General features: G+C 40.2%; 2 non-coding genes across 2 annotated transcripts; both read left to right on the forward strand.

Moving 5' to 3' along the window:
• Positions 1-40,380: 40,380 nt before the first annotated feature.
• Positions 40,381-40,452, forward strand: trnap-cgg. Its single transcript has one exon. It is a non-coding gene; the product is annotated as a tRNA-Pro (tRNA).
• Positions 40,453-44,979: 4,527 nt separating this feature from the next.
• On the forward strand, positions 44,980-45,051 carry trnap-cgg. The gene has a single exon. It is a non-coding gene; the product is annotated as a tRNA-Pro (tRNA).
• The last annotated feature ends 27,038 nt before the right edge of the window (positions 45,052-72,089 follow it).

Here is a 72,089-nt window from a genome sequence, read left to right on the forward strand (position 1 = left end):
CAGCAAGAGAGATAAACAATACTCCAATTTTAGCTTCTTCTCATTGACTTTCTTTAAAATCTAGAATACAATGTAACATCCTATTACTCACAAGTCTCTCAAAGGCCTCGCTCCATTGTATCTTAATGACCTCACTGTACCACATCATCCCAACAGATCACTTTGATCTCAAAGCACAGAAATATAGAATGGGAGGTAGAGCATTCAGCCATCAGGCTCCTGTGGAACCAACTCCCAGTTTTGGTTTGGGAGGCAGACACCATCTCTTCTTTTAAGGACAGGCTAAAGATTTTCCTTTATGATTAAGCTTATAGTTAGAGCTGGACTGAACCATCCCTTAGTTATGATGCTAGTTCCTAGGCTGCTGGGGGACGATGCATGTCCACATGTCATCTACTCCCTTCTCTCTTCGCACTGAGGGCCTGTCCTCCAATTTCTTGTCTTATTTCTTCTCTATTACTACCCATGCAGTTCCTCAGGGACAGTATTGGGCCCTGTGGAGTGGACACTGTCCAAAATATTAAAAAGATGAAAGAGAACACAGAAAAAAACTTCAGAAATGGAGGAGACTAATAAAGACAGTTTTTTTTTTTACTCTCTGTTCTCTGTTAGTTACGACCTGAGCAGGAAGATTTCTGAGCAGCTGAGATGTTGTCGATAGTAATAAAAAAATAAAAATAGTTGTTCCAGGTACATTTAAAAAAAAAAAAAAAAAAAAAGCCGTCATTAATTTGCATTAAGAACGGAAATCACATGATTCATTTTGGTTAAATATTTAAATCGATTGCAAACTAACATTTAAATATGCAGATACCACAACAGATTTTAAATACTTCAGGATATTTATTTTATTTGTTTAATCCTTTTAACTATAAATCCACGGGATTCCTTTTCTGGCTGCTTTTGAAAATACAATGTATACATGATGCATTCCCTTACATGCATCCCTTACAAGTCTGCCAAATCTTTATTTTATTAAGAAAAAAAAAATGTTAGTTGTCACATTGGAGCAGCATGACTGTATCTTCCCTGTTTGTTCTGAACCATCAACCTGACTGATCATCAGAGCTGTAATGTAATACACTTCCATCAGATACACTAAACACGAGCCAAAACACAGCGCAGATGCCCTGACGGAAACCCACACTTCCTGAGCTGTAATATATCAGCCCAGTTAATTTGTTCCTCTGTGCAATTTATAATATTCATCCTTGCGGATGACTAACTTCACAGAACTCTTCCATTTTTCCAAAGAAGCAATTACCTGACATCCTAGTATCTGTCATGTCTCAGGCAGTAACAGATTAAACTAATTTCGGAGCTGACCTTGATTGTAGGAGCATCGTGCATTTAGGTGTTAAGTGACTAGCTTCTCTACATATCCGTTAATGAGGTACCAGTGGCTAATTATGCAAAACAGGTGTCATCGTGGGAGGCTGATCCACACGTTGCTTGCCATTTATTTGTTTTTCGGTGATGTTCTGGAGATGGGCAGGTATAAAGGATATGGTGTACTTATGAAATTATGACTAATTGCCTTCTCTCTTTTTTTTTTGCCACAGATATTAACATAATGAGCAACAGACAATACATATAAAACTTTATGTTCCCTCGAGAGGCAGGATGTAATACAGCATAAAGCAAACATGGAGAAATGGTGTACTGTTCTACAAGAGCAACTTCGAATTTCGGGACGTGCCGCCGAGCACGATCAATGCTGTGGCACCAATTATGAGGAGGGAAAAAAAAAAAAAAAAAAAAAAAAAGGTACAAGAGAGAATATGAAGCATGGAGCACCAACGGATCAGTCCACTCAGATGGGAAAATAGCCAACATTAATACAAATAGCGCTGAGCCATTAAACATTAAAAATTGCAGAGCCAGTTGAGAGGGACAAGCAAAGCATTTTAAGAAGGGTTATAAACCTATCAGCCACATTATGCATTCGGCCTTACTTAGCACGGAGACCTCTCTACCAGAGAGCCTGAATATTCCACACTGTCTGCTTTTGTAAAATGAGTTCCGCATTAAACGTGCAAGAACGGCATTGCTCAGAGAAAGGCCGCCGTGTTCTGGGGTAGAAATCCTTAATGGGATGTGGGACTCAAACCAAAGTAGTCCGAGCTGGATTGGATGTGTCCAGGGGCATTTAGGGAAAATTTTAAATGTCTATTAATGATTATTTAATTGTTCACATAATGTTCAGATAAACTGTCAGTACAATCAAAAGTTTAGATGAGTCTTATTTTCACCATTTCCTACAAACAGGAACTCTATTAAATATGTGTTAACAAGCCAAATGTTGCTTAAAAAAACACACCATTTGATCCCTCATAAGTTTGGGGTCCTTTGCCTGAAAAACATTGAAGACCCCCGATCTAGGAGTTCTTCCACCATCCTCCAGGGCTTTTTAAATTGTGCTGGGCATTTGTTGACCGTTTTTCATCCACTACCTGCTCTAGCTCATCCCAAACCACCCCCATCAGATTTTTAATTCGGGTGATTATGGAGGCCAGGTGATTCAGTGTGGAACCTCCTCTCTTCTTCTCTTAGGGAGCATGCAGGTGGTTTTTGGCTCATTAGTGCTTTTAAAAAAAAAATCAAATCAGGGTCACGCTAAGCTCAGATCGGAAGAGTGTGTCGTGTTGCCGTAGAACGTTGTCATGTGGAGTAGCAACAGAGGGAGGACTCAGATGGAACAAACTAAGGGGAGGTAGGAACTGGCAACAAAATGACTTTAATAAAAACTCAGAAAAACAGAACTTGAGGCGTTGTAGGGATAGCAGGGTAATCTGAACACACAAACCCAAACAACCCAAATCTCCAAGACAAGACCACAAGGAACTGAACAGCAAGACAAACAAGGTAACATCACATACAAATAGGCCGAGAACAAAGGGAAAGGCAGGGCTATATATACATACACCTGGGCAGAGGGGCTAACAAGACACAGGTGAAACTAATGAGGTCGGAGCACACAAGGAGAAACCAATCCAGCAATCAAAGAGGGGGAAACACAGGAAGTAAAACAAGACAAGAAACACAAAGAAAGAATGCACAAGTCGCAAAGATAGTCACCAGCTAAGGACGCCCACATCTTCACATCTTACCTGCACAACACAATGGATGCACAAAAGCACAACACTGCAACATTTTTCCAGACCACATTACAGGAGCGTGCATGTTTTCGTTCATGTGCAAAGGTGATCTTCTACAAGCTGTTCTGTGCACAAGATAGTAACAATAAAGAAGAACCCTTGAATAGGTATGTGTCCAAACATGTCACTGGATCATAGATCCTGGTATACTTTAGAGGAACCAAATGAGAAAATGTTGATAGGCAATAGATCTTTGTGGAAGCCATCGGTTGGACAACAAACTAAAATGACTATAGACGTGTGGACAGCATCTCAAAAACTCTCTTAAAAGAGGAGAAGCTTTGGTTGTTCAGCACCCGGGATCTGGATAAAGATATACAGTGTTTAATTTACTTCGACCACATCAGCCTTTTTATTTTATTCACCTGCAAAGTACTTCCTAATGGTTGGGAATACTAGTGATCAGAATCCAGAACCAGAACCACAGAGAGCAGCCAGGACCTCAGATCAAAAGCACTTCATAGACGTCATAGAAGGAGAGGACGAGCCTGTGTTTTATAATCTTTGCCATTCACTGCTTCGATGGGGCTGAACCTTTAGTAATTAATTCAAGTCCTTTGCCTGTGAGCATTACACATTGGACATTGTGACAACTAGCCCTCTTAATCGCCCCGAAAAGCAATTTACATGTCTTGTCATTCAAAAAAAAAAAAAAAAAATCTAATATCTTAATGTTTGATACTAAAATGTTCTGACTGGTCAGCAGCAGCAGCAGTAGTGGTAGTGGTAGTAGCAGATGATAACCACCTTCAGTCACTGATCTCTATGAAGAGAATCCTTTATTCCCAAAGAATATCCACCCCCAATGTATGGTTGTAGAGCCAGAATATTTTTTCCTCTTTTTACATTCAGACAGTAACAATTACGATGGTTTAAAGATGCTTTATAGATCAGAAACAGATCAGAAACAGAGATGCTTCCAGCAGCAAAACAGAGGAAAGACTGGTGTGACAAAAGATCAGTTACCATTAGTTAGGAGGTGCGCTAAGCTTAAGACAAAATGAAAAACATTACAAGACAATATCCAATTAGAAAGAATGTAAAAATATACAATAATATAACAGCACTCTGACAGTCAGTATATACAGTGTGGGCAGGGAATTAAAGAAATGCTAAAAAATCAGAATATAATGAAATTTCTAGGATAGTAAATGGGGACAGTGAGGTAGTTAGTGCAAGATAGTGTGAGATTTATTCTTTAAAATGTATGTTTTCAATAGTTGTACTTTGAGTAGAAGGTTTAGTGGGCCAAAAGTTGGGGAGACTTCTCTATCCCCCCCTTTGTTCTCTTTCTCTCTCGCTTCTTTGCTTTGTTCTAGGAGGTGACGTGTCACTGGAGAATCCAGGAAGTGATCAGAAGTATGACCAATCGACTCACCAAAAGGGGGAACTGGAGGGGAGTCTAAACTGTGGCTCCTCACCATTATTGTTCGCCATCAGTTTCACTCATTTGCATCAAACCATATAATTTTTGCAAGGTTTATTTAATATAGTTGGCAGTAGGGTGGTCAGGGTAATAAGATGGATTGCTGCTGACTTTTTTCTTTTGCACCTTTTCTTAAGTGCCGCCACTTTAGCTTATATTTAAATGAAATGTCTCAACAAATAATTAATGAATCTCCCTGAAATTCAGTTCACGCATTCACGGCACCCTCAGGATGAACTGGCGACAACTTGTCACTTCAGCTACCAAACGTAAGGCCGTGCATAATGCAGCTCATCAGCCTCAGCTGTACTTTGGAGCGCGGTTACAGTTGCTAAACGGCCCTTAACACCGGTGCTAAATTAAAATGGTGAACTCGGTAAACATTACACCCGATTAACAGCATATTAACAAAATCATCGCAGTCATGGAGGCATGCTGAGATGGCTTAAAGCGCCAATGAGCGGAAACACGGCGTCACTGAACCAAACCGTGTGGCCCTTTACTTGTGCTTTGTTGTCAGGGAGACTCACTGAATTATTCTTTTGACTTGGCGCGAGTCAAAAGAAAAATAAGGCGTGAGTTCTTGTTTTCTAAACAAGATTATATACGCCATCTTCCAGACAGCTCAAAGGATTTCTGAAGTGCTTTAAATTATATAAAGGTTTTGGGTAATAAGCGAAGCAACATCAAACTGTGTATATCCTTTTTTCATTATTATATTTTTACCATAGACGAGAACTGGAAACCTGACTTGCATTTACCTTTAGTTAAATACATTACATATAGTACAGCCTGTACTGTGCAAGTCATTAAAAAGCTATTGGTGGTAAGATGATGAGTGCTTACCGTTTCAACAGGGTTACACCCCCTCAACATATCGGGGGAAGTGGCCGAGCACAGAGCAAGTGACGGCGCAGCAGTTAACGCAAATTACATGAATCATCAAACACTGAAAAATTGCACTTCTCGCATTAGAAATCCATATAAAGCTTTTGGGGACGGGGTTATAATCGCCGCGCTGAATCCTTTATTGCATCAGAATGTCAAAGCGGCCAAGTGCTCTCCACGTCGCCATTTAGACAATTTAAACTGCCCACACACTCTCTAACGGGAACTGTGTGGGATCGGTATGAAGTGCTGATGTCACTTGTCTGGAATCATTTGTGCGCATTTGATCATCTTTAGGTCTAACAAAATAGCAAACACAATTGCAAACATGGACTCAGAGCGCTCCGGTGCGTTTGTCAGCAATTAATGCACTTAATTGAAGGATTTATCAACTCTTAACAACGTTGCTTTTCGCCTGCTTTTGTCCGACACCCTTTTGTTCAGTGCGCTGGGAATACAACAGGAGCCTATGAGTCTGGAATTGAGTGCACTCCATGAAAGATCAGACAACAGATCAATACCCTACATCCTTAAGGATGAGTGTGCTAAGACAAACAGAAACAAAAGGAGCGCTTTGATACACAGAGAAGGTAGGAATAGCAAATCACCCCAGACAACAAGACTAACAAGTCCACCCATCTGTGCTGAGAGGACGATCAATGGGGATAAGATTCATGGTGCAATATATTCCGTAACAAAAGTCAACAAGATCCCATTGTTTTGAGAACATGTTATATTTACTTGCTGCACTGAATGCAAGGGATTGGGATACGCCGATCAAGCATAACATTATCACCACCTTCCTTATATTGTGTAGGTCTCCCTGTGACTGAACAGAAAATGGAGCTTCCGAGGGAAATAAAATGGTGTTAGTGGGCGGCCGTTGGGTTCTATGAGTTGAGGGGAGGGGCCTCCTTGGATCATCCCAAAGATACAAGATCAGTCTGGGGTCTAGTGAGTTTAAAGGCCAGGTCAACACCTTATGGTGAGTTGTTCCTAAACTATGTTTATGTGTGGCTGCATCCTGCCGAGTGTCATTGCTATGGGGTGGGAGGCCTGGTCTGGTCTAGGTGGCTGCTACATGTCTAACATCACCACAAATGAATGCAAGGTCCAAAAGTTACCCAACAGAACATTGAATTGTCACAACATGGTCAACGTCATTTTCAGTATTTCATTATCTTTCAGTATTTAGCACAGTGAGACAAAGAGAAGCAGCATATCCTTCATCTGTGTGTTTTTCAAAACACATTGAGGATTTATTGAACCTGAATCTTGGATTTCTTCAGCAGTTGGCACAAATACCCTCAGTGCTTTGACTATTTAGATGGTTCATTCTCCTGGTTCACAAATAAAGACTGCATGTTCAAAGGTGCCTTTACTTTGACAAACAGGTGGTTTTAGTGTTACGTTTAATACCGTGGCAATGATCTTTAAAAACCTGACAGCCGTGCGTTAACCGTGCTCAAATGGAAATCTGCACCCAGACTGCTCATTTAGTCCCAGGCAGTGGAGTTATGAAACCACTTGTGTTACTTTATAATCAACGTTCTAGCCAAGGAACCACTGAGACCACTGAAAGATAAAAAAAGGTATAATTTACCCAGTTTGACAATTTTATGAAATATTCCAACCTTACACTTAAATGCAAGTCGCCACCATCCTCTACCATCTAGCTCCATCCATTTTTAATACCTTCATAAGAAGACTTCAGCAATAACACCAAAAAAAAAAAGGAATCCAAAGGAAACTCCAGAATTAGACTTCCATTGCACAAACTGCATTTACAAATCCATCTGCAATTCACTACTAGTCAAATACAGTATTTAAAATGCTCTCTACGACGGCAAAGTCCTGGTTAATATCTTCCCACTGTAACATAGACGAGCTATTACTTGCCATCCTTTATCCGAGAGCTGGTATATGTCACACTCACGTGCACACCTATGGCAAATTTAGCCAATTAACATAACAAGCATGTCTTTGCACGCAAACCTGCACAGATAAAGGTTCAAACCTCCAACCTTCATGCAGTGAGGTGTTCATTTCATCTTATCTTATATACAGTATGGTGAATATGTTTTATACTGGCTTTGTATTATTTAATTCGCCTGCAAGAAACTGTGTCACATGGTGTGTGTTGCATGCCCATGTGGTACCGTTCTCCCTCCCTGCCTGCAGGGGCTGCTGTTTTCTTCTTTTGACTTTCAGCTTCCTGTACGCTGGGAAATGAATGTATTAGATCTGACTGGGTACTAGTTTAAAAGAATGGCCCAATTCCAAAAACTCAAGCTCAGTGGCGCCGTACATTGGGGGGAAAGTTATGACAATTTGAAGGGCCCCTGACTGTCAGAGGCACCAAAAGAGACAGAAAGTTATTAAACCATTTTAATAAAAATATTCATTTGAAATATAATGGTCATTTTGGCAGGAAAAGTTAAATATCTGCTAACCAAAAGGCAATAATATTAAGCAACCAACCCTGTGATTCTGTACCTCATGAAATGACAAGTGTTAAAAACCGTATATAGTCCCTTCGTTGACCTTGATTTTCTACATGAAAATTAAAAAGTCTCGATTTTTCTAGTCTGAATTGAAATTCAAATGAACGCATGATACATGAACCAACCCTTCTGCCTTTACCATGAGGGAGTGGGGCCCAATGTGATTTTTTTTTTCATGTGGCCCAAAATTCCTGGTTGACACCTCTAGGGCTCCAGATCGTAGAAACGGAAACGAAACAGCACTTACCCCCTTCCATGTGACGTTACCTTGACAACGACATGCTGAATGGGATAGTAGCTACTGTACATTTATAATCTACTTGCAGCATGCACAAGGCGTGTGAGGAATAGACTCCCTGATCAGTCTTTAACCGAGCACTAAGCACTTGCTTTGCAGGGTGGACAAGGGGTAATTTCAAAATAATTAATGAATTCAGTTCTATGTGAAGCTGCAGCTGTGTTGAAATGGCCACAAAAAAAAAAGAAAAAGAAAAAGTGGGCATTAGCATGAAATGAGCTGTAAGTGATAGTGATATATTAGATTTCGGGTCTTCTGACGGCATCCCTGGTATTTGACTTGACAACACTGTGCTCTGTGGGTAATTCCCTGAAGCAAAGTCAGCGCTGATGCTGACTTACGGTAAGGGGGCATTTAAGGCTCATTCACTGACTCGCTGACTTGATGATCTGACAATGGAGCAGCCCTCACATACTCTAAGTCAGCATCTAAGTCAGTGAGAGTGCACGAGGGATCGGATTGGAATAGGGTCAGTGTTTGTGGAGAAGCCGGTCCCCTCCTTTTTTTTCTGTGTGACCCAACAAGACAAGTGAACCGTCGTATGTTCTGGGCCTCTTGTGCAGCCATGCGTTTTTAAAATATGAAAATATTTCTGAGGCATTCTAGCCAAGTAGGGGTCAGAAGACAGATTTATTTTCATCTTGTTTTTGGTCGGGCAGCCGAGGGAAGGTTTCTTGTATTTTACTTTAGTTTTTGTTTGATAAAGGAGTCAGGAACCTGTGTTCGCTAATTATTTTATTTGTCATTTTGAAGCTTAATCTAATGGCGAATAAAGATAACTTTGGACTACAAGTTCAGTGAAGAACTTTTTCTTCTTCATCCTGTCTGCTACGAAGTGGTTTCCCCTAGCATAGATTATAAAACAGTATTGACTGGTTGCTGATGTCCATCAAGCAACTGGTGCTGGAAATGAGCTCGAGCAGCACACGTGTACATCGGACACTGCTCCTGCAACTGTCAGTGACTTTCTGTACCTTTTTCTTAACAAATAAACAGAAATAAAAAGGGGCTTGCATACTGAGGCATAGCTGCAGACTTTGTTGCAGTGTTTGCACATAAATCCGTGTGACTGTCTCAAAAACATAGTATACCACTCATAAGATATTAGTTTATCGAGCAGAATTTAGCCCATCTCTCAACCTCTAGTTCATCTGTACAAATGTAGTTATTGCTTTTCAGTATAATTTCAAAATCAATGCATGATGCATCGTCTGATAAACCGTCCCAGCCGATAGAAGTTCAGAGAGATTGTCTTGATCCATCTCACTTAGCTTGTAAATGAGACCTGAGAGCGCGCAGGTTGTTTGATGTAAATACACTTCGGAGGTTGCGAGGTAAACACTCTCCTCCCCAAGGTTGTGGGGCAGCCGACCAGAACTCAATGATGCCTGAAAGCATTTGCCCATTAAAACCCGTCCATTCTTTCTTTTTAGTCCATCAGGACCTTTGGAAATTACGTGCTTGTGAGGAAGTGATTTAAGCACCAATGAGTGGAAGTAGTGGCTTTTACTGAGTTACCTCTTACCACCTGAGTGGATGAGAGGAGTTGGAGTAAATGAAAAAAAAAAAAAAAAAAAATGTCATCTTCAAAAACGTACAACAGAAACTCAATAAACCTTAAAAACGTGATGATTTGATTTGCCATCTCAGTGTGCCAGTGAGGGGAAGCCCAACTGAAACTGCCATCATGACAGTCGCAGAAATAGACCGGATTAGTTAATAACCGTATGTGGACGATTTTGGCTGAATGGTTTACTCCATCCCAATTCAATTGGAAAAAAAATAATAAAACACTCGATCAACAGGCAATGGGATACAAGGAAGAGTCATACTAATCTTTTTTTCTCTGGTTTTGCCCAAATTGGCAGAACTTGTACCTCAACAGCAGGTGCAGTTAATGAAAAGGTCCTTAAATAAACACCTGCATCACTACGTTTTTAGTTGTGTATTCTGTGATTTAGTTGCGTTTAATACCTGTATGTATGATTGGGATGATGAAACTCTGTGAAACTTGTATAACTGTGTATAACATTGACCATGGAACTTTTGGACCTGGCGCGCGCACACACACAAAGGACCTCAAGCCCCCCACTAACAACACTGTGTTACCAGACATCACAGGACACCCCCAGAAGTAGCATGTCCATTCTCTGATGAGTCAAAACTTCTTTGGAGGCACAGGGGAGACCTACACAATATAAGGAAGGTGGTCATAATGTTATGCCTGACTGGTGGATATGCAGATAAGGCACAGACAATAACTACGTCCACTACAACTACAGCAGGAAACAAGAGTATCAACAGATACTCTACAACAGATGTTTTAAAACTGTAAAACTGTATATACACACAACTGAACATTTAAGTTAAACTGTGTAGTTATAGAAAATTGTTATTGACATGAGTAAACATTGCTAATAGATTTTATACATATATATATATACACATTTTTTTTTTTAGCTGTGCAACAGGTGTGCAGTGATGTGCAAATGTGCCACAGATGCCCATAATGCAAAGTGCACATACGTGATTATATAGAACGTTGCACAAATGTTACTCTCTGCAGTTTTTATTCTAACATTAGTTATATTTAAAGTCACAGTTGATTGGTCAACAGATGGTGGCGGTGGAAAGCGTGGATCAGTGAAGGTGACCCAGCACCTGTTGAGCAGCGTCTTTCTCAGAAACACAACAACAGCAACTGTTCCATTCATGATGCAGTCACATAAAGAAGTGAGTCAATATGTCCATCCCTGTGACCGCTCCTCCCTTACTTCATTTCTGCCTACAATATTCAAAACCGTCCAGCTGTCAGTCATGAAAAATGACAATTTTCCTGCGTTCATTTGTCTTGGCTCACAATCAAAGCCGGCCCTTTTTGTTTAGTTTTTTGTTTTTACCACTTGAACACTTTTAATATGAACCAGTGGTGGTATGAAATGTTGGGTTTACACAAGCAAGCGCCACACTGCAGCTCAGATAAGGCTGTAGGAGAGTGAACAATAAAAAACAATAAAAAAAAAACAACACTGATATCAGCGAGGTCCAAAACAACATTTATCATTTCCTGTGAATCGCTCGTCCGTGGGTCGACTGCTTGAGTCCAGTGTTGGAACGCAACCCTGCCACTAAAAGTGAGCAATTACATAGGTATGTAAATGATTTTCAGCTTTAAAGCTGATTTTAGCCCAAAACACCAACTTAAATACCAACAACTCGCTTAGCGTCGCTTCATTTGAATCAATCTCCCATATGTTTGCTCCTCTCCTCCCATCTGTGCGCCACGCGCTCTGCCCTTGGCACCAATATATCTCACAGCCCGGCAAAGCGGATTTCAAGGTCGGGAAAATACTAAAATGTCTTAGCGCTGCTTGCGCTGGTCATTGTGCTGCCACTGAAATAGGACCCTGACACATTTAGTTTCCATAGGAGCCTTGAGAACGGCAACCCCGCTGGGCAGCGCAGCCATTAAACCTGATTCATTATGACTCAAGAGCATGACCACCTTGGCTTAAGCACCGACCACTGAATAGTTTTAATTTTTTCATATTTTCATAAAGAGAAATTATGGATTATGGACATTTAAAACATTAGCTACGCTGCATATCTGAAGAATATGTACTGGCACTTGAATATTCAGCACCATGCAGGACTGAATACTATAGCAGATCTGTGCTGTGCATGTATATGTCATGGCTAAATAAGACGCCTCGCAACAGGGGAGCAAGAAGACCGAACGTGCTGATGCAATCAACATCCATGTTAAGAGCAGCTAAAGAGTCTTAAAGAGAAATGGATTCTCCTGCAGTCTTCTTGAAGAGTCCCGCAGGAAGCATGTTATTCACTTAAATAGTAATAGGTTTAATTAGCCTTTATTATAACCGGAGTGACTGTATTGAAACTGATATAATTACCATCTTCAAGGAGATAATTATGTTAATAACGGTACGTGTTGAGGTTCATCAAGCTTCATTTTAACGGCCATCTAGAAAGTTCCAAATGACACCCGCACACATTCGTCGGAATACGGCAGCTTTGTGCCCTGCGTCTCAAGGAAACCCTTCCCTCGAGGCCCGGTGTGAGTGTCTGACACTCAATCAACTGGAACGGTGATTAAAAGATGCCTTAAAGGTTCCGGTGAGATCTTCCAAACACCTCGTATAATACGGTGCTGTTACAGGAAATCGTGTGTACTCCGTTGTTTCCCCGTATGCAAAATCCAGCCAGTGATTAATGCACTCCATTTGCACGGGGAGGTGAACATAGTAAGCTAATGACACTCAACAAATGAGCTCACTGTGAACTTGCGCTGTAGTACCTGCATTACCAATGCATGCAAGTTAATTTTGGTTTTGATGAGTAATCTTTAAAAAAACATTCATTATGCTTGATTAATTGTGAATGCCGTGTGTACATTCCATTTCCCGAGATAAATAATTTATTTGGCCATTTTTCAGCAAAATAAACTGCCTTCCCGCCTGTTTACCATAACTGAACCTCTCTGCACCCAACTGCTACGGCCGCTGAGCGGTGACTGGTGCTGTGTAGAGTTCATTAATGTTTTGGTTCTAAGGCTCCAAATCATGCACCTCACAATAAATGAGGCAGTTTACTTTTCCAGCAGCAACAAGGGACTTATAATAAGAAATCCTGAGCAGTGATAGGTACCGTGGCTGCGAAGACCATAAAAAAAATAATGCTGCCTCCACTTCATTAATTGAAAAACACACATGAATACTTGTGTGTTTGTGAGGACACTCATTTACATAATGCATTTGCCAGCTCTTTGCATAAACAAACCTTCAACTTGTTGACAGTCATCGCATTTGGCTTGAGTTAATCTTCATTTTATATTTATTTTCATTTGAATATATTTTCATTTTATACTTGAATACTTCTTTGTTAGCTTGGGCTAAGGTTGTGTAGTGGTTAGCAGTGATGCCTCAAGTAGAGATGTGAGGATCGACACTGAAATATCGATACCTCCGATACCAGATCTTTGTGCTCTTAAAATTGATTCGCAAATCAAAATATAAATACTTTGATACTTCAGTCATTTGAGGTAATGTAGGAAAAACTAAACTAACTAAACTTTTCAACCTAATGAAACACCTCAGAAATTGGTGGTATCGAATGTCACTAGTGTCAAGGCAAGAAGGCCTGCGTCCCTGTTTCTATGTGGGTTCTCTCTGGCTTCCTCCCCCTGTCCAAACATATCCTCGTTAGGTAAACTAGCGATTCTAAAATGCCTGTAGGTGTGATTGTGGTTGTCCGGGGTCTCGCCCAATGACAGCTGGGATAGGCTCCAGCCCCCCTGCGACCCTCCAAAGGACAAGCGGTTACAAGAAGTGAACAAATGAACAAATGCATACTGCTGATTAGATGCAACAAAGCCTTGAACAATGTGCATGTGGAGGTTTCAGCCGAACCGACTACTGACTAGATGTTCCACTGCACTGGTACGTGAATTAAGTGGTGCCCCGCGTCTAGCCAGAGTAGTGCAGAGATCGAACCATATTGTATTATGTATCATATTCATACCAGCTGTGACTCCCCACCGCCCTGCTCGGAGTTCGATCTGCTGCTGGGAAAAAAGATTTGGGCAGATCAATGGAGCTTTTGTTTTCTACCAACTCCAGGACAGTGCAGGATGCCTCGCATAGTGGACTTCACTGTGGACTTATTTCTCATCAAAAGAAGTTCAGCTGAGTGCTTCTGCTTCATTGTACTTCAATTCCCAAATTCAACACCGCAGACGTTTCACTGTCGACTATTTATATAAAACAAATGGTTCCATTGAGGAGGTTTTACTGGCTAATCTTAAAATGTGTCATTTATTTTGCACTATAATTGGTTTTGGGATCTGTTTTTTGTGTTTGAATAAAATTCATCAGTAGTTTGATCTCAAACTACTGATAACTAACAAACTAGTTATTAAAAAGTGTGAGTTGAATGTTCACCTTTGAGATGAATATTTGAGTTTATCATAGCTGATCACATTTTGGCTATTTTTTTCCAGGAACTAAAATCAACATGACCGCTTATAACCAATCACCACATTTTTACAGAAACAGTCTTCTCAGTATTATATGCAACTGAAATTGAACAAATATACCGTAATAACATCGCTGACAATAAATCCACCCATGACTCACATACTACTTTATATTAAATAACCAATAAAGAGAAGAACAAACCTTGGAGCAGGTCATGTGATTTGGATTTAATTGTCATGTCATGTCTTTGTAATGAGTAACTTAGCTGAAAGACATTTCTTGGACACAAATAAAATTTGTTATCTTTCATATATCTTCCATTTTTAATATATTGTCAAAAAAGAAATATCTGTCGTGATTATCTCAACTTAACAAAAAGAACACAATTAAAAATACATATTGAATAAGCTCATTTTATTATCATTTAACTAATAAGGAGGTGGTTGTTAGTGAATTCAGACAATTATTAAGTTGACATTTTAGTGACATCTAGTCATTTTTTATTAACGAGTGATTATTCTGTAAAAACAATACTTATTTACTTTTAGTAAAAATGTTTGCAAGATATACCCCATGGAGTTTAAATGTCCCTAAATTATATATCGACCCTTTTTGTTGTTAGTTTGAAGTGAATCAAGTTCCCAGTCCTTGTGGATGATGGCTAAAAAAAAAAAAATGACAGAGTTAGGCTGTAATGGAAGGTACAAGACAAATATACATTCTACTACCTGACTGCTTTGAGTTGGAGGTTTATTCCTTCATAACGAGAAAGCGGCTGCTGTAGAGGGTATACACGTGCTGCCACATCAAGTAAAGTCTCCGTGGTTACGGCCAAAAGTAACAGCTGAGCATGGAGATTAGCAGCATAGTTTGAATCATAGGCTTTAATAGCGTCTAAATAATGAAATTAATTAAAAAGAAAAAAAAGTGAGGAGTTGATTTGCAGTTGACTGTAAAACCAGATTTGAAAAGCGGTCAGAGATGTATTTTTTACAGATATCTCCAACTGCCAAAGAACAGAGAAGTAAATGTATCGCTGCACTAAAAGAAACAACTGGAATCCAGACACATGAAGTCATACATTGTGTAACATCCTGGAGGGCTATCAGATAAGTTTGTGGATGTTGTTGTTTTAGTGTAGTTATGGCCGACAGTAACTATTTCAGTTCCAATAATAAATAACAATAAAACAATAGAGTGAATATTTGTGATCACTCCTCCTCATCCTTTTAACGCTACAGTACTCTATGGCTAATGCTACTCCTCAGTAAAGCTCTTTGTGTTAGCATTTTTTATTTAGCTACATTTATCGTAATGAAATGACCTAAAACTAACTGAAACTGAGGCTAATCCACTTCCCAAATCCATACTAGTTCACATCGATCATTGTTGAGTCCAATTATCCTTAAATTTTCCCGGTCTCGCTGTATTTGCTGATACATTTCAACGTGTTTTTGCCACCCGGGGGGGGCGTGATGTCAGTGCATACCCTCTATTGGACGCTTTAGTTGGTGAAGAAGATGAAGTTGTTTGTAGCAGTCAATGATTTCGCAGCTATAAAACAACATAGAAAACAAAAACTTTTCTCTTGGTGAAAACTGGACCAAGGACGTAATTTTTTGTAATTTTAGACTTTATGACACAAAGTATCTCATCTGAATTTATCGTTGAGTGTTTGACTTCTGAATTTAGAGAAGCACCAGGTTTTTACGCAAGAAAATGAGAAAATTGTGTACCCAATTCTGCTTTCATTAAAACAAACTGTTTTTGTCACATTAGTAGAAAGAACATTACGTTAAATTAACTATATTGTTTTTTTTCTCTTGGGCTACAGCATAAAATTAAGTTATCCTTCTTAAGTTTTCTTTCTTTTTTTTTCTTTTAGATTTAAAAATAAAAATCAATTAACAATGTTTTTCTTCCAGTTTTTGTTTCTGGTTTTAAAAGCAAACTTGTGCCATGTTGTCTCTTCTCCTCTGTGCCGCCTCTCCCTCATTTCTGCAGCAGGTGATTGAGAACACCTGGTTCCACTTGGCTCATCAAGGGAAGAGAGAGCAGAGGCAGCCGCTAAGTCATTTTTGGGCAGCGTTGTGTGTTTGTCTGTGTCTCTTACGCCTGTATCGCTCAGTATCTGTTTTGTTGCATATGCATGTTAGATTGTTCATATTTAGTTTGTGCTGTAATTGGTGTTAGATTGGATTGTGGCTTTAGTGTAGCTTGGAAGCCAGTCCAAACTTTTCTCGTCAGCAAGAGGTTAGTGATGGAAAGTTGGTCTGGATTTGCATCGTTGTCAGGTGATTATGACCTGGAGAGATCTGCTGCGCCAATCAAACCGTTTGTGTTTCTTTTTTTTTTTGTGGTGATGGACAGAAGAGTAACATAAATTTAGACATTTATTTTCTTCACATTTATCAAGACGTGCTCTTTTCTGTACCCGTAAATCACCACCTATCCCAGTTCATTTCAGTTCCATACAGTCCACACACTCAAATGTATACTTGCCCTGTCAATTTAATCAAGGATGCATTGGTAAGTGATGTGTGAGGACGTGTGGGGGGTCAGCTAAGTATCCCAGAATGCATTTCGTGGGTGTCTCTGTGTACGCTTGTGTTGTCGTCAAGTCCGAACTACAAAGTTCAAAGGTCTGAAGTTAACTTTGATAAACGCCTTCTGTACCTGTTGAAACTCACCCCATAATGAAATCCCAATGGTGTGTCACCATATACACCAATCAGCCACAACATTAAAACCACTGACAGTAGAAGACAATACACAATATTAGAAAGGTGGTCATAATGTCTGTGAAGGTTCTCACTGAGCCAGGACAGGGTATGATCAAAAAACAAGCTGAAAAATGCCTCAGACATGTAGAGTTTCTTGAAAACATTTTGCAACTCACCCAAGTAGCTTCTTCACTTCTAAAATACTGAATGGGGGATAAAATGCACAGTGAGATGTATTGTTGTATGTGCAGCGGGTAGTAAAAAGTATATATAGTAGTATATATAGGTATATATATAGGTATAGAACCATTCAAATAACTAATCAAGTATCTGTGGACACAGAGACCGATAGGACCCAAATGATGAGTCACAGCTGTATTGGTCATAATGTTATGCCAGATTGGTGTACATACCCTAATAAGGTTCGAGTCTGGCTACACTAGACTCTTTGAAGTTTCTGTGCGGTTGCTTTATTTTAATCACTTGGAATAACACTATTCGCCGTTTGTTTAGTTTCATTCCAATAAATGATGAACTGATTCACTTCTGCTGCGCCAAAGGTTGAAGAAGCTGTAAACTGGAGAAAATAAAACCAAGTTCACCTCGAATACTTTCCTGTGCCTGACACCACTCTTGCCCCTTCATCTTAATGTGTTAGCTGCGTAGCTGCCCAATTACTTCATGAACGTTTGAATAACAAAAGATCAGCACTACCCTCATTATTAACAGCACGACCCGGTCCCTGAAACAAGGTGACTCCTGTAGTCCTCCATTAGCTTCTTACTGTTGCAGCAAATCACTTTAAATCACGTCAAATTATTATGTCCAGAAAAAGATACGCCATCCACCAGCTACGCTCACATTGTTATCCGTTACATAATTCCAGTACATATTTAGCCGTTTGTTCCATTACAGTCATATCAGCGTGCTTTCAGATGGAGTTAGCCTCATGAGGGTGATTGCAGAGCTCTTTCCTCCTGCCTCCCTCTTTTGATCCTGCCAACACAGGGGGGCAAGCAATTAAACTCCTTATTGGAGTGAGGTTATCTCTGTGTCCGTGACAGAAACACAACAAACAAGAGTCCCACTGCAAGGCTACGTAAACGAGACATGCCACGGGATGTTTCCTGCCTGTTAGGAGGCAGCTATCGGCGCACGGAGGGGATCAGGAGAGACCCACCCCGTCTCCTTGCATCGCCACGAACAAAACAGATTAACCTCGGCAACAGCCACAGCTGATTGAGAGGCTCTGGAGGGCCCTACTGCTGTTTTGGGGAGTGACTCATCTGGTAAGGGGGAAGAAAAAAAAAAAAAAAGGCATGCCAAAGGGCAACTTTGAAAAGCCTAAATAATGAAGAGCAAACCTGTGGTCCTCTCATTACTGCTCCTGTGATTGTGTGGAGATGTGGAGCCATGCAACACAACAGCGGGTGCCTCCACTGTTATCTAACGTTGAGATTGGAGCAATTTAGATCCAATCTCCCTCTCGGGGCTCTGACCTATTCTGTGCTCAGTGGGGAAGATTTTTTTTTTCCTGCTGGAAACAATGACTAGATCATTTCCATCAGATTCCTGGTGCTCAGTGATATAAATAAAACAAAAAAAAAAATATAACATTTGTGTTTCTGGAAATGATTAAAGATGGATGCTTCTCGCTCGGTTTCTCAAAGAGGAGTCATTTCCTATTTGTTTTATTTTACATTATTTGGTCTATCTCAGGTTTGTTCACGCTGGCTCCTGCAAACTCATTTTCATTCTGATCCACGGTTGCAAGTTGACATTCCTGTCCCTGTGCTGCTGCGAGCAAATGCATAACTATCCAATCTTTGAAAGTATTATCCACAAAAAAAGAAATTAAAAGAATGTGTTTTTATAATAGCAACGAAGAGAAAATGAAAAATACACCGTGGTAACAGTTAGAACTAATCAAACCAAGCTCTTCAAAGAAACACAATAACATCTAGTGTTTGTGCTGAAAATTATATTTTAAATTATATTAAATTGTATAATAAGATAGCGGGGGAAAAAATATGATGTACAGTGGGGATTTAATAAGAAGGAAAACTGGCACCGTATGCCTTTTCCGTGGGCTGGCTGGTTAAAGCAAGATGCGAGCCCAGAGGAGGCTCCGTGCCGGCCTTGTTTTGCTCATGTGTGGTGAACTACCTGAGCCAAATCACACGACGGGGACACTTCGCAGCCACACAAGCCATATCTGGCCCAGCAGTCAATCCCATTACCCCCGCCATAACCAGTGTTTGTGTGGCTTAATGACGATATTATTAAAAATAACCAGACACGGATGCATAATCAGCCGTATTCTGCATTTTGACACGGAGCTGATGCACTTTCATCGAGGCAAAATGCAGCTCCGCTTCGCCTCTGCCTTTTGGACTCACCGTCTGAACAGGATCCAGCGTCGTACCGGCGGGTGGCGGGGCTTGGCTGCGTCTCACCAAGCGGTGGAGGGAAGGATTTACGTGTAACAGATCCCACTCGAATGCATTTAAGTTTTTTATGTAAATCCGTCAAGGAAGATTATGGAACGAGTTGCACTTTAACACATTAAACTGTGCTTGAAGTGAATGTGGTCTATGTGACTACTTTTAAGATTCGATGCTCTGAATGCTGTCGAAGAAGATTTCAAAGTTTTTGCATTCTTTTTTTTTTGTACAATACTCATATTCCGGTCATTTTATTTAGATTTATGTTGTCATATAATCAGGTAAGAGTGCAGTAGGGACGAGAGGAGATAAGAAAAATAAACCTCCCTACTAGATGGTAGATGTGATTGGTTGCCACACAGAGACTCTCCACCACCTCTGGATCAAAGTTCACATTTTCCTTTAATTCATTGCCTGCCCCCCGCTGCTGCCGAGTTATCTGCTCTGACTTGTAGGGAATTAATGAAACGCAGTGGCCTCATCTCATATACCACATCCAGTGTGTTCTTCCTTGTTGCTTTATGCAGGAAAAAAAAAAAAAAAGAAAGAAAGAGAAACAAACCGAGCTGATTGGAGACACAAATAAACTGACATCTGCTTAACTAATAGGCTGTTCAGTTTCTATTTTGGGGTCTACTAGAATAGGATGACAGTTCTTTACATGCTTTATCTGAAACGCCCTGGTATGCATTCTACATGGATCTCTGGGCTAACTTAGCAGGTGTTTTACATGCACAAAATGCTATATAGATTTACACAGAGACCATTTTGCATTAAAACTATGTAAGCACCTCTCTACACCAATAAAAATACAAAAATTGCATTTTGGTGAAAACATGGCTGTCACAGGATTCTGTTTTCTATCTACAAAAACTGTTATTCTGTGTATTGCATCATTCAATTGTGAAGCCTGACCAGCAGAGGATGTGTTTTGAAGCAGGATTTCAAATTTCCCACCCGCATCCTCAAGACCTTCCACAGTGGAGCGGTGGAGAGCGCGCTAACCTACTGTATATCCTCTTGGTACTCCAGCTCGACGGTGGCTGACGAGAAGGCCCTGCAGAGGGTGGTGAGGGGTGCGGAAATAGTGATTGGAGTCTCGCTGCCTCCTGTTCAAGAATGGCGTTGCTAATACAGAGCACGGAGCATCATCAGAGACTCCTCTCACCCTCTCAGTAAACTCTTTGAACTGCTGCCATCAGGCAAACGGCAGAACTAACAGATTGATGAACAAGCTGTTAGACTGCTTAACTTAAGTCATTTAATATTTTAACCGAGTCTTTTAACTTATTTAAAATGTGTCTTTTACCTATTTTTCTAGGATACATAGATATTTCTAGATAGATACTTTTTTTTCACACTTAATACTATGATACTGAAGTAATAAGTTAGTTAATTTCTTTGTTCTTGCTATATAACAATGACCTGTAGTCACCATGGCTCTGTTTATGTATTTATGCATTCACAGCTCTTAGTTAAAGAGAGAGAAATAATACAGCCTGATTTAATTAAAAAAAATAAAAAATAATCCACCGTGGCGTGAGACAAACCCTACCGATAAACAAAAGCACAATCTCTTCCTAACCTGAAGCAAAGTGCTTTTGTTACCTTGCTGTCACGTCGTGCACTTTGCATGCCCACCATCAACCCCAACCACCTCCTGCAGTTTAAATTAAATTAGATGAAATGCTACGTCTGAACACAGCTGCATCGAAACATCACAATTTAATTGTGGAATGAACTTTTGTTGCATAGAACTAAATTTAATAGAAGACTATCAGATGAGTAGCTGATCATCTTGTGACAATAACAACATGGACGCGTCCTAGAAAACAGCAGCAAAGTAGCAGGAGTCTGTCGAGTGTGTGTGGAAATACTTCACTGAAGATGAAGCACAAACTACCGTGACATGTCAGTCCTGAAACACAACAAATACACTAACTGCAGCGCGCACAAAGAGTCACCTGCTAATACTAGCAGGGGAACGACCCAGATCCTCCTGACAGCTGCTCGTTTGAGCTTGATACAGTTCAAAGTTGTATCTAGGTGTCACCTTGCCGTCATGTTGTGCACTTTGCGTGCCGACCATCAGCCCCGGGCACCTCCTGCAGTTTAAATTAAATTAGATAGATAGAAGTGTTGCTTCTGAACACGACTCAGCTGCATTTTATATTTTCTCTTTTCTTGTCCTGCCCTCGCTATTTTTTGGGCAAATTTAATTCAATGCAATGTCCAAGGTACTTTCAAAAAATATTGACACTTCACCACACATTGGTTTTTTGGTCTTCTAGAAGAGTTTACTCGACACCCTGCTAAAGAATTGGAGGTAATAGCCTATACCGCCGTAATTGCTAAACATCATCTTCTCCTTAACTGGGAATCCACAACAGTTCTTTCCAGCGCACAATGGATGAATGAGCTCATGTCCTTTTTAAAAGTAGAGAAAATTAGATGTTCAAAAAGGGGAAGCATGAACAAATCCTACAATACATGGCATCTGTTTAACAATGTATGTTAGTGCATGAAAATCTGAAGTTGTGCAACCTCTGCTGAGTAGCGCTTTTCATATTCACTTTTCCCTATAAACTTGGTTTAGAGTTTAAATGATCATTCCCCAAACTGCATCCCCAGATCTCAGCCACAATCTGTCAGAAAAACCCTCCCACTGTAAATTACATGAAATTAATAAAATGTTTTATTATTGTGCAGATTTGGGACAATGAATCCAAGAACACAAACGTATTGCTCTTATTCTCCTTGTTTCTGTTTTACCTTACACATACATTCACATGAACACCACCTGGTGTAACACCACCTGGGGAGAACCGGCAGGGCTCTCAGTTAAATCCACTGTCTTTTTCCCAGCTGCGGCAATTCATTCACAGAGGATGTCGCACGGGGCTTTTCTCTCCGTGTTCTTGCCCTTCTAACCTGAATCTTCAGGTGGTGAATAATGCATTTTAACTCAATTTATTTCCATTGGAAGGCAGGGACATAAACCGACAAGACAGAAGGAGGTTATTTGAAAAAATAAAATAAAATAAAAATCACAGATGTTCTCAATCATTTTGTAAACCAATAACGCGTAAAGAGGGTTCAGAACGTACGATGTGTTAAACGGCAACAAACAGACACTTTATTATATGTGCTGCCTCTGATTTGTGCTTCATGTCTGGAGTCCAGCTTATCCACATGACATTTGACCGTCACCGCATCTTAAAATAAATTACACGAGTGTGTGTTTGTGTGTTTGTGTGTTTGTGCGTGGGTGGCCGTTCGTGTGTGCTGGAAAAAGAGAATCAGCCACCGCCAGTCTCCAAGGACTACACTGCTGTTGTAGGGAATGATTTATGTGAGTGAGGCCACATATCAGGAGATGATGTATACATTTAACTCTGAAAGAAAAGAGGCCACTACTTTACCGTGACCTCCAATGTATCTTCCTGCGACATTGTGGCATTTCAGTTATCCAAGGCTGTGCATACCGGTGCACAGACTGCGGCGAGGTGTTTGCCCCGTCGCTTTATATCATCTCATTTGAAATGCACAATTGCAGACTGCCGCTCGTCGCAGATCTCTAGTCCTTTACTCTCCTGGGTGTCTTCTGAAAAGAGATTCAACACAAACAGAAAAAGGGACCCCCCCTCCCACCACCACCACCACCACCACCACCACCTCCACCCCACCGCCTCGCAAACTGCATGCCACAAAAATAGAAAACATGATTATTGATGCTTTTTCATTTTCAACACAAGAGCTGGCGGTACAGATGTAGCCATTACAGAAATCTCACTTTTCTTACAGAGACAGTGTAACTGTGGATTCTTGCCGCACTATTGCTCAGGGGAGAATTCAGATTTTGTTCTTTTTTTTTTTTTTCCATCTGTCAAAATGCACGAGAGACAGCGCAAAAAGCAGTTGAAGGAAAGACGAGGAAATTGCGTTGCGGTGTTCCTGATTTGAAGACATGCTTGTTTAAATCTGCAGGATGGGTTCTGGGTTTTGTAAAGTAAAATGAAAAACTAGCTTTCAGATATGGAATGCGTGAATTCAAATCCTATTCTTACCGCACACAATAATAACCAAAAGAAGATTTTTTTTTGCAAAGCATTATGCTTTGCAGTCTAATGAAAAGAACTAGGACATTTTTCTTCCTCTAGTTGTAGTCCAGCTTTGAATGTTAAATGACAAACTTACAAGTTTCACTCAAAAAGAAAAGAAAGAAATAATGCAAAGCTGATCCCTCACAATGTGTGTAACCTTGGTGTCACTGCTCTCATGCTGTTGGAGCTTGCCACATTCTCACATAGCTCCAATTTTCTTCTTTGCTTCTTCTTTTTTTATTTTTTATTCATAAGCATGAAAACTTTGCTTTGAGAAAACCCAAGTTTTCTCAAATCAAAATCTCGGCTTTATGATGCAGGCCACTAGCTGGGATGTAGGAGGGGTCTCCAAGGACTATGCAGGTTGTCCTTAGAGGATCAGATCAATGTGAAGGCTGAAGCACATTAGCCCTTAGAAGGTCAGTCTGTGCTGTCTGTGTCCTCTGTCCTGCTCCATGGACAGGCCGCGCAGGTCATCTATCCCCCAACAACTGGACTGTGGTGGTTGCTGCTACTACTGTATATATGTTTTACACACACACATATATATATACGTATGTTAAATAAACTTAAATATCTTTTATATCTTGCTTTTTTTCTCTCCTCTGTATTGGTAAAAACATGCCTTATTATGAAACCCAAGAAATTCATTTAAATTATGAAGTGAGTGTAAAACCCTGAGAACCAATTAAAACACTATAAAATACCTACACATACACACACACACAAAAAAAACAATGTGTCATGAAGAACAAACTGTACAAACTGTGCAGTGTTTTGCCCAAACCTAGCACCTTAAATTCATAGTTAGTGCAGGCATGATTAAAGATTCCTTAATGTGTTCACGTCTCTTCTATTTATATCAGTCTTCTCACCTGAAGCCATAATTTAACTTCCCTTCAGTGAACTGAAACAAACCCTTTCAGGATTAAATGGTTCTTTAAACTAAATATTTCAGATTCATCTGTGCATCCCCCGAGTCCGAGCCGCGGACCGTGGCTGACCAGGCTGCGGTACTTTTTCGGTTGACCTAGTTCAGAGGAGTCTTAATCAGGAGCTAATTGACAAGTTTAACAACATCCTCAGATCATAAAGTGAGAAGTGCCGCAGATATTTACGACACAACGGCTTTAAAAGATTCACATGCCGCTCAACTGGAACGCCATTAGGGAAGCAGGACTGGTTAGGGATGTGTCCAACATTTGGACACTTTGGTGGGCTTGATTGATCTGGGCCTCTGAGAGCCCCCGATGTGCTTTGGGACTTTCAGTACAGAGAGGACCGTGGCATGAATACGCCCAGTCACACAGCAGCAGCAGATGTTCTTTTAGTGCCTGGAATCCTCTTTTTTAGCACGCTGATAGAAACTGCACTCCCATTTTGAAGAGAGGTGCCTCTCTTTCATTCGGCACACAATGCTCAGTATGTTTAGCGGCGACATTTAGAATCCAAGAGCAAAACATTCAAACGCGTCCTGCGAGGAAGGGAAAGTTTGGAGTAATTTATTTTTGTCTGCTCCGCATTCCCTTAAAATTGCTTTAAAATCGTGCACTTCTCAGAGTCATGTTTGACTGGAGGAGAAACAAAAACTGTCGGTGTTCGTTAATAGATCATTTTACAGCTCATGACCATCATAGTCTGTTAAGCCTTAAACGTGGATGAACATTTGGCTCGGGGTTGTATTGTTTTTCAGTTATTAAAAGGTAGTTTCCAGTGCTCGTCGTAGCTGTTAAAGGGTTTTTAATCACAGCATTGGGTCGACAGTTCCCGAGCAAGTGCTTATTAAAAAGTAAAGGCTAACTTGGTCTTCTTTCCGCTCATTCATGTGTTATGATACCACTGCATTCACTAGATTAATTAGAGTTCTTGACTAGAATGAGCCCACTGTGCATGGCATACATGGGCCCCATGCCTCTGTTATTATTTTCTAAAGCATCCACAACAGTACAGTTGGTGAACTCCATTAACTGTATATAAAGATGGATGAACCCTTCATGATGCCATCCACTGATTTTCTGAAGAGTGGTTTTTGAAGCTTGGCTTTGGTAGGTACCATCTTGAGGCCCTTGGGCTGGATCCCGGCTATTAATAAAATGATCAAAGGGCTAGGGATGGGTACCGATACTCGGCATCATCATAATGGCACCGGTGCTGACGCAAGTGCTAGTAAGGAGACGAGAAAGCAACCCAGATTTCGTTGCCTCTGAATTTTAGCTGTAGCTGACGCTACACGTGACGTCACATCAGTATTTCACCTCCATGGATGGGAGTGAACCTTCAAAATGTCTAAGGCCAAACGTTTGTCAAAAGTTGCTTCGCCTCAAAAGATGCAGACCCTGAAACCTCCAGCATGCGCTGGCGCGTGGCGATATCATGCAACGGAGACAACGACTCGAATTTGATTTAAAAGCAAGAAATGTATCGTCATAGCTGTTAGCTCATAGCAGTTAGCAGAGTTAGCAGCATCCCCAGACAGGAGAGCATGTTGGCATGTTCTGTATTGCTGCTGGTTTTGATGCACTGCTGTTTTTATTATGATAATTATGACAGCTTGTTGTGAATTGTATTGCTTAATTTATTTCTTAGTCTTAGTTGTATGTATGTCATTTAAATTAATATTGTATTCATCTTGCAAGCCATAAAATGCCTTAAAAACTAAAATCTGAATCAGAATCAGAAAAAAACTTTATTTATCCCCGAGGGGCAATTAGGAGGGCGAAGAGTGGTACATAAAAATAAAGAGCAAGAGAATAAAATAACCAAAGTGTGTGGGTAAAAGCAGCATATTGTGTGCAATGGGAGGCCTGCTGCCAGTAACAACAGAGTGAGATGAATGGTGGTAAATATGAAATAATATAAAAAACAATATGCAGTCTATATGTAATATTTAAAATAAATAAATAAATAATAATAATAGCAAAAAATAGCAATGTTTTTGGACTAAGTTTGTATGTTTCGGCTCCATATTAGTGAAGGGAACTTAGGCAAAAGATTTCTCTCCAGGGACGATTTCTGTCGTTTCAGATAATTGAAATAATGCTGATGTATGGTCAAGTGTTTTTAGTTATGAAAACAAAATGTGACTTCATGATCACTGACAGTTACCATTGACAACCGCTCCTTGTAAAGCTCCTGAAGAGCCGTGAAAGTAGGAACCATCCGTTATCCAACATTTCTTTGTAACAGTTTTTGAGAGTTTCTAGACAGTGACGACTTTCAAAGTGAAGATTTTGCACCGTGCAGAGTGCAACACGATTTCAAAGAGTCTCTAAAAAGATTCAGCTGAAGCACACTGTAAGACATTAACTCAGTAGGTTTCAACCAGTTTTGCCTCTGACATCTCGAATAAAAGTCAGTGCCAGATTTCATATATCTGATTTGTTAACAGCTACACCACATAGTGTTTTTTGCCCTTCTCCAAATCTCACATAGTTTTATTTCAGAAAATAATAAAACGATGCAATGTGTCAGATTATAGAGAAAAAAACAAAACAAAACATAGATTTGTGTATTAGAACTTTCTGCTTTCATTTCACATGAAACATCTCAGAACCCCTCAGGTTTATCTCATATCCTTGTACTCAATACTTAAAGTCGCTCTAATCAGTGTTTTATAATAAAACTGATTGCATGACTATGTGTAATGTTGAAATAATGTTCCCACTGAGAATTAACACCAGCCTCCTCAGCTTAGTAGGTTTTCTTTATGGCTTTTTTATGGTCTTAGTCTTACTGATCTCACCTACAACGATCAGACACAACATCAAATCCACTGACAGTGAATCACAACGACTATTTTGTGATGATTCAGTTCTGTTGGGAGACTTCTGGACCTGGTAATTCATTGATGGGGGTGTTACTTAGCCTGACACAGACACACAAAAACACTTTAGGATATGTACAACATTCTCCTTCTCGCTAGTAAGAAAGCGATCATGAGGACATGGTTTAAAAAGAGATTCTCCTAGTGGTCAAGATATTTTTGAAATGGACAGACTAACTTTCATTCTTAGCCTGAGAATTTATGGAACATGTTGATCTTGATTGTCGTTTGGGGACAGAAACACTATAGGAACAACAAAAAAAAAAAAACACATGAAGAACGGCACAAAGGTGTTGACCTGGCCTCCAAATTCACCAGATCCCAAACTGATCAAGTATCTCTGGGATGATCCTCAGAGGACCCTCCCCTCAACCCACAGCATCCAAATCCCACTAACAACATTTTGTTACCAGACACCACAGGACGCCCTCAGAATGTCCATATTCATTCTCTGATGAGTTGCAACTGTTCTGGAGGCACAAGGGAGACCTACACAATATTAGGAAGGTGGTCATAATGTTATGCCTGATCAGTGTATGTTCTGACACTAAAGCCAGCTGATTTTACTGAAAAAAAATAAACTCACTGTATGCAGTGAGTGCTGATGGAGAACAAAACGGAGCTAAAACGAGACAAATCAAACATTGTACGGTAATTGAGGAAAGTTTGCCTTCACACCTGTTGACACATCTGCTCCTGCTACCGAAAATGACCACATGACAAAGCCTCACATAACTCTGTGCTGTGCTTCCATTAAGTGTTTCGATTACACTTCAAGCCAGAAGACTAAATGTACAAATAATTATTGGTGGTTCCAGTTCATGTCCTGTGGTGTGTTTTGCTGTTTTTCATTTTAACTGCATTGGTCTGAGAGTCGGCCAACGCACGGACATCCCAGGTCAAATATCTGTGAAATATTTCTATATACATCCAGCAATATATATATACACACACACACACTCACAGTCTGAGGCACCCATATACCAGGGAAATAAATGAAGCCCTAAGTCAAAGCAGCTGTATGTTCAATGGTCCTTCATCATAAGCGATAACGCTCAAGGAAGAATTGCTTTTTGTTAATGCAAAAAAAAAGACAGGAGATTAATTCTCTGCTGCGTGTGTTTGTGCGAGCGTGTGTTTATACATGCATGCACTTTAGACTGAGGTAAATCTCAAGTATTCAGCACTTAAGCATTTCTGCCCAGAGTGTTTGTCTTCTCACCGCACTGACGTTAACCAGAGAGTTGCATTAGTGTTTCAATTTTGTGTACTCCATCTATTTTAATGGCTTTATCATCCAGCAGTTATTATTGCAAAGCAGTGAATGCACATCCACAGGAATTGGGGGGTGGTTGAGATATTCAGTAATTTAAAAAAAAAAAAAAAAAAAAGACAAAATAAAAAATCAACAATCCAGGAACTTTGCCAGCAGGTTTTTTTTGTAATCCGTGTCTACTCTAGTGCACCATCTGTTACAGTCGACTGAAATTATTGTGACAATTACCAGTAAATATATAAGACCTTCTTCATTCCACGTGCATAAGACTACTACACCCTTTTCTATTTTTACTTACTGCCAGTGCACATCTGCAGCAAATGTCCATGGAGAACAAGAAAAACAGAAAAGCTTCCGAAGATGAGAATACATCATTTAGTTTCCAATCTAATTTAGATTCAAAACTGTAAAAGTTTGTTTTTGCTGCCACGCTGCAGATGAGCTCAGCCGCTCACCTTGAACGACCATTAAATAAAATTCATATCCACACACACTGTAATGCTCGACAATGGCTGTAAAAGCGAGGGCAGCGTTTGCCTTTTAAAAGGGTATAAATTCAAATGTACACGGATGCTTTCTTGCTTCTTGCGCGAAGCTCAGAGTGGAGATAGGGGCTTTAAAAAAAAAAAAAAAAAAGTCACAGGTTTTTACAACTTGTCTTTGTGTTTTAGTTTTAGCCACTGCTTCTATCAGATAAGAGCTGTTGTTTTGCTGTTTGGCATCTTTTGATAACACAGCAACTACTTTAATTTACTACCCTCTTGAGTCATTAAATATTAAACTGATTCCTGAGGGTTAAAGACAAAAAAGCCCACATCCAAAAAAAAGGTCAAAAAACACAACTGATTAATATTTTTCTGCTTAAATCTCTTAAGCCTCTTCAGAACTTTACAAAGTAAATGAGAATTCAATCATTTTGAAGATTTTAACCATAAAAATACCAGTTTGATTACTTGAATCACTCTACTGTACTGAGATAAAAAAAAAAAAAAACAAACATTGAAGGACTTCAGGACTCTAACTAGAGGTGACTGTAATGTACCAAGGTGTAGAACTAAATTTTCCCAAATGGTCTTATCTGTGAGAGGAAGACATTCCTGGGACAAATTACCACTACACATCCAAACCTGCGACAATTACTCACTTTTATAAACAATAATCTTAAACATCGGTTAAAAACAAACCAGACATGTTTATCTTTATCTTGGTCTGTTAATGTTTTTTTTCTTTAAATTGCATGTCAAATGTTTTGTCATAATGCTGCCTGTCTTGATAATGTTTGTCTATCTGTGTTTGGTTCTGTAACTGTATTTTTGTTGTTTTAAAGTATCTGTGTTGTGTACAGCTGAAATTCAGCATTTGTGCTAAGTCTGGCACATTTACACTGATGGCTAACGCATCAATGTTGATTAATGCTCATTGACGCAATACAATAAACTAATAATAATAAATGAAAAAAGCTATTTCCCATAACACTAATGTTGGGTGGCTGGAACAAGATATGTCTTAATCTACCAATGATCTCTTCTCTAACAAACATCATAAGACTATTTGGTAGATTAATTTTGTGTTTGGATGTCCAGTATCCTCAGTCCCCCTCCCCTGCCCGAACCAGGGTCTGTATTTTCATCCCACCCCTTCCTTTCAGGGGAGAGGGGGAGCTCGGACACTCGACCCACACAATTTATTGAATCGCAGTAAAAATGCCTAAGCTAATCTCTTAGTGGTTGAAAGTCATGCAGTAATAGAGTGGCAGCATGGAAGGGGGTGAGTCCAGGACGTTGGGACTCACTGTTAAGTGTCTTTGAGGTTGTCATGGGCCTAACTTAACGAAACATCGGTGAAAGGAGATGCCCACTTGAAAACCCCAATGATGTGCTGTATACTGCCTACTGCTGCTAGCTAGACTAGTTAGCTGGTGTCTTCTTGTTGGTAGCTAGTTTTTGTGTGAGCATCAGAATTAAACTTTATTACTGTCTTGTGATATAAAAATATCCCATTGACTCCCATTATAATCACATTTCAGCCATGACAGAATATAATCATTCAGTCTGCAATATGAGCGTTACACTTTTGAGACAAAAAGTACTCAAATTTGTCATTTTTCTTTAGTTTTCAATGCTAAAGTCAGTCATTTTCCCATTATAGGGCCTGTGCATAAAATATTTGTTATTTCATTAGTTTTTGTGCATGTGTTATTGAGCTTAGCTGACTATTTTAATGAATTTTAATGAATCATAAACTGACACCTAACAGTCATCTGATTCACCATAATTCATTTCAGGAGCAGCATATGCAGAGTAAAGATCGGATCAGTGGCACTGGTGCTGGTCGTGTGCAATGCATTTACAAGTGAACCGTTGCACTAATTAAAAGCGCTCTCACATCCTTCTCTATTTAAATTACATTAGTCTCTGTGGTATTTGGGATTGAAAAAAACAACCGAAAAAAGATGAAAACAAGCACTCGCAGAACCCATTCACATAGAATTGCGGTCTGCAGTTCAAAAAATATCAATCAGATTATAATAAGTCTAATTTGTGTGATTTACAGCCATCGACTAAAGGGGTGGGCTAGTAGTGCTTACTGGAACAAGAGTCAGCGCTGACTGGACTTCATTTAAAAGCATGAGGACGGTCTACAAGACCAACAAACCGTCAAATATGCTGTAAACAAAGCTCTGCCTTCCATCAAATTTACATGCATTTGTAATGTATAAGTAAAATACATTAGATATGATTCAAATTATTTGCTGTAAACATCCATCTGATCACCTCTCTGGTTTAATCTCAACAACTGCATTTGTCATATTTGTGCACACGATTACAGTTACATGAGTAAGAAGGAGAAGAGAGAGTCCCCAAACCCTACAAACCTACACTGCATTAAGTCAATGTTCATTTCACATGCGTGTTCACAGCTCTACCCCTGGTCAGTGTGCCTGACAATATTCAGTCAATAGATGTCTAGAACATGACTGATCGGGATATCAGGAGCAGGGTGTTTATCGTGGCTCAGCGACTGCCTTTATGTGTGCCTTTGTGTAATTGTTGCACACGTGTTAGTGACAGATCAGTGCTTCTCAACATATTCAGCTAAGCAGCCTCACTCATCTCATCAATACCCACCCACAGCAATCTTTCCAGGCAGTGAAAAATAATTAAAGAAACTAGATACCAATGTCTCTAATGGCACAAAGAAATCTATTTTTTTTTTCTTTTTAGCTATAATGTCTCTGACTGATTCAGTTCTTCTTTTTTTATGTCAGATGTGATTTTATTTCCACAGCTCCTCTTCTAGAACTCTGTATTTTGCAATCTCAACCATTACCTCAATTAGTATTACATTTATTTTAACAATTAGAATCGAATAAGAAACCCCAGGCGAAGCGTCTCCTTTAATCAATGAATAAATGAGAGAAAACAAAGGAGCCTGACACACGTAAGTAGATGCTGTTAGTTGTGGTTGTTTTTGTTCACCAATCAAAGATCTGCCACCTGTTCATTAATAACCATAAGTCACATTCTGTGTGCAGAATTCACAATAATTAATGATCACAATAAAGCCATATGCTACTTATGTACATTAAGACACTATACCCACAGCACACAACACACCGCCTACACAACTCTGCACATCAGCTCCTTCCTTAAAATGCATCTACTTTTAGTTTATTAAATGTCTATGGGCTTTTTCACTTTTTTTTTTTTTTTTTTGCTTTTAGGGATGTGACACACCTTTGTTGATGCAGTTTAAGAGAAATAACAAAAAATATTTTAAAGTTTCCTATTATTTAAAAGAAGTAGGATGGAGTGAAAATTGTGCACTCAGGACCCGGATTATTACCCATAGTAACGTATGCATACATACTAAAGTACTATAATATACAGATACTAGTAAACACTGAATAAACAAGATAAATAAAATAAGAAATATAAAGTAGAAATATAAATAAAAACGGCAACAAAGCAACATGAATAATGGTACAGAGCAGCATGAATTGTTCAAGTTTGTGCAGGAAACAAATGTGCAAAACTATTTAAATTATATACACACACACTGATCAAGCATAAGATTATGACCAGCTTCCTAATATTGTGTAGGTCTCTCTTGTGCCTCTAAAACATGGGCTGGAAACATGTTGTAGTGGGGGGCCTGTCTGGGATCTAGTGAATTTGGAGGCCAGGTCAACACTTTGTGTGTCGGGTGTGGGGATGTCTTCTGGCAATAAGGAAGTGTCATTGCTATGGGGTGGGAGTGCCAGGTCTGGTCTAGGTGGGTGCTACATGTCTAAGTAACATCCACACTAATGAATGCCTCTTGCACCCAAAGGTGTGGTGTGTTTGGTTTTGCGTTTCCCATAACATTTACCAAACCGCAGAGAGGATCTCGCATGTTGGGGAAGTACAGTCCCGAGATCTATAGAAAGTTTGGGTGAAAAAAATAAAAAGGAAAAACAAAACACTATAGTTCATTAAAAACTTTTTTCTTTATCAAGAAGATAAGATCCAGTTTCATCCATCAACGTGCCCACCATCAGTCATCAGCAATAATGCAAAATGATAAGAAAAGTTATTTGTAAGGTAAATCATTTTTGAATGACATGTTTGATGGATCGGCATCTTTATAATTCAGTTTATTTCTATTAATAATGTTGTATAGGCCATTCCATGCAGTTTACTCAACTTTATTGACTTTAATCCCACAAGTTTGTATCTAACCATCAAGACGCCTTCAAACCAGACACTTTCCCCCGCGCTGTCACAAACAAACTATTTTTCAATTTGTAATTTGATTGAATAATGATAAACATTTATTGGAACATGACATGTGACGGAAACGTCAATCAATCTCAGGAAATATCATGACTTCAGTCCAATTTAGGCTGCCACATCTTTTGATATCATTGCGGGGTTGATTTAATTTGATCAAACTCAGGCGACATTCTTTCAATATCCTCTCATTGTACTGTAGCCCACACTGTAAATTCTCAATGCTGAATCCGCCAGCAGACGTGGAGCCTGTTTGAGAGTCTGCTGGTGTGCCGGGAGGTGGTGCTGAGTCTTGGCAGATGCATAGGATGGTGGAGGGCTCTCACTGAGGTGATTAATCAAAGCTGACATTTGGATGGAAATGAGTTAAGTCGGAGGGTTCATCTCTGTAATAACAGAGTGCTGCAGAGCCATTGTCCAATATAAAGAATTTAACTAGCATAAAGCATTGCAGTGGAGCCATAACTGCTTTATATGAGACATAACGTAACAGAAACATTAGTCTAAACAGCTCTTTGGCTATATTACATTTATTATACTCCAATAAATTAAATTCTATCCAAGTTTGGTTCACACTCTTCGTTATTAGATGAGCCAATTTGGCGAAATGAAAACATCCAAGTGGTCCCTTTATCAATTAATGATTATATTTTTAATTTATAAACAGAAATACTTCAAATTAATCCGGAAAAAGAAACCGATCTACGCATTTCGATACAAAGGCAATAATTAGGCAAAAAATGGGTTGTGTTGGGTTTAATTACTGAAAGCTTTCGGGATCTTTCAGTCACTTCTCCAAGCTCTTATCAGTGGATGAAGTGGTGGCGACCAATAACAAAATACTCAATTAAGTCAAATTTGAAAATGGACCATTTCCAGGACAAACTCCATATGCTGCTGAAGGCAGAGGCGCAGCTTGTCAACAGGCAAAGTAGTTAAAATGCCTGGGAAATCAGGCCAACAGGGGCACCCAAGGGCCAACAAAACTTTAGTGGCAATGTGCCAAGCTTGACAACCAGATCCAGTTAAAAATTCAAAGGAGTTATGGCCCTCCCCCCCTTTGGAGGCAACACAGTGGTGTGGTGGTTAGCGCTGATGCCTAACACCAAGAAGGTTCTGGGTTTGAGACTGGGGCCTTACTGTGAGGAGTTTGCATGTTCTCCTTGTGTCTGTGTGGGCTCTCTCCTGGTACTCTGGCTTCCTCCCACCATCCAAAGAAATGCTCTAAATTCTAAAGTTGTCGTAGGTGTGAGTGTGGATGGTTGTCTGTCTTTCTGTGGTAGCCCTGTGATGGACTGGATACCTGTCCAGGGTGTACCCCGCCTCCCCCATCTTCCCAATGACAGCTGGGATAGACTCCAGTGATCCAGCTTTCAGGCCAAGGATCCCTGATGGAGAGATACATCCCCTACCTACTATATGTGTACTATATTAAACTCTGCCTAGTGCTATTCATAAGTATACATTATTATTATTATTATTGTTATTATTATTATTAACATTTTGCATTCAATATTAAGCTGTCCCATATCCCTTTACTAAATTGTGCATTTAAAGAAATGTATATTTGTGTGGGAAATTAAAAAAAATATATAAAAAATTTCTAATCAACCAAAGATTTTGTGACCCCCCTGCAGTACCTCCACAGACCCCCTAAGGGACTAGATGCCTTATGGGATGCAGCTAGTCTAGCCTTAGCTATGCCAGGCAGACATTTGCATAAAACAAACAAACAAACAAACAAAAAACATCAAATTATTTGGTTTGTTGTTTCTTTGTCAGTTTTAATACTTCTTAACTTAGCTCTGTTGCTCTGTTGCCAACAGTGATAGTTCCCACCACTGGTTAACTAGTTAGCTTAACTAACTCAAAAGGACATTAAAAAAAAGCCACTAGGAAAATTTGCCAAGGGCCCTAATGGACTCTTCAATTGACTCTGGCTGAAGGACACAAATCTCTAAATCTGCTCTAAGAATTTTTTGTGACATTATTTCTGATGTCAATAATGGCTATTATGGTGAAGTCAATTTAATAGTGAAAAAGCTCCTCGAAACCGGTTCAAGATGCTTTTTACATCCAGTTTGGACTTTTACACATTCGCTGTGGTGACAGAAATCATTGTCATTGTGACCTTTTTAATGCACCCTACTGCCTCCACCAGTCATTCCCTGTTGGCCCGTGCAGAGGCATTAGACTCTAAAGCGTGGACAATGAGTTTAAGTGCATAGGTGCCATGCTAGACAGGCAGAGCTTGCACTTTCGGGGACATCAAATTTGTTCCATAGGGCCAGGCTGAAGAATATAATTCATTTCAAACCTACTTTCCACTTTACGTAATCACCACTTGCTGTCCTTTTTAGGGACACTATTCTACGGAGTGACAGAGTAAGTGTCAGTGTCACTATGGCTGGGGGTGTTCAGGGGTGGAGTTATGGATTCATTTTGCATATAAAGTAGTGTTCCATGGAAAGCATGCCCACCCAAACCTATGTCAGTGGAAGAAGTATTTGCACTAAACAGCTTTAAATGTTTAGAATGACAATCTGCCGGCATGCACAGTATACACGGGGGCGGATGTATATAGCAAACTGACCAGGCAGAACGCTGATGATGGATTCTGAAAAATCAGCACATAGGGAGCATCAACAATGAAGTATGAATTTGAGATTGGGGAATGATTGTGGTTATAGCAAAGGGCAATGGGTTGGGTTGGGCTGGGTAATGAGAATTTAGCATATTATAAACATCAGGAATATGACAGATGCCATTTATAAGGGGATATGTTTGGAGACGTGCATAAGGTGGTGTTTTCTTACAAATGAAACACAGTCAAACAAGTTGTACAATAACAAGAAGTTAGAGTAGCAACTACTGCATCTACTACATATTTGACAGTACAAAAACAAACTGCAGGATTAACCCAGTAAACATACTGGTGGCTTCTAAATGAACAGCATAGTAGTAGATACACACGATGAAATGTTACAATCCCTTGTGCCATGATCTGAGGCAAAACACATTTAATTCAATTCAATTCAGTTTTATTTATATAGCGCCAATAACAATACAAATCGTCTCAAGATGCTTCACAAAAACCAGCCTGCAACCTCCAGAGCAAGCCTGAGGGCGACGGTTTAGAAGCCGAGTCCAACTGAACAGCCAAACAAGATCTAAGACAGTGTCACGTTTTCTGGTGAAGTAAAACCCAAATGCAGGACACAGAGGGAGGCAGATCTAGGAAACAAAATAACTTCAGAAAAACTCAAAATCTAGAACTTAAGGTGTTTCAGCAAAGATGGCGTATTTGAAAACTACAAAAACAGCTGAGGACCAAAATTAAGACAAGAACTTTGGAACATGAGGAACTGAACAGCAGGACAAAACAGGGGTAGAGATAGCACAGTGTTTCCCAGCCTTTCTTGAGACATGGCACATACTTTACATAAGAAAAATCCCACGGCACCCCACCAAATAAAAATGTCACAAAAAGTAGATAAAACGAAATAATGATCATCTATCCATCATCTACAGGCTTTTGTTTGGAGATGGCATTTAAGTTTGCTTGGAACCATGGTTCTGTTACACAGCTTGTTCCCACACACCAAGCGTAACAAAGTCACCTCAGTTGGTTCCTCTGTAAAAGTAAATCCAAAGGAAAGACTTCTTTCATTTCTTCTGCTTTCTTCTGACCACTACTCATACTAGGACCTTCATCGGGGTCAGAACTTTCTCTAGGACTCAGTTTGGATGAAGTACTTTTTCTTTTCAAGTCCATCGCTATTACTGCTGTGTCACTCAAAGTATGACTCATTCTGTTGTTTGAATGGCCGCAGGTAAATAGACGAGTTAATTATCAGCCTTCTGTCATCCAGTGGAAGAGGATTTAATTGCTCGGCCTGTCACTATCTATCACTGGCATATGACAACCAAAGACTAACTATTGGTACAGTGGTTGGAAATCACTGGCATTGCAGACGACTTGAAAGCAAAGTGAAAGGCAGGGCTATATATGCACACACACCTGGACAGAGGGACTAATGAGACACAGGTGAACCTAAAGAGGAGCACACAGGGAGATACCAATCCAACGATAAAAGGGGGGCAAAAACAAGAAGTAAAACAAGATCACCAAGGATCACCAAGGAACAACTTTACAACATAAAAACAGGAAACACAAGGAAAACCAAAGAGGGCATCAGAAAATTCTTGATAAAAGTTTAATAACTCTAATGGTGCCCAGTGGACCACACGATGGTGGTTTGTGTTTGTTCACGTCAATCAAGCAAATATGTTATTTTTGACCAGTACTTTAATACCACAGCCGTTTGTTCTAAAATGTCCTGCTTTGATAGTTGTTGAAACCACAATAAAAGACCCAAACTCCAAAACTATTACAACCACTGCGCAAAGCAACGTTTGGTAGCAATTCATGCAATCCCAGAGCAGGCTAGAAGAGATCACACTTACAACACCTAAAACATGAGGTTCAGTACAAACAGCTCTGATCCCAATCACTGAGGTGTGTGAGTCTTACTGTTGTTTGGCAACATGTCACCGGGCTGTCAGTCACTGGTGTGACAGGATTACTGGCTTCAACAAAAAGGCACATCGTGTATCATTTGGGCTCAAGTGCACACAAAAACACACACATATATACACACTGAATCCATTCTGTTGGAATCTTTTACAAAAAATAATTGTGATCAAGATTTTAAACCATGCTTACATTTGCACTGATCAGCCACATCATTAAAACCACTGATAGGAGATGTAAATTACGATGTCCATCCTGTGACGATACTGATGACTGATTGTGGGAACGTTGATTCATGAGGTCAGATCTTATCTCTTTTATAAAGATGTTTTTTTTCTCGGGATTGTACTTTCTCAACATGCAAAAATCCTCTTTACAATTCTGCACTGAAGCTCGGTTTGGTAAATGTTGTGGAAAACACACATTGATCAGCCACAACATTAAAACCACTGACAGGAGAAGACAATAACCATCTTGTAAAAACTTCTACTTCTTCTGCTTGGAAACTTGTGGACCTAGTGTCAGTGTGGATATTATTTAGACACGTACCAACCCCACACTATAGCAATGGCCCTCTTTGATGATACACAAACACAAAAATGGTTTTGGAACAACTTAAAAAATTGGATTGACCTGGCCTCTAAATTCACAATGTTCATGTCAAAATGTTATGCCTGATCGGTGTATTGTTGGTCTCATGGACCATAACAATGTGTCAATTTCCAACATGCCAATACTTTTCCCCTCACTTGATGGAGAACTATTCCTTTTCCTTGCACTGTTACTGAACCTTGGCTGTACTGTATAGTGGTTGAGCGACTACAAAATCAAATATGGATGTAAACTGCCGAATCCACTGTGAATATCAAAACACAGGGATGCTGGAGTTTATCTTAATGCACTCTTTACTTTTCTGTCTATAAGACCATATACCTACAGTGACTCCAGCAGAGCATGGTGGAGTTACAGAGAACCCTCAGAGGTGCAATTATATGATTCAAATGTAACAGCACAGCCATAGAGTTGGTTCACCCCTCTGGGAAACACTGAAGCCACTGTCATCTGCTGGTATGTGTGGAATACATGAAGAGATTCATGTCAATACCACGTATTGCTGATCTAATCCCAGACTCGCAATGGCCTTCCTCCGACTGAAACAGTTCAGGAGCAGCTTTGTGTTCCTGAATTTAAATGATTTTTAAAGTGAGTGCTAAAGCAGCATGAAATTGGTTGTGTTTGCAGACAACTCCGTGGATGCATATTTCTTTACAAGAGGAACACTAATCAGAAGACTCTGTATTGTGTCGCCATTATTCCACAGAGGCTGAACATACAACGTGAAATGTGTTATTTTTGCTTATAGGACCAAAAAAAAAAAAAAGCCAACTAAAAGAAAAGTTGTGTCACTTTGATGAGTCTTCACAGAATTCAACTCTAATGCTTTTCTGTTATTTTTCCACAATACGCCATTTTAATTGCTCCATACTAGATAAATAAAGCAGACAGGACATTAGAAGGAACGATTTTGAAATGACCCCACGGTGGTTATATAAGTGTTATTTGTTCCACTGCTTGACACTTTTGCTGGATATTTAATATTGCATTAACTACAAAAAGCAGACACGCAAATACAGAAGATTCACTACAACGTGTAAACCATTCATTAGCCCAGTGTTACAGTATGTTTTACTGTTCCAACATTCATTGGACAGATGAAACCATTATAAGATTAACCTGGATTGAAATGACAGAAAGAAAAAAAATAACAACATTCAAGTAGCATTAAATTTTAAGTAACAAACATTGTGTCAAACTGTTTAATGCATCAGACTCAGAAATAGCATACATAATAGCTTTCCTTTTGATTTCTTTTTGATCAGACACCTGACATGTGTCTTCCTCTGCACTAACGAAAAGGAAGAAGCTCTGTCGAAACATGTCAGGTATGTTTCAAACAACCTAAAAGTGTCTGATATAAAAGAAATGAAAGGAAAAGCCAACAGCATTATAGACACTATGAATTTTATTGGATACACATACACAATGTCAAAACAATGAGTCAGTCTGAGCCCTTGTCTGAGTGAGTACAGCTTGAGTACTACATCTGATAACTGGAAACAAGCTTCTTTTAACAGACACCGATCAGCCACAACATTATAACCACTGACAGGAAAAGTAAATAACATTAAACATCTTGTGACAGTTCAATGTTCTGCTGCGCAACTTCTGACATAGTATTTATATAGAGTCAATAACAATGCAAATTGTCTCAAGACGCTTTACAAAAAGCGGCCGACAAAAAACTTTCCATATGAGCAGAACCCAGCTCATAGGGCCCCATCAAGGCTGGACAGTTAGAAACAGACAAAAGAGAGAAAAGAAGCTTGTATGATATAAGTTCAAGGCAACACACACATATGCCAATGGAACCCGTCGGCTCGTTGGTCTAGGCGTATGATTCTCGCTTCGGGTGCGAGAGGTCCCGGGTTCAAATCCCGGACGAGCCCACATTTAGTCCGTTGTATACTGATCAGCCACAACATTATGACCACTGACAGATGAAGTAAATGACCATTGACCATCTTGTGATAATTCAGTGCTCTGCTGGGAAACTTTTGGACCTGGCATTCATTCGTGTGGATGTTACTCAGCCTTGCAGCGCCCACCTAGACCAGACCAGACCAGGCGCTCCTTGATGGCAGCAGCCTGACACAGCCACACACACAAGGAAAAGTTTATTTTATTTTTTTTTATTTGTGACACTCACTTTTTATTCAGCGATAATATTATGTTTACAGTGTGGAATAATGAGCATCTCAAAGTTCACACTCAGTTTACCAAGTTCTCACTGCTGTCACTTATATGTTGCTAAATTGTCCTGCCAACCTACTCACTGGCAACAAATAACAATACATATAATTCACACAATGCATTCTTATGGGACTGATGCTCGCCATGAAGGGACCTGGCCTTGCTTTCGAATAATGATTGCTTTTGCTGGGGCATGTTATTTTCCCCAGTCACCAGACCCACAGCTCATGCAGCAGTTTCCTGATTGATGGCCCGTATGTGCAGCCGTTTCAATGTTTGTGACAGCTGGCACACTTTGAATAATTGCTTGCCTCTGTATCTTCTTTTACGCATAATTGGAGTCTTTCTTTGTCAATGAGGTTCCCTTTGCTCCCACTTTTGAGTGTGTGCACGCGAGTAGGCTGGATGTGTTCAGACATGTAGGTTTTTTGAGAAAGGGCTGAGCGTGGGAGTTTGTGCTCCTGTGCAGAATGCGCGTGTGGGCCAATCCGGTGTCAATGCAGAGTATATTAGGCCGACAGAGTGTTTCGAGCCGTAACATCATTACTGAATGAGGCTATCTGTTGGCTGTTCTGCGGTGTTTCGCTAATGATGTAATTCCAAAAATAATGCGATACTGAAAGTGGGGGAACATCTGGTTTGGCATGCACATGCCAATGCCGTGCCTTTAATTTATGCAGTACACATAAATATACAGTATAGGAGCTTTAATTTCAGAAACTCAAGAAAGAGTAATGAATGTCCTTTTTCCAAATATGAACTTATGAGCTGAGGCAAAGTGAAACTGAAATATGCAAATACTTCAATCTTTACTCTTACTAAAAATGTGTGTATGTGCGTTTGATTCAGCATGGGAGTAATTTGGCTACTGAAGGTGGGTGCTATAATGAAACTACACCTATTTTGATTTCCTATTTGAGCTCCAATAATGCCGGTGGTGGCTCCCTCTGCCTGATCGCCTCATTAAAGAGCCATAAAGCAGTTTGACACTCACAGGATGCCAATCCATCACAGCTAGGCCACTTCTGATGGGGGAAAAACCTCTTGGGGAAGAAAGCTGCAATAGCTGCGAGGAAGGGAAAAAAAAAAAAAACACTCACAAAAAAACAGTCCGTGTCAAACTGAGCTGTCGTCTGGTGAGCAGAGATGCCAACACCCCTGAGGCGGCAGAGCTGGATCCAGATCCAGTTGCCGACTAACACGTCCCACAAACTCATGAGCGAGGCAATTAGCAAGAGCCCCTGTGGATAGCACATTCCTCTCCCAATGATTATTTCTCTCACCCCCAACCCCTCTTTCCTTCTCTTTCGTTCTGTTTTCACTTCTCTTAAAATTCCTCCGCCTCCTTGCCAGTCCGGCGCTTACAATTCAGCCATCAACACATTTCCGTGAAGCCGTGGCTGTCTCCCCGAGCACAGTTGTGCGGCCTGTTGTTGTTACACAGCAATGTTCCTCATTACTCTAATTACCTCTGCAGGAAAATAAAAAGAAATAAAATGTCATTTGGGAGGCCAATTAACACAATTGAAAGCTAATCCATACTGCAGAAAATTCAGAGTTTGTGATTAAATTGCCAGCATCTCATCACTTTGTGAAGTACAGCATTAGGTTTAATATATAGTTATTTTGCCACTAAGGTGGGAAAATATGAAAAGACAAAATAATTCTTTTCCAATAGTAATGTCAGATATATAGCCAGTGAGCTGCTGAACCATTTTGGTTTGCACACACAAAAACAGTTTAGCTTTAACTCTCAAAAAAAATAAAAATGTTGTATGAGGTAACCCCGTCAGCACACTGCAATTCATTCTCTTTGACAACGTCTGTTTCTGTCAAAACAAGCCCCATCTGGATTGGCAACCAGAACATTATTTCAGACACTGTAACACTCAGTTTAAAGAAAAATATCAGATTTCACCCGAGCTAAATCCAGTGAACAAATAAAATGTGACAGTGTAACATCAGGGCTGACTGATGTGTTAATTGACTCACCAGGACTCTGTCAGTGTGCATTTGAATGTTTAAAATAGTTTGCAAAGGATAACTTTATAATGAAGATGAGGACTTTTAAAAATAACTCTTCTGATATTGTCCATCGCAAATGACCATCGGTGAAGTGTCATTTGGCTACAAGACACCATACAGGTTTTTCAACCTTAAGGACTTTCACAACGTTCACTGCACAGTATAATTAAACCAAATGACTCACACTTCCTACATGGTTGAGGCAGGTGTTTCAACCCACACCAACCAGCAGGAAGTGAATTTCATCCAGAAAGATAAGGCACATAAAGTTGACAAAAGGTCAATGTAGTCCCATGTTGTCCAAGGTAAAGACCAATATTCTAGTTGGAGGAAGCTAAGTTAAAAGGAGAAACGTAACTTCTAAAGTAAATACTTTAGTATACTGGTAAAGTACCGTTTGCTAAACCAACACCACAAAACCTCAAATTTTGTCTAAAGACCACAGTATAATATCTACGACTGCAGGAAAATGCTCTCAAGTCACTGGTAGATATGGCGCCATTAGCTTTTAGCCAATGCTAGTGGCCTTCTTTCACATGCTTTTCTTTGTGGTAAATGTATTGCTGCTCCATGTGATTATTGTTGTTGTTATTATTATTATTAGTTTACTGAACTGAGATGATGCACACTAATCAACATTGATGCGTTAGTCATGCACTTTAAATGCACCGGGCTTAACACAAATGCTAAATTTCAGCCGTGGTCCTAAGGCATCAGTTCATCAGTTCAAGAGTGTTCCAGCTAATCCACTCATGGAAACACCTTTGAAGTCCAGTGAAATTTAAATTGTCTGCCTGCGGCCTCGTGAGCTTTCCTGACTTGAGAAAGTTAAGACATGACTCAGAGCATGCCCAAGAAAACAAACACGTTTGATTGTTATGAAGCCAACGTTCATGGATTACATCGTTGGGATGGAGGCTAAACTAAATATTAAAAAACAAAAGTCAACCATCACAATGATTCCACCTTACGTTTCTCTACTTAATGCCCAGAGCATGGATTGCAGATGACGTTACTAGTCCATCTACAGAGTTTACAGTAATGCTTCTTACATTGGTCAGTCAAGTCTTCCAACCCACACCAACCAGCAGGAATGGAATTTTATCCAAAAATAGACAGCAAACAAAATCAAATGTTCCATATGGTTCAATGTTTGTCATAATCTAGCTAATCTAGTTTATTTCTCCACCGTCCAATACTTATCTTTTTAACTCCAGTCTGACCTCTTCCACGTGGTGTAACATCAAATGAATACGTTATGTGTCTGCTGGGCTTTAATGTACTGTTTACTACACCAAGATCACAAAACTGCAAATATTGTCTTTACAAAGTGCTTACCTAATTAAAGTCTGCGATAAACCTCAAGTATGTAGCCTGTAAACTATGTTATTTCCATCAAGGCATGATTTATGAGCATAATTTCCACCATCAAAACACGGGAAAGCACACACATCCCCAAGGATAATATATTCACTTCACCTGATGATACTCTTTCATCAGTAACCCCCTAAGCAAACAGGCTATACTGCACACACTGACGTTAATGCTATCGCTCAATATGTTGCGCGAGCCTCGTTTTTCACCGAGAGCTAAACGGTAATGAGTTTGAAATTTTTATGATGGTATATTTAAAGCTAAAGACTACCCTCACCATACACAAGCTATTTAGTATGTTGCATTTGTCCAGTTAATAATGACAGCATTAAAAGATTATGCGAACGCCTGTTTTTCCTCCAAGACAGGCTGGAAAAAAGCATGCAGTGAGTCAGGGAGAGGGTTACATTTGACCGAAAAGTATGGCAGAACCTGAGGGACATGTGGTAAATGAGTCTTCTATTCCTCTGCTCACTGAAACTGTAGGATGGTAGGATGCTTAGAAAAACAAAAAGTGCCCTTTTTTTCCCCCCAGGCCTGCACACGCTGCGATATTAATAAGTGTCCTTTATCATTCATCGCAGTGGGATCTTGTTAACCTATGCACCACACTTAATCAGTCATGAGAAAAACAAGCCATGTCACACATATAATGTAAGTCCAAGGCTAACACATAACACATCCAGCAACACCCGCGACCCTCGTGAGGATTAAGCGGTATGGACGATAAGATGAGATGAGATGAGATGAATAGAGGATAAATAAACGTCTCTTGGACAGGAAACTGAGCCAGTGCATCCAAATGTATGTGATGACAGTGCGCTGGCTCGTTGGTCTAGGCGTATGATTCTCGCTTCGGGTGTGAGAGGTCCCGGGTTCAAATCCCGGACGAGCCCTTTGGTACACAAAATTAAAACGGCTGACAGGAAAAGAAATTAATGTTGACATTTCAAAGTTCTGTTGGGAAACTTTTGGAACTACAATTTCTGTGGATGTTACTTAGATATGTACCACTCACCTAGACCAGACCACACCAGGCATAGCGATGGCAGCAGCCTGACACAGACGCACACACACAAAGAGGTTCAATTGCAACTAAAAAACATAAAGAACAGGACAAGGTGTTGACCTGGCCTCCAAATTCTCTAGATCCCAAGGAGCTCATGATGTTATGCCTGATAGGTGTGTATTGTCTGTGCAGGTATTCATTCATTCACTTAATTTCCAATTTTGCTCACTGTTTAAAACACTTGTTTCCACAACTGTTTCCTTTGGTACTTTCACAGGAAGAATGCATTAATTCCAGCAAGAGATATTTATTGCAGAGTAAGTGGTTGCATGGTTATTGGGAGCTAATATGTTCCTACTGAATGTGACTCACAATTCCTTCTAAACGGGTCAGACCTTTGTGATTAATGTGGTTACATGAGTTGTTTTTATTCTGGGTGGGCTGTTATTCTGGTTATTAGCAAATAAATAAATAAATAAATAATGTAATAGCAGCAGTAAAAAAAAGGATTTACCGGAACATTAGCAATATGTGATGTAGGAATTTAGTTTTCCTTATTCAGTTAAATCAATTTTAATTGTTGTTATTTTTAAATTTAACACCAAATGTCTGCATTGATACATATAATAAACTAGCAATTCCGATATCAAATGGAATATATGACAAGGGAATATGATCATGGATCAGTTTCAGCAGGTGTTGCTAAGGGAAGCTACAGTGAATCAGTCATGAAAGGAGTTCTTCTTTTGAATAATCCTGCTGGAGATGAACCTGGGCAAAGGTACAAAATGAAAACCTTCTGTAAATCATTCATGACCAGCTGAGGTTCAGTCACGATCAATGTGCTGGAATAATGACTTAAAACTGGTCATGACCCTCAAACTATATGATAGAAAAGTATAAAAAAATGATTTTAATATTTTATTTTATCTAATATAAATATTACTCTAAAGGGACGCCAAGTTGACACTTATTGCAACTGCAGTATTGTTAAGTCACTGTTAATCATACTTGTTCTTTAGCTGATGCTCTCAAATACAGCTTTTTCATCTCTTTAGCTTTTCTTTTCAATCTGTCATGCTGACTGCAGAGAGTTTCTCTTTAGGTACTAGTTGGTAAGGCAGCATTAGCTAATAGCTGAAGCGAGTGGCTTTCTTTTTCATGCTTTTTTCCTTATAGTAAATGTATTGCTGCTCTCTGTGTTTGATACTCAACATCAGTTCATGCAGACTTGTGGGATTTGTATCAAATCCACACATGGAAACCTTTGAAGTGCAATCAAATCCAAGAGTTTTTGTTTTTTTTTCTGCCTAAGGGCTTATGAGTTGTCCTGATTTTAGTAATGCTAACGTGTGGCTCAGGAGATTTCCCAAGAAAACAAATACATTTGGTTGTTATGAAGCCAACATTAGCACTTACAATTTAGGGATGGAAACTAAATAACTGTTGAAAAACTACTTTTCTCTTCTCACTGTCCAGAGTATGGATTACAGTTGATCTAAACAGTGTATTGTATTTTAAAGTCACACGCACTTAACTCATTCAAAACTGCTTGTATAATGTTCAAAGTAAGAAATAATCTTCTTCCTAACAATATACGGAACATGTTCATGTACAGACAGGGGGCCTGTTATATCAGAGGGAATTTAACATCGCTGTTTATGTGTGTGTGTGTGTGTATCCATTTGTGGGATGAGTTTGGGGAATACACTGCGTGAGGAAATAAGGCACAGTGGAAATGTAACACAATTTGGGAAGCAGTATACAGAGATGATTTTCACAAGGTATAGGAATGAAGAAGAGATATCTTAAGCACTTTAAATATTATTGTTGTTGTTGTAATTGCTATTTTATTATTATTTAGCAAAGGAGGAGGAAAACAGTGAATGATAACATACTAATACTGACAAGGGGTGGGGCCAGATAAGCGTGTTGCTTCCCCAACTCCTTTTGGAACATTACCAACAATTTAAGTTACTTACTAGAAGTATTTTTCTGTTTTTTGTTTCTTTTTTAATTGTGTATGCATTTGATGCACCTCTTTTCTTTTAAATGTTCGAAATAAATACATAAAACCAAACTAAACTAACTAACTATATATACTAATGGAGAGATGTTGTGTGCACGGTAATGTTGCTCAAAGTAAATTTGGGAAAAGTCCCATTGCCCTCAAAGATTCTGTGTTAATACTGTACCACACATACAGCCTACAATTTTATCACCAAATTGCATCAACCTAGTGACCTGAAGTAAATTAGGTGGAATAAATGCATTTGGATATTGAGAGCATCTCCATTTAATAGCACACAAATACGCTCATAAAAACGCAGCTTACTTCAGGTCAGTGGGGAGAGATCTAACCAAATCAGTGATTTATTTATTTTAAAAATTTGTCGCGGGGAGGAGATCGGTTCCTTTTGACTGAACGCACTGTGATATATGTGATACATTCATCAATACGGCTGAAACCATGCAAGCAAGGTTGCAGATAGTTTCACCATTCTCTGCTCGGTGAGACAGATAGGGCCCCTCTTGTTAAATTCATCTGTCAATGCTGTTGGAGGGGGAGATAAGAAGTGGAGGGACCCGCACGTGGAACCAGTCGAAGTCGCATTGATCGCTCTCGCCTTCGTTGCAGCACGATGGTTAAAAATGATTAGGTTTCCGGAACTGAAGTTAATTCTCAGGGACTGACTCTCTCTAACGAGAGTGTGACATGATCAATGCAAATGATCTCAAACTCTTGTGTTATCAAATTCAGCCCGTCACAGGCAGACGCTTAATCAACGACCCGTCATGTTTGAGGTTCCTGTTATGGGCAAAGGCTTCAGGCGGCGCGTCCAGCTACATGGTTCTTATCGTCCACACTCTGCAAAGTTAATATTTTATAGATTTGTCGCACGCATAAAATTGTGTTCGAAGCTGAATATTGATTTTTCTGTTTTTATTTTTACTCTTGTTGTTTGTGAATTCTGCTTTAATTAAAAGAACCATTGGATGTTAGTCAGACTTCCAAAGTCTTTGCTTTTGCTTTTTCTTTACTTGCAGTTTACTTTTTTTGGCATTGCTTGACATGCAAGATGGTTATGGTAAGGGCTAAAGATAAAGGTAGGAAAAATGCAAAAGAAAATATGCAACATGATATCCTGAAATGTCATTTTTTTTTTACAAGTTATTCATACACTGTTATATGATACCAGGCTAATTTGTAAAAAATAAACACTAAAAAAAAAGCCAATTGTGGCACGGTTACACTAATTTCTATAACAAATATAATATAAGTTATGGATTAATGTGTGCATTAAGCATTTCATTACTCCACACCAGCTGTTTTTGCAGACACAAAATCCAAATGTTTTGCAGCACCACAAGCTCTGACTTCATGACTGATGGTGGGAAGAGGTTAATTGGCATTTTCAATCGGTGGCCTTTAGTCACTGTGACTCTGTGACTTGCCAAAGCTGGGGGAAAGGCACGGCGCAGGGATGTGTCAGAGCAGTACAGTGCAACATCTGTGTCGATATTTTGGCTAATCGTCTGACTAGCAGCGAATGGAAGTCAGGAAGACACATTTAAATGATCACTGAAGCTATTGGAAGGGTTTGATTTTCCCCTCCAATCTGTTACACAATCGTTGTTACTCGCGGGGGTTGACATGGCTGCTCTTGCTTGTTCAACACAAAAAATTGATTCACCTCTTCCTCCGCGCGAGCTCGCTATAACTAGACCGAAGACAAACCAAAAGCAATTCGTTTGAAATTATTCCCCATAGTGTGTCTTCCTCAGGAACTCAATCTTGTGTTTACATTTCATATTACTCTGAACACACACTGCCTCTGCTGTGATTCTCCGCAACTCGACAGTAATGAAGAAATACTGGGACGGGCGTCTTGCTGGCCTCGTGGCTGGTGAACAGTGTGAGGTTTCACAAATCATTGAACATGCCCTACTTTATTTCTCCTTAGCAACTAGTAACACGGTGACGTCACGTCACTTCAAGACAGTAAGAACAAGATACTATTCTTAAGTGGTTGCATTTTGAAGACAAACCTTTAGCTTAGCTTAGCTTTGGTTCATAATGCAGAGGAAATAATAAAACACCATCACTATACACCGATCAGGCATAACATTATGACCACCTTATTTATGCCTCCAAACTAGTTGTGGAGAATGGACGTGAGCCTTCTGAGGGTGTCCTGTAGTGTCTGGAAACAGAATATTGTTAGTGGCGGCCATTGGATCCTATGAGTTGAGGGGAGGAGACTCTGTGGATCATCCCACAGATGCTTGATCAGTTTAGGATCTAGTGAATTTGGAGGCCAGGTCAACACCTTGTGCTGTTCTTCATGTTTTTTTTTTTTAGTTGTTCTGTGTGTGTCCAGGTCCAAAAGTTCCCCAGTGAAACGTTGAATTTTCACAAGATGTAATTTACTCTGCCTGTCAGTGGTCATAATGTTGTGGCCTTTCAGTGTACAATGGGCCAAACTATATGGTCTCATCTGCGATTTGAACCAGGACCTCGTAGGACCACACCCAAAGTGAGAATCATACAGGTAGACCAACGAGCCAACTCGTTATAGGTGTATGTGTTTGGGTGTACTGGCTCAATTTTCCGTCCAAGAGCCTAGAGTTTATTAATGGTGTAATGATCAAGCAACATATTTATGTGTTAACCTTGGGCTTACATTATATAAGAAACAGACACATTAGTTAGACTCCCAGGACCTCTGCAGCTGTTTTATTACGTTTATTATTGAAATACAGGGTATAGGGAAAAAAAAAAAAAGACTTGGCAGATGTCCACTAGCCGTCAAAATTTAAAGGCAAGACTGCCGCCCCTGTGCCATGTAATTTTTAAATTTTTAAAATTCATGTTGTGTTGTTTTTTTTTTGTTTTTTTTTAACCAAATCCACCTACAGTTGGTGACCTCTTGTTTTCTGCTGGCTGTTGCCCAGATGTAAAAAATATACAGTGAACATCACGAGCAACGCCTGAACCCAGGCTTTATTTTACAAAAGTCACTTCCGTCCAACTTCTTTTGGGGTTGCCACCTTCAGCAATATCAAAACAAGACTCCCTTGCTGGCATCTGTGATATTTCTCACTTCCCAACTCCACTGCTGTTTTGTGTTAGTTTTTATTTAAATAATGTTATTAAAGTGAGTTACCTGCATGAACTCCTCCTGGCTCCTCAGTTTCTTTGAACCACTTTCTTATTGTTTTGTTTCTGAGGTAAATTTAATACAGAAAGGAACCCAACTGTCTGTAATGTCGGGATGTCCGGTCATATAATGAATTCTATTTTGGTCTGTTTTGGTTGTGTCTCTCTGTGTTCACCTTGCGATAGGCTCGACCCGGGTGTACCCCACCTCTCAAAGACAACTGGAATCAGCTCCATTTTACCTCCATTAGTTTGTGAATACTTCTTCTAACACTTCTAATACTTATTCTCTTTGTATTTGACCTTGGAACTGTCACTTTATGGGAGCAACAGCAGCAAAACTATTTCCTTGGATTAGTAAATGATTCTGACTGACTCTCAATGACTTCTGTACAATCGCCTGCCACTGCTGTACTGTATAACTACTGTATCCCACCTTGCCTTTGGCCAGATTTGTCCTCCTCTCTGACTTCTACCTCTTCCCAGTGAAAAAAAAAACCCTCGCGCCGAGAGATGCTACACGAGAGCTCTCACGATCAAAATAAAAATCTGACAGTGTAAGACTTTAAAGATTCTCACTGCTCTGACCTACGTCTGCAGACACCAGTGAGGATTAGACACGAATTGTTGAACACATTTTAGACAAAGATTCTCAGTGCGGGCTGCCTAAAATAAGTTTTTCTATTTACATAACACCACGATTTAATAGAAAAGAAATAGTCTGACCCAGAGTGACACACAGTGATTGCTCTTACTGTGTTGCGGTTTAAAAGATTAAGTCAGTCGAAGTAGCAGAATATGTGGAGCTTCCATTTAGTCGTTGGCAGAAGCTATCCTTTGATTCGAATCAATGTTAAATCCTTGCATACTTCGGATAACCAAGTGTAGTTGTGTTTTCTTGCATGGGTATTAGTTTGCTGGCATGCATCCTTTAGTTCTTTAGGTCTAATTTTGCTTGATTGTATAACCATTAAAAAATCCTTAAGAGGGTGATAGAACTAAATGTAAATGTTAAACAAATATGTAATCACTTTTAGTCACCAAATCATTTCAACCAATACTTAAGTTTTTTATTACAATGAAAGTGATCCGTTGTTTTTCTCAGCCAAAGAGACTCCAGCACAGAATTGACTGCACAGTCTCGATGCATTAGGGATAATAACATAGGCCTTAATTACAACCAGCTGGGACAGGGGAGAACAGTACTGCATGCAGGGGAAACACAATGGGAGACTCAGAGACTTCTACTTGGCACTCCCGCAGTGTGTTACATCTTAATTCAAAGGATGAGTCCTCTCGTAGTCGCTATTTCTTAACCCAGCGTGTCAGAGCAGGTTAACAGACCCGTCCTCCTCCAAAAGGCTCACCTGAAATTGGGTGGAAAAACTGCCGTCTTTTCTTTTCCTGCGATGGCCAGTCATTTAATGGTGCATTCAGAAGGTCCTTGTGAATGGAGGGAATTCTGAAAATATCATGTTGTCATGTCACATTCATCAGATGTTTCCATCCAGGCTTTTAATCAGTTTCAAATATCACAGATCACAGAAAGGAAACAGATGCAAGCTCCTCACATGCGCTCATGTTTCTCCTCATCCGCTGCCACGTCAAACTGTGCTATGGGCCCACACGGTTGCTTCTGGGCCCGAAATAATGATAAACCAGCATCCATGCCTCGGGCAGCGCTGACTGTGCTTTTTACAGTATCCCAATGCGTCATGGGCACTGTGTCAAAAACCCTAAATCTAGAACTCAAATCGCCATGGGAACAAAGTTTAGGGCATCGGTCGGGCATAATTTAAGTAATTTGAAAATCTCTTTGGTCCAGCAGATAAAGTTCTTTTCCCAGGGAATCCAGGTGATTGAACATTCATTCATTCTTTCATTTCCTGTAACCACTTGTCATGGATTGTCTGGAGCCTATCCCAGCTGTCGTTGGGTGAGAGGCAGAGCACAGACCCTAGCGCCATAGCTGACATACACCTCCCCAGAAATGTAACTATGCATTGCGGCGATGCAGACACCAAGAGTTGGGATTAGTCCACTTGATAGTAGCACGTTTCTGCTTCAGTACTTCCGGCTGCTGCTCCTTCTCCACAATTTTCACATTGATTGTCTTAGATCGATAAAGATGAAACGGGAAAGGTTAATGGAGAAGGTTCAGGTATATAAACATTTGTATGACTCATCTTAGATGAAATTTTGGCAAAAAAGTTTCTGTCGCCTTTGTTGAAGGTGAAGCAGGAAGTAGAAACAAAAATAAACCAGATTGGCAAAAAAGACACAGCGCCAACTAGTGTTTGGGTGGATTTGTTACAGGGCGAGCCAGTGTGATGAGCGCACAAGTATTAAAGACTCGCACTGGTGCAGGAAACGTGCATTGGTGACAACATCTATGTCCCACAGTACCCTAAATGAGCCTTAACACACACAGAAAGACAACCACCTACATCTGGAGATGAAGAAGAAGAAGAACTTGAATTTCTATAGTTCCTTTCAAAGTACCCAAGGCGCTTTACATAAGTGTGGGGAAACATATAGGGGAAGGATGAGTGAAGACAAACACACAAAGGGGAAGGAAAACTAAGACTGATGGGGAAAGGCCATGGGGAAATGTGGGTCTACAGAGGTGATTTGAAGGTGTCTAGAGTAGGGGCATTGCATATATTGGGAAGGAGGGAGTTCTGCAAGGTTGGTGGGGGATGGACAGCCGGCCCATGTCTGAGGACTGCAAGTTCTGAGATGGAGTGGGTAGCTGGAGGAAGTCAGACAGGTAGCTGGAGGCAAGTGCATGAAGGGATTTGTAGGAGAGGTTTGTAGAAAATCTGGTAATGGGGAGCCAGTGGAGACAGATGAGAGTGGTGGGTGATATGCAGACAGGGCTTAGTGTGAGCTGAGTTCTGCACACGCTGGAGCCTGTCTAGAGTTTTGCTGGGAACCCCCAGACACACGAGAAAAGCAAGAAGTGTGTATTAGGGCATCGGAGTCTGAGAGTAAGAGGTGGACTCGGGAGAGGGTGGAGTCCATGATGACGCCCATGTAGGCACAGGGAGAGCACGCAAAGTCTGTGGTTGAACAGAAAACTCTGTGAATATAAAGTTACAGTGTTACAAGTGTTACAAAACATAACGTAAATTTATTTAAGGAGAAACTTTTGCTTTGGTTCCATTCCAGGAAAATGTGCCTTTGCTGTGTTTTACCCCTGGTGCCCCTACATAATTTCAAGCGGCTGTCATTCTAAACAAACAGGAGGAGACGACTCGCTGTGAATCGCCCGATAGGCAAGAACATCCCAGTGAGCAGGAATGGACATAAAATGATGAGATGATATTCAGTTTGTGACAATTTAAAAGAAGCCTTCTCCCCATCCCCTCCGGCCCTTCCCGGCTCCCACTGAGTCCTCTTGATAATAGTGTCAGCCAGTGATTGACATTTGCTAATTTCCCCACTTTAGCATGGGCAGTTTAAGGACAGTTAACGGCTTGAGGCTCCGAGCAGGAGTCTATGTTAATGACAGTCCCCGCTGGGACAGAGCCAGCCTTAGAACAGTTCATGTCGGCTCCATCTAAATCGCGATCTCGGTTCTGCTGGGTATAATTGGGTGACAGGAAGTGGCAGAAACTCATGGTTTTCTCGTACAAAAAGCACACGAGATGAGTGCTGAGGTTCCTGCGACATCTTTATTGAAATACAGGTAAGTGGCAGGCGAGATTGAACATTCTCATATCGCAGCCAAGCTAAAACTTTTCTTCCAACAGTTAGATTCACCGCCAATATCACTGCGGCAGTTTTCTAAAATTGGTTTAATCCATCTGGTTTCTGCACATGCTCCATTTTGTGATATTAAAATGAAAAAGAAAACGTATTTTTCACATCGGGTAGTGCAAGTTGGTTTTCATAACTGAGTAAAATGATTCAAAACTAACAGTTTTCTCAGTAAGAAAATGAGATATTGGATTATTGTAACTACCAACGTTGTTCTTTAACACAAAATGTCAAGCAACAATCAATCATCCATTTTTGGGAGGAAATTCTAGCCCCCGTTTTTATTTCTTGGAGTTACACTCAATCACGTTAAACTGTTTGGGTTTTTCATTCTAGATTATTTATAACACAGAGCAGAGGAAGGCATCAATCACAAGGCTGACAGCTGAAGTTGTAACCAGTTGATAATTCACTTGCACTTGTGCTCTTTCCGTGAACCCCACTGATCGCTATTGGAAAGAGGATGCTGCTTCGCCTCGGCCTCCCTGCAGTTTGTTTTTCAAGAAGAAAAAACAAAAAAACTAAACAAAAACAGCAACAGCCACTATGCATTTAGTGGAAGAAAGATGAACCTCTGCGTGTACACTTGTACTTCTGAAAAGTTACTTTTTTGTGTGTGTTGAAATCACTGCAAAAAACAACTTTTACAACTGTTACATCAAATATTTATCCACACACTCTGTGTGTTGCATCATCGGACCTCTCCGCTGAGGGTTATTTATAGCAATTTCCTCCTCTGACCCAATCACTTTGAACTTTACACTGCTAATTTAAAAAAAAACAAAACAAAACAAAAAAAACCTTCCTCTCTTTGTCTGTGTGTTCACGATTCACCGCCAGCGGCTTCCACGGGTCCTTCCACCGAGCTCATCAGTAGTCCCCGATTCAGGTCACATTAATCGTCTCTTCAAGCATTGTTCCTCACCCCTGTGCCTCTGCCAGTGTCTGGGCTATTTTTTAAACAGCTCACGACATAACTCGACCCTTAAAACAATCACCATGGGGTCCAGTCACCAAAGACTCCTCACATCTTTCTTTAGCTACTCTTCAATGTGCACACCGTGTCAAATTAATTCAGTTACACTCTTGCGCCTTTTGCAGATTTGAGCTTCTCTTAAATTCTTCGGAGCTCTGGGCAGTAGAAGCTGAATTTGCTCTCAGTATGGATATATATACTATCCACCAATCAGGCATAACATTATGACCACCTTTCTAATATTTTGTAAGTCTCCCCTTGTGCCTCCAAAACAGTTACTTCAATATACTAGTGGTAGCATTTAGAATACAAACCTCTGAATATTTAGCTTAGCTTAGCTTTGGTTCATAATGCAGAGGAAATGTTGTGTAATGTGTAATGTTGTGGCTGATTGGTGTAGTGTGAGTGGTTTCACAGTTTAAACCTGTAAAGGGTGAAAGAAAAATTGGCGTATGCGGGAAGCTCCTAATTGACAATCAATCAAAAACAAGTGCACCTGTTAAACTCTTCACACATCCAAGTAAGACACACACACAAAAAATGGGTGTTTTCACTTGTTTTGGCTGATTAGAGCTAATGTTTTTTTTGTTTTTGTTTTTCATTCCATTTGTGGGAAAAAAACAAAATAACAAAAGAGTGTGCTGGATTGATATATACACTCTTCTCTGGCACCTCTGCAGGCATAACAGAATATATGTATTCTTTTTTATCTTTTTTTTTTAATGCATTTAATTAAGGTCTCCCAGTCCCATTTGGAACAATTGAGTTGCAAATTACAAAAAGCACTAGAAACCTTTAGGGCATTAAAATAAACATGGCAGTAATGACAAAAGAAGAAAAAAATTCAAGTGCTGCCATACAATCTATTAAAGTAATAATCTTGCTTTTTTTCCCCCTAAGAAATACAATGATCGTAGCTGAGAATCTTTCTGGAAATAACTGTAAGTATATATTTGTACATATCAAACAGAAAAAAAGGGAGAGGCAGGTTTGTTTGTAGCGAGGCAGGCCTACACAGAATCTGCTGGCATGGATCACAGCACAGTGCACACCGGATAGAATTCAGTCCGGCCTAATCCCTCACAACATATTGTTATGTTCACATTAGGATTGCTGTCCTCATGGAGTCGAGGTGAATGCAAGGTTTTATTGACATGAAACAGCAGAACATTTTTCACAGGAGACATTCGGACTTTTCAACGCAGGAAAATAACAGACTTTTTCTTGTCATCCGAGCCGTGGTTCTATTACATGGGTGTAAGTGATTGCTCAGTGTTAGGGTTTCATGCATTCGGCTTTCATTTCGTCTAATCCACCTGTGCTTTTTTGAGCACGCGCACATTTTGTGGTTGGCGGCAACTTAATGAGACCAGACATGCTGAGTAACTTCCACAGTCGTAAGAAATAAGAAGAACGTCTCTATTTATTTCGAGTAGGTGTCTTGAATACACAATTGTGTATACCAAGGGGCCCAAATTACGCATTTATGATTCTGTTACATGCTGCCATGGCAGTGGTTTTAAAAACTGTCTGTGATCTCTTGATTAAAATATCGTGCAGAAGGAATGGGAACTTAGCACTCACTGCTCTGAATTCAAATGTATTTCACAACGTGCCATATAAATGTTTTATATTGGTCCAAAACAAAAGACTTTGCCTTACAGTCTGTGGCTTTAAGAAAGAAATTCAAGAACAGGCTTTTTTGTTTTTGTACAGCTGTCCCATTTCATTTCAAAATAGCAATTTAAATATATTATCTTCATTCAAACATGCAGCAGGAGTGAATGTCATTCTTACAGGCTTGTGAGGTAGGCCTGGGTCAAAGACTACATGCAGATCAGTCTCGGTGTTTTAATCTGTGTGCACTACACGATGGCAGGGATTTACCGCGCTGGCACAATTAAGACAGTGGCAGCGATGCCGACCGGTTGTCAAGTCACGCAGAAAATATGCTTAATTGACTTTCAAATGCATTCCTGCTACTGTCGGAAGAGTAATGGCATCGATCTACGACGGACTGCGATGTTGTGCCATTTAAAAGAAACCCAGAGCGTTCAGAATAAGAACCACTGACGGAGGAGGACTGAGGCTTTACCAACCTGGTCTCTTACATAATTAACAGAATGCCTTCGTTGTGTCCAGAGAGATGTTGTTTGTTGAGTAGGTAAAGAGATGTAAATAAAATAAAGCAATTTTCCTTGAACGTAAGACTGGATTTGTCTCCTGAGCAGGACCATTTTATTATTATTGTTTTATTATTTTATTTATTTTTTATTGCAGACTTATTACTATTCTTTTGGAATGTTAATGTAGTTCCTGCAGCTGTTTGGTTTTGTTTGATAAGCTTCTGTTGTCGTTGTACAAAGAATACATAAAAAGACTATGAATGTAACGGAGAGCCAGGAGCTGCTGCATATGTGAGCGCCGCCATCTTGCTTTGGGCAACCGAGCGATCAGCTTTAGAAAAAAGATTATGGTTTGGAGTAAAAGAAACCCTTTCAGAATGTTAAAGACACGCTGCGAGGCAAGCTTCTCCGATATACAACAAGCTACTCCACCATTTCCATGGCTGCCGTGGCGATGACTCTCACCCCAGCCTGAAATCATCAGTCACTAAACAACTATGCTGTTCATTGATGATCTTGTACCAACCACAGATCTTGTAGTACAAATGAAATAATAAAACAAGTCAGCATGAATGAGAATACATTTTGAACAGTGGCTCATTCGTTTTATTTCTTGGCCATTTGTGAGAATGTAATAAAAAAACATCAAGCTGACAGACACACAGAGACTAAATATTACTGCCTCAGTGCTAATGTCACAGCAAACAATTTCCTATTTACAAATCCCACAGGCACAGATTCTTTCTACCCACCAACTCTTGAAACATATCTAGCTCTTTGCTTAAATATCTATGTACTTGAGAATTTATACTACATCTGCTGATTTGTGGTGGCCAAGTTCCCGTGGGGAGTCAGAGTATACTCTGCTGGATTATTACGAAATATTCTGCATTTAAGTCATTTTACTTAAAGTTAATGTAAGACTTAATTGCAAAAAAAGGACATTGGTCAGTTAATCAGGCAATTAGTTGATCAACAGAAACCAAACTGTAGACTGTATAAAGATGGCGGATGGAATAGCAAAAGTGAAGCCAAAGCGAGCAGAGCTCCCCCTGGTGATGGCTGCAGTATAGGTCATAAGCTTCTCCCCCTACATATAGGAGGATGGGACTTTGTCAAGGATGGTTTCTGTCATTTTAGGTAGCTAATATAATCCTGATGCACAATCAAGTGTAATTTTTCTTCTGTTTAGCTTGTTATGTGACGCTATAGAAACAGGATGTGATCTCATGATGACAAACAGTTGCTGGGATTTGAGTGTCAAACTCGGTTAAAATCCCACCTTTTGCTACATGTGAGGATGGAGAAGCTCCTGACACACACAGACTTAAAAAAAGCTGCGCTCGCATGGACTTTGTGAGGAGAAATGTGCTGGACGTATAGAAGAGAAACTGTAACAAAAGTATCGATCTTGGATCTTGTATCCAAGATCGATACTAGCACCGATACTAGCACTGGTAAAGATACTATCGATTTAGATCGATATGTCCAGGACCCGGGTTACAGCATGAAAGTTGATTTTAAATTTAAATAAATAAATACAGCGTATAATTCAACATTTCTTTGTGGCTGGGGGAGGTAAAGCGGAGCCTAGTGTTAATTCACATACGCTTTGTAGTATCAATTTGGCAAACGGAAGGAAATCACAATGTACATATTCATATACAATCTATAAACCAAACACTTTCCACTTTCAGCTTCTGTAACGTGGTGTCACTGTATTAGTTTGACTGTAGTTGAAGCAAAATTAGAAATTGAGAGAATTTTTCACCTTGATTCTAATAATATGTGTTTAGTGTTTCTCACTATTTTACAGACTAAAATGATGAATCCTTTGTAAACAGGAAAAAAATGTCTGACTAGCAAACTGAACTAATCTCAACGCAGAGGCAAGATGATAAAGGCAAAGAACAAGTCAACATTATGTCACAGAGACAAAAAACTAACAAAACACAATAAAATACACAAAAACAAAACAAAAAAAGAGAACAATAATAATACAAAATGAAACAACAACAATCAAACTACCAATAACACCCATAACCAAAGGTATTTACAATATATCTAAGAATAGTCTAAAACTATAAGGGTTGTTAACTATTAAGGGTTGTTCTGTGACATTGGGTGTTTCGAAGTAAAAGATTTTACTTGCTAAATGTGTGATGACTGGTGGCAAACTGTCCCATATTCTCATTCCTCTGTACATAACAGTGCATTGTCTTGCATTTGTGTTTGTGGCAGGAAGTGAAAAACTACCTCGTGTGGCGTATTTAAGTCATGCCTGTCACCACCATGTGACAGATGATGATAAAGGACACTCAGTATTATTACATAATGAAATATTTCTTACAAAGCAAAGCAGAGAAATAACTGCCCGAACCTTCACTAATGACCAACCTGAGGTTATGTGCATTCTGATGATGATAATGGGCTCGGGGCATCAGGTGAACCCATAGAGCTGGAAGCATTTTTTTATTTTTCTCAAACAGAGAGTGGTGATGGCAAGAAAAGCCAGCTTTGACCATTTACTGGTATATGTTCACGTGTTTCATTTTTTTTTTTATTTTTTTACACTTTACTTCCCCTTGGAATGGGAAATATCCAAAAAGGGTTACCCAGGCAACCAGAGCCTAGCAACCAGCTGTCAGGTACCAAGCAACGTGTGACTGGATAATCTGTTTTTATGTGTTGCACCCATTCATTGGTTTATTCATTAATTTATTCGTTGGACTTGTGAGGTTACGCTAAAGAACGGATTAGATGAGAGGCGATAAAGGTTTTAGAGGTTGTATTTACGCCATCGGAGGAAGTATCTGGTTCTTAATGACATCGCACGCTGATGAGTGGCCACACCACTCGTGGCTGTATAAAACAAAGTGGGAAGATAAAGGGCCCATAGATGTCCCTTCCTGTCCCGTCCTCCCTCAGCCGCGGGCGTTGAACGATGGCTCTCAGTAACTTATGCGACGGCGAAGTTATCGCCATGACTGATGGAGCCTCCGGAGGAATCAATAGCTCTCATGCCTCGTAATGGGTGGAAAATGCCTACATATTTCAGAGCCATTAAATGACCACAGTTACCATACTGAGGGGCAATGTTTCTCAATTTGACCTGCCTTTTCATATCAGGAGGTAGGCCAGATGTGAAAAATTAAAGAGTCAGATACAAATGGGAAAGGTGCGCGTGGCTCTCTGCAGAAAAAAGCATGGGCTCTGAGCTGGAGTGGTGCCGGCTTGTTTTCGGGGTCAAAGGCGATTTGTTAACAGCATCTACTAGATCTGTACTATCCCTTTTAAGTGATAGTGTTCACAGGCAGGCTACAAGATTTATGACCTTGCCTCCCACAATCGTGCACAGTCTCCATTCCTGAGATACCGCATGTAAAGCAAAGTCAATTAAATGATTGGGTGACATGGTGTTTTATCGGAGGGGCCCGTGTCACAAATAGAACCGCGACGCTGGTCACTCATTTGACCTTTAATTATCTTCCCTCAAAACTGGATTAGATAAAGCTGCGCACCCGATGGAAACACGTTGTTATCTATCCCTTCAATTACCCCAGTCCCTTGATGAAGGCGAGGACAGATTAGATTTGAAAGAGGAGGGGGATAAAGAACTCCTTGTAATTTAAGGATAAAGCATGTTATTTTAAAAGCAGTGATTATCTTGAGGATTCGTGTGTGTAAATGTTTACTGCATCCAATCCATCCATCCAGTCTTTCTCATCACCAAAATCCCGAGGGACCGTATCCCATGGGCAGCAAAGATGTCTGTTCTGAATTTCATGGCAATCCATCTAACATGTCATTTGTGTGTGCAGCCTTCAGCTGTTCCTAATTATGTCTAAGCTATTTTGAGTAGTTTGTACATTGTCAACGGTTGTAACTGATAAATTTACAATTATAGAAACAGTAGTAGAAATCAGAAGCTTGGAGTGTGAAACTTCCTGTCAAGCACATCGAGCACAAGAGAAGTGAATAACATTGACCATCTTGTCACAATACAATGTTCTGCTGATAAACCTTTGGACCTGCCGATGTTACTTAGACATGTAGCACCCAGTTAGGCCCGACCAGGCACCCCCACCCCATAGCAATGACAACTCCTCCAACAGATTGCAGCCCAACGCAGTCACACACAAAAATGGTCTAGGAATAACTCAAAAAAACATGAATAGCAGAAGAAGGTGTTGACCCTGCCTCCAAATTCACTAGATCCTAAACTGATCAAGGACCACAGAGGCCCCTCCCTTCAAGCCATAGCACCTAAAGGTCCCCACTAACAATATTGTGTTGCCAGACACTAAAGGACACCCTCAGAAGGACCATGTCCATTCGTTGATGAGTCACAATTACACAATTTTAGGACATAAGAACTATTGCACATAAACCTGGTGTAGTTTGTGTATGTAAACTGTATTATTATCTGTTTTACACTTAGACTTTATACTGTTTGGCCTTCATAGTGGACAGAAAATGAATAATTATGGTATGTTAATAATATTACACCTGATCAGTTTATATGATAAGTGAATGATGAACTACTTGGATTTTGTCAGATTAAGCTCTTGACAAATACGATTCGTCCTCTCGTGTGGAAGCACACGATTCGTTTTAGATCTGACAGCGTGATGAAACCCCCAGGAGCCGAGCTACTGAAATTAATCAGAACATCTTTTGGAAAGCAACGGCTCCCCAAACAAACGGGGCCAATGAGGGCATGTCCTGTTGTCACAAATGCATTGTTGTCACAGTAGACACGTGCAGGGCACAATATTTCCTCCTTGGCATCGCATGTGTTTCTGAGGCCCAAACAGCTGGGGTTCTATTAATTAACTTGGCATTAGCAGCGTTAGGTTTTTGTTCAGTGCCGACTGCACAAGGGTGTTTTAGGACTGTTAAATTAGGGCTCGGGAGCAGGGGAATGCTTGCACCAGATTCAGGGAAAATTACAGCCAGCCAAACCATGAGGGACGTTGCCTCTTCTGGAAGCTCTTTGTAATTTAACATGGCTGTCAATCACTTGTTTCAAAAGGGCCCCTAAATCCCTTGTCTCTAGTGGGGATAAAACAACAACGTCAGGGATTGGCTAGAGCTCTGCTTCGGAGTAAGTATTCTCCAAAACGCTGAAAAACAGATGTTCAACATTCAAAGTCTAAATAAATGTTGATGGATGAAAATTTTCCTTGAACGTGAGCCAAATCACCGTTATTCAGAACTGCAAAGTCCGTGGCTTTATTATCAGACTCACTTAATAGTTCACTGGTGCAAAGACTTTTCCTTCGGCAATGACATTTCATTATTTCCAAACTAACAATATGAGATGCTGTCTTGATTTCAAAGACTTTCTGGTACAGACCGAGCAAGCACACATCTACATCTATATGACTTTGACTACAGATGATGCCGTCAAAGTGAAAATCACTTTCGCAGCCATTTGATTTGTTGAGAAGTGTCTTCATTTTCTCTGGGGTGTTCCGACCTTGTACTAATCACCCATATTTTAAGATGCAATACTTAATATTTTAAAATGTTTCAAATGACAACTTGGCAAACGTGACAGTGTTGCATCACATGGTTTCAGCTTTTGTTCCCTTTCTTCACTCATCATTGTTTGGGAAAAAGGTCCAGAATCCCACTTTAAACAACTTGCTAACACCAGACAGCAATCTGTCTTGATGGATGGCACACCAAATGGGGTGTTTAGCAGCTAAACAGCAGTACATTTTGGGTGTTTTGTCCCTTGGAGTGATCGGGCGATGCCAAAGATGGTAAAATAGATTTTTTTTTCCTATCACACTCAACCGCAGTCACTGCTGAATGCATTTTGTCCCTGATGTCCTCCCAAGCTAGGGTCGAGGCCTGTGAACGTTAAAAGATACCCCCAAGAAGAACAGGATTGTGTCACTGGGGAGACGTACGTCTGAAATTCCCTGCTGTGCCTGACCTGTGGATGGATGGATGGCTGGATGGATGGATGGATGGATGGATGGATGGATGGATGGATGGATGGATGGATGGATGGATGGATGGATGGATGGAGAGTCAGGCCATGTTCCACCATGTTCCATGAAGTATTGCTGGCTCAACCCAGATTATTCTGGAAGACTCTGATATCGAAGATGTTTTATAGTTTTGGGGACAACAAGATGCAATACGACTGGTTTCTAGGAGGGCTTGCACGAATGTACGTTACTCATGGAACTTGGTATTTCTAGCTTGCTTGTGAAGTCACGAAGATACATTGAGAACCTCTGAACGCGCTGGCCATGATTTCCATGGAGACAGAACTAGTCACCCAGAAACAGATCATATCATTGCTTTCAAAGAAAAATGTCTGAATCCATTGCATTTTGTCAACCTCTCATCCATTACTCTTTACTCCACTTGGTGCATTCAATTCATTTTTATTTATAAAGCGTCAATAACAATACAAATGATCAAAAACCGGCCTGAAACCTCCCGAGCAAGCCTGAAGGTGGCGAGGAAAAACACCCTTTTAACAGGAAGAAACCTTGAGCAGAACCCAGCTCATACGGAGGGACCTATCTGCAGAAGGCCAACTGAGTAGAAACAGAGAAGATAGAGAGACACTGTGGAATATCCAAACACTGTGGACTGTTATGAGCATAGACATACAGTAGCTGTCCCCAAATGATGTATAGTTTGTACCACCTTGGGTATCTTTCTTCACATGGTGACGTATAGTCCATATATTGGTATTGCTACTTGAATTGAGTTCATATGCTTTGAATCTAATCATTGAACAAGTCTCCTCAGCCATCACTGCAACAACCCACGCCCCCCTGAAATATTTCACCGGAGCTGCCACTGTGTCTAACACATCAAACTCCAAAGGAAATATGCCAAAGCTGTGTTTACAGTCCCATACTGCTGCCAATAAGTGGCCAACAAAAAAGGCATTTAATTAGCAGCGACGGTAACGGTCATCTGTTACCTATTAGTCAAAGATGCTGTCAGGTCCAGTGTGCATGGGTACTTGCACTGCGGTTTGACCTGCTCTGTTTCTCTTTTGATGATACCGAAAAGTCTGGTGGGTGCTACATGTCTAAGTAGCATCAACACGAATGAATGCCGAGCCCAAAAGCTTCTCTGAAATGTTATTTACTTCTCCTGTCAGTAGTTATAATGTTGTGGCTGATCGGTGTATTGTACAATGTTTTGAAGAAAAAAAACAACTTATGGAAGTGCAGTAAACCCTATTGTTGGATGTCATATTTTTTCTGTATTTTATTTTTTTTTTTTTTTTTTTTTTTTTTTCCAGTTTCGGCGAGTGAATGGTACTAAAAAAAGATTGAATGGCATTTGTTCTGTTGCCAGAATTTACTAATCCATTTTGCAAAGCTCTGCTGTAAATGAACAGAATTAGGAAAGACAGACATGAGGGAATTATGGTGAAATAATAATAATAATAATCATAATAAATAATAATATTTTTTTCTGCAGAAAGTTGCAAGTGCTAGTTTTAGCAACATTTTAATGGGGGAAAGGAAATCCAGGTTTTAGTTATGCTTTTAATTAGCGTGTTTAATCAGGGGTCATAAACCAGAGAAGAAACTCATCAGCTCTCTCCGTGGTTGCGTGAACACACTGCGATCACATGGCCTCCTGTGAGCCCTCCAGCGCACATGAATTCTCCTTTTTTTATATTCTGTCAGCTGCTTTTTGGATGCTTGAAAATTCTCTTTTCTGGAATAACAAATGCTCTCCATTGCAGAGAGATATAACGGCGGAGTAATTCAAGTCATACACACAACCTGGTGTTCCATTGGAGACCCGGTCTTACTCTGGCTTTTCCGGGGAGTGATGTGTGCTTTATTTGTTCTGTAGGTGGCAGATGCTGGAGCTCACTTGAGCAAAATAAAATCCATGCTGAAAGATACTGTGCTTGTGCTCGCCTGCCTTTACTCTATAAAGATAAACGAAACCAACGCCTAACCAGAACTGCATCCCATGTTATGGGATCTAAACTGCAAGGATACATTATGATATTGATGAATCCTGAGCGCAAACATAAATCCCAGACTTGGGATGCTTGGGACGCACGCACATTCATGTCATCTTTTTTTGCCTTTCCTGATGAAATGAATTCTGGAGATTTTGACGTCTTTAATGACGGAGGAGGATTCGACAGCGAACTGGGCAGACAGTGCACCATCTCTGATAAATTAACTGTGGACAACACAGTGCCAAACCCATCACCGCTCGGACAGCTTAAGTAGTGGTAGGTGTAATAAATGATTCAGTAGTCCCAAGAACTGGGGTGTCAATTTGTAACGTCCTCCAAATGCCCAACCACCTCTTCCTACAGCCGGGGAGCGTACAGATTTGTCTGAAACCAGCTGTAAATTTCATTTTAATGGTGCAACACCTTTCGCTGAGTCATGCACTTTCCCCCCTTCTCTGCTCCCCCCTCCCCCACACCCCCACTCCTCTGCGCTTTTCCCAATGCTGTCACAAAACAGTCTTTCTCTAGGCCTTGTATTATCTCTGTCAGCAGAGGGGCCCATGGATCTATCAGGGCAAGCTGGGAAATACAGATAGTGACAGGGGTAATGTGGACCGGGTCACTTCACATGCCTTAACTTGTTCCTTCTTCTGAATCCTGAATCCTTCTCAAACCACAGGTTGAGGATTTATCTCGATGACGTCCACTCAGCTTTGTGTCATTTGTTTGCTCTTCTGGCCAAATCAAAGGGTTTGGATGAAAAAAAAAAAAAAAAAAAAAGAATTTACTGAGGAAAAAGACAAGAGCGTCGCTCAGTTTTCAAGCACTCTTTTGTCACAGAGGGATCTTTCATATATGTACAAAAACCCGGCCCTGCCTAAATTATAAAACACAGCTTTGATAAGATGCAATGGATTTATTCCATTTGTCCAAATATACTTCAGATGTCAGTTACAGCCCCAGAGAACAAACTCTCTGCCCTCACCAACTGACAAACCAAAAAACATGTTCTTCTTCTATGATTTATGATGGCGGCCAAAGGCATTCTGGTGGGCTAAGAAGACCTAGATGCCAAGACCACATTGTTATCATTTCATTGAACTGACAGCCTGAAAGAGATGTCTGTAAAAAAAAAAATAGCAACAACAATACAAACAATAAAAGTTTTTATCAAGTTGAAAGGATCTCTGACTGAAGTGATTCTGGTCAGCAGACTGTTACTAGACCTTGTGGTAGCTGTGTGATTCGATTTAGGAAACAACAGTTGTGACTCATCAGAGAATGGACATGGGCCTTCTGAGGGTGTCCTGTGGTGTCTGGCAACACAGTGTTGTTAGTGGGGGTCCTTTGAGGGGAGGGGCCTCTGTGGATCATCTCACAGATACTTGATCAGTTTGGGATCTAGTGAATTTAGAGATCAAGGCCAAAACCTGTTTTGTGAGTTGTTTCTAAGACGTTTTTGTGTGTGTTTGAGTCAGGCTACATCATGCTGGGGATGGCTGCTGTCATCAAGGAGTGTAATTACTAACGGGTGGGGTGTATCTGGTCTGGTCTAGGTGGGTGCTGCATGTCTAAATAACATCTACATGGATGCCAGGTCCAAAAGTTTCCCAGCAGAACATTGAATTGTCACCAGATTGTCAATGTTATTTACTTCTCTGTCTGTGGTATTAATGTCATGGCTGATTGGTGTACATAGGAAAACAGTCAAGTACACTTACACACAGAAGTCCAAGATTATAAACTTTACTATGAACTCCTGTCAGCTGCTTAGGAGTCGGAAAATGTTTTTTAGTCTAAAAGTCCTGTATTTCATATATCTGTACCTCTGGCCATGCCTTCTAAACGTTATGTATTATTGTGTAGTGGTGATACACAGTTGTGTACCACGTGTCAGTAATACATAAGGGTTTGTGTATGTTGCAGACGCACAAAGAACAAAGCTAACATGGTTAACGTTGGAGTTGCTGAAGTAAACACATTCTCTTGGACAACGTTTCCCTAACTTTAAACAGGTGCTGAGAGTATTTAAAACTGCAGAGCGAGACAGTGTCTTTTCCAAACACAGTGCTGATTAAGCAAGTCGTTCCAGGTAAATCTCTGAGCGTTTTGCATCAACCGGCAAGGATTATTTGGCCAGAACTGAAGAGGAGAACGACCATCGAGATGGAGACCGGGCAGCCAACAGCAAGTAGAACTATGCAGGGACATATGGCAGATAAGTGAGAGTTAGGGCGGTAACTCCTGTTCTACAAATACTACGGAAAAATGACACAAAACCTCGTCCAAGAAAAGTAAGTTGAATAAAAAAAAAGTGGTGCAGTTGAATAGTTGAAGGCCTAAGAAGAAACAATTGTTGGTAAAGACAAAAGTGGTTCAGGATAGCATGGCTTTTCATCATTTAAAGAAGAGAAGATATCAAGTGACAGGAGATAGTAGGCATACTGTATATCAAGTGCATGTCGACAGCATTTGTGTAATCGCTCTCACTGCCAGGAAGGCAGAGACACAAGTTCTGCAATGTAGCTTCACGCATAACCGTAACCATGGATTTCCAGAAAACTTACTTAAGAAGTTTTCCTCTTTATTTTGAAATAAAGTTTATATGCTATTATAAATGAGTTGAATGTTTGTATGCCTAACAAATCTGAACTAATCTCCCCGTCTTGCTATTTTCTAATATTTATAGGCAAAGTGTCATTTTTATTTTCCATTTTACAGTTTAGTATAAATTTAAAAATGTCCAAATATTTCATATGTTTTAAAACATATTATAAGCAATTCCTTAGCTACTCTTTTTTTGCACTAAGGTGACTGTTTTGTTGTCGGCCCATTTGACAACAGCAAACTTCAGCATCATTGTCAATGCGAAAGTCAAAGCTGCCTCTTTCTGCGCCGCTGCAGAACAGTCCTTTTACCTAACCCAAACTCTTTGTGGAGTTTGAGTAGATTTCCCTGTGTAAATCATGAAGTCGTACACAAAGCCAGACACCTCAGCTGCAGACTTTTTTGCATTTGTATTTAATCATCAACTCATCAGTCGGTTCCATTATCTGAATCAGATGAACCATCAGGTGGCAAAACTAGAGACACCACCACTCTCTTTCTTGCAGGCCCACCGTAGAAATGTACTGAGGGAAATTCATTGAAAACACATCAGAAATACACATTTAAGAGTTAAATGAAGTGTAATCAATATTTATAACCTTTGTATAAGGGATTATCTGTAAAGGCTTTAAAATATAAGTATGTCTGAGAGTGACTATCCCTGTCTTTATACCCCTATCTGGACAATGTGTCTCCCAGGATACAGACATTTATTGCCTGTTTATTAAAGTTTTGCAAAAGTAATTCATAATTTTTCAACATGAATACATAGAATTATCTTTAAAGAATAATATTTTCAAAATCAAATCCATCCAAAACATAATTAACAAAAGAAAATGACAATACTTTACTCATGACCAGTGTCTTTTTCCATGTTGAAACTTGATATTAATGTATCTATATAGTATTGAATGCTGGCATGAAGTCACATAATCTGGCAACTTGACCCATCGCATTTTAGGTCATGGTATGAAGTGCATATACTGAATGCCCCTCCCCTTACAGCCTTCCAAATGTCTGCATTCCCAGGGGAATGTAAATATATCAGCATACGGGTTTGTTCATTTTAACGTGCAGCGCAGTGTGCAGCTGCGCTACGGTACGAAGGGAAATGCAAACATTTGAGCTGTATTGTGAGACTGTGGGTTGAAACTGTAATTGGGACATTGTCACTTTAGAAGGTTCTGTAATTGCCCCGGAATCATTATGTAAAGTTATTGTCAAGGGTCCTGTTTTTCAGTGCTTTTTAAGAAGATGAGTCACCTCGTGAAGAAAACTGACTGAGCTCGGTGATTTGTTGCTTTACTTATTGCACTAATTCCCGCGCAATGAACAACACAGAGTATGAAATAGATCCCACGTCACATCATATACTGTACCTCAAATACAAAGTACGGGCTGAAGTGCATTTTTTTCTGTCCGTGTGAAACAAAACCAAGAGGTCGTTCAACACGTTAGGTGCAGGCGGGTGAAGGCGCGCCTCAGCTGTGCAGTGTGTGAAAAGCCTTTTGACTTTACCTCCTGGCGCTGGTGTAGAGGATAGGGACTTAGCCATCCCATGTGTGGAGACAAATTGTATGTTTGTTCTTTTCTGTCAGTACGCACACACATACACATGCCACCCCCAACAAGTAATAGTGTTGATATGAGTTCCCTTGTAGAGAGAGAGCGAGACAAGCCGACTGTTGTGTTGAAAAGAGGGGGCTGCGTACGGCGCGATGGCCATGGGGGAGTTTTCGCTTTCATCTGCGGGGTCAGCCTCTCAGCAAGAGCTTGTTGCTGCCTAGTAGTTTATCTGCAATACATCATAGGTGATGGATGGGTAATGGAGAAGCCATAGCCCCCTCATTCACAGCACTATATCATTTCTGATAAATCTTCAAGCTATCTGTTCATTGGGTTTCAGTGATAGGCTTCCTCCGTGGCAGCACACTCTCGGCATAAAGGCACACTGATCTATCCATATCTGGCCTCCCAATCCTTCCCCCACTATTTCTTTCTCAGAGAGAATTGACTGATAATGTCTGCACAGCTGAAATGTGTAAGTGCACAGATGGATGCCAGATGCACTGCAGATTACTATTATTATTAATAATGTTTTAGTCTTCTTTACTAGACGCGTTAGAGATGAATAAAGATACTTGCTCTAATCTAACGGCAAGTATTTATATCCAAATGGTGATTATACACCCATCAGCCACAACATTATGACCACTGACAGGAGATGTAAATAACATTGACTGTCTTGTGCCAGGTGTTGACCTGGACTCCAACTGATCAAGTATCTGTGGGTTGACAGAGGCCCCTCCCCTCAACCCACAGGACCCAAAGACTAACAGCATTCTACTGGCAGACACCGTAGGGCACTCTCAGAAGGTCCATGTCCATTCTCTGATGAGTCACAACTGTCCTGGTCGCACAAGAGAGACCTACACAATATCACCAGGGTGGTCATAATGTTATACCTGATCCATGTATATCCAACGTTCATCACGGTTATGCTTCGTTGGACGATTCCTGCCTCAACAGAACTGAACAAGTTGGTGTGCCACTGGTTTACTTCTCTAACGGCAGGCTGAAAATAAATGTTTAATTTCCAGTTATGACTCAAAGCTTTACCAAAACACCCTCAAGGTTGTGGCTCACCAAGCAGACGGTTAAACAAACCAATACAAGAGAAATCTAATTTACAAAATGAAGGCCTCAAGTTTTAGCTTGGAGTGAGTTTTTTTTTGGGTGGAGAGGGCATCAGAAAATGGTATTTTCTGATTGGCTGATTGAGGCAGAGCAGCCTGCCTTCGCCTCATCTATTCATAGATTGGTAATCCCTTTTAAAGTCTATGTGCGGCGAGTTTTGTCATTTCTCAGTGTGTGAAATGTCATTTGTGGCGTGCGAACTTAATGAAATGTGTGTGTCAATGCGTGTGACTTGAGAGCCTTGACAAGTTTCCTAGCTTGCTAGCTTCCCAGCTAATCCTACCTCTTCCAGTTCAGACTGCCACCTGTTGGTTTGGACAGTTGTTTCCTCTTGCGAGATGTATTTAGTAGTAGCTGTTGGCTGTAGTCTTAGTGGATTGCAAGTTTTTTTTTTGTCCTTTTTTGTCCCAGTTAACACAAAGCAATGTCACAGATTTGTTACTTCTTCGATTGGCTTGTCCGGGCCTTCAGCCTGCAGTGCTTCTGGCACTCTGTGAACTGGTGGATAGTTTTTAGAAGAACAAAACATTATCTGTTCTGACTGTGGTCTGTGTTTGCTAAGGGAAAATCAAGCTGCTTACCTTTCTCTGTCTCCCTCCACGCCTTTTTTTATCAAACCCACAATCCACCTGAATTAGCGCTGCCGCGGTGTGATACATATCTCAAATAAAAACACGGATTCCTATCGCAGTGTTACTGTTTACAAGGTCATCTCACCCTTTCATAACACGATAATTCCTCTTCTCATCAGGTCATCATTAAGCCTTGTATTGGCCATTATGTTACAGCATGTTGTTCATTGTATAATAAGCTCAGTAGAATGATGCATTTGGGAATGGACTATGCGATGATTATGAAGTAAAACATTAACCCTGAAAATCTCATTAAGGCTTTTTTACTCTGCGCCAAGTAAGGATAAAGCCAGCGTGGTGGTTTTTGGAGGTTTTGCTGAGTGAAATGTGAAGAGAAGTGGCTGCAACTTCATTCCTTAAGAGGAGAAGTGACAAAACAAAATGCTGAATATTCTCTCTGAGCAGTTTAAAAGTTCCTTCTGCTCATGCACCTTTTGTCCTGGGTTTGTGGAGATAAGTGTGCACCATAATAAACAGGGTATGATACCGCCGCCGCTCGCTTATATTCTAATACCGAATCTGTAGCGCGGCAATAGATAGAAGGTAACACAAGATAGCTTCAGGTAATCTCTGTGAAGTATGAGGTGTATTCATACCCTGCACCAAATAATCCCTGGCTGTTTTAAATATAGAATAGATAACTGCTGGTCTGATGGTATTCTGGGGGAGATGATAGACGGTGAAATGGAGCCAAAATGAATGGGCCTTTAGTTGAACAGACCTAAATTCATTTCACCAGCCCAGTGGAATGGAGTTATCTGAATCAACTGTCCTCCATGGCTGCCTGAGGGATATTGGAGACAGCTAAGGTCAAATTACAGGAGAGGGGGCGGTTCGGCGTATGTGTGTGACTGTGGAGAAATTACCTTAAGAGTTTGCAGTCCGCCAGTCTGCTACATTATAAGACCAACCGAGACACAGCACAGAATAGAAATAGAACGTCCTTGTTTGCTTTAGTCACTATTGACAAAAATATAAACCTAAGGAAATATTCA

Source organism: Mugil cephalus, chromosome 6, assembly GCF_022458985.1.
Source record: "Mugil cephalus isolate CIBA_MC_2020 chromosome 6, CIBA_Mcephalus_1.1, whole genome shotgun sequence".
Classification (NCBI taxonomy): domain Eukaryota; kingdom Metazoa; phylum Chordata; class Actinopteri; order Mugiliformes; family Mugilidae; genus Mugil; species Mugil cephalus.